General features: G+C 41.1%; 3 protein-coding genes across 5 annotated transcripts; all 3 read right to left on the bottom strand.

Moving 5' to 3' along the window:
• Positions 1-3,574: 3,574 nt before the first annotated feature.
• On the bottom strand, positions 3,575-7,206 carry LOC142366457 (B2 bradykinin receptor-like). Its single transcript, XM_075448353.1, has 2 exons — positions 7,094-7,206; positions 3,575-6,099 (listed from the first exon to the last, which is right to left on the bottom strand). Exons 1-2 carry the CDS (start codon positions 7,111-7,113, stop codon positions 5,058-5,060), a joined length of 1,062 nt encoding a protein of 353 aa, XP_075304468.1. The 5' UTR covers positions 7,114-7,206; the 3' UTR covers positions 3,575-5,057.
• Positions 7,207-11,293: 4,087 nt separating this feature from the next.
• bdkrb1 (bradykinin receptor B1) lies at positions 11,294-14,012 on the bottom strand. Its single transcript, XM_075448092.1, has 2 exons — positions 13,936-14,012; positions 11,294-12,662 (listed from the first exon to the last, which is right to left on the bottom strand). Exons 1-2 carry the CDS (start codon positions 13,963-13,965, stop codon positions 11,550-11,552), a joined length of 1,143 nt encoding a protein of 380 aa, XP_075304207.1. The 5' UTR covers positions 13,966-14,012; the 3' UTR covers positions 11,294-11,549.
• A 37,673-nt stretch (positions 14,013-51,685) lies between these two features.
• LOC142366013 (B2 bradykinin receptor-like) lies at positions 51,686-55,967 on the bottom strand. 3 transcript variants are annotated; one of them, XM_075447776.1, is made up of 3 exons: positions 55,906-55,967; positions 55,246-55,376; positions 51,686-53,792 (listed from the first exon to the last, which is right to left on the bottom strand). In XM_075447776.1, the coding sequence occupies exons 2-3, from the start codon at positions 55,263-55,265 to the stop codon at positions 52,781-52,783; spliced, it is 1,032 nt and encodes a 343-aa protein (XP_075303891.1). In that variant the 5' UTR covers positions 55,266-55,376; positions 55,906-55,967; the 3' UTR covers positions 51,686-52,780. The 3 variants fall into 3 exon arrangements, with proteins under 3 accessions (XP_075303891.1, XP_075303892.1, XP_075303893.1); XM_075447777.1 differs by having other exon boundaries at positions 55,246-55,363; XM_075447778.1 differs by having other exon boundaries at positions 55,246-55,360; positions 55,906-55,966.
• Positions 55,968-60,948: the final 4,981 nt, after the last annotated feature.

Raw genomic sequence — 60,948 nt, 5'->3', positions numbered from 1 at the left:
GGTACTCATTAATAAACACTATTATTTAATAAAATAATCCTACGTACAAAATAAATAAGCAATGGGGGAAACAGCGGGTCCGAGTCCTTTCTGACACCGAAGTAAAGCTGACGCGGCACGCGAGCTGACTTAAAGGCGGTAGCATGGTTGCCGCGTCTGTCACGGCGGTGTCGCACCGTGACGTCAAAATGACGTATCAGGCCTGGCGCTTCCCTTGAAAAGACGGCGCAGCGCGTTGTCGTGCACCAGTCGATTTTTGTTACTTGGCGGCGCCGAGCACAACGAACCGGATGGACTGTTGTGAGATCAGGCTCAGTGAGGAGGTGCGTTTGTACAGGCAGCTGTACGAAACTGCAGTGAAACAGCACAGGGAGCACGTAAACTCCCAAAACTGGTTCACAGAGATTGGCAGAACTTTGGGGAAAGAGGGAGAGTTCTGTAAGAATGTGTGGAAGAAGCTACGGGACAGATACGTGAAGGCAAAGAAGAGGGCAGAGACTCTGTTGATGCCGGGGGCTTCAAACTTTCACCTCTTTTAACTGAATTAAAAAATTAAAATGATCCGAAAACTGCAGCAGTATCATTAATTACAGTATTCTTGCTCTTGACAGCGGCATTGTTTTCTTCTCCACTTTCGTGGTTGTAGAGTAGAGGTAACCTTCACGTAGCAGTGCCACCTCTGTGACGGAGAAAATTGCAACTACTGGCGCGCAACGACTTGCGCCACTATATAGGGTCCTATGGCGGGCACGAACTCGTGACGTCATCAACACCGCTCGCGCGAGCGGACGCGGCAACCATGCTAGAGCCTTTAATGAGGTCACAACGAGAGACCGGACGAGTGTGGGGAAACGAGCCAGGAGCCTGGAGAAGACTTGGTTCAATGCCAACAGAACGACGAGTAGAGGAAAGTGAACCAAGCGTTTCCCCACCATTGGGTGCGTGTGTGGTCTGTCACCTCCCGAAATCACCCGTTGAGTGCATGCTCTCTCGCACAGAGACCACTTGTAGAGTAATCAGTGCAGAGCTTCAGTGCCGGAGCAAGGGAACGGACGGATGTAATTTTCAGGAAGCTGTCACGGCCCGCGGGCTGGCTTGGCGAGGCCATGACGAGCAGTGTTGCCAATTTAGCGACTTTGTCGCTAGATTTAGCGACTTTTGGCCATCTCTGGCGACAAAAAAAATAATCTAGCGATTTAGCGACTTTCGGGCTCAATCTGGCTGAATCTAGCGACAATTTAACTTGTTTTGTGAGTGACAAATCAGTTGCCCCGTGACACCATACAAGCCGAGACAGAAGCACTGCAGGACGGCGGCAACCCGGCATACCGTCATTTCCTGTCAAAACGGCAGTTTCAAGCTAGCTACAACGAGGGTAGGTTCACTTCCTGTTTTCAAAACAAAAGCACCTTTTATATCGTAATGGCTTTCCCTATGATAAAAGCACAGATTCTATAATAGTACAGATACGCCACTCACGGTGCATTTCCGGTTTCCAACGAGGCGATTTTTGGTTGCAGTTCCACCCTTTTTCCACGTGGGGCGCTCAATTTTGGAGACCAGAATGAATGGAGTCCTATGGAGCTATACGCCCTTTCGTGCCCTTATCTCAAGATATAATTTTTTCTCTAGTAATTCGAATGTTGTTTTTGAAAGAGGATGTTTAGAAAATACCCATGGCTGAGTTTTAGATTTTTAGAGCCACATTTGCTTAAAAAAAGGATTTGAAGTGTATATGACGTCATACATAGCTTACGACCGGAGATGCCGCTTTACGGCAACAATCCTGCTTGTTGTTGGTCTCAAAGGCAGCAGCGTTTTCAAGGAAGAGCTGTAGTAAGAGATAATCTGTGGTAACATCACAGATTCTTAGGCTGTGGTAACAGAAGCGGAAAAAGTCCATCTTAATTCTGTTGTCGCTTGGTATGGAGCCAGCCGTCAAGCGGTGCCTCTGGTCGTAATTCTGGTCGAGCGCTGTCATTAGCACAATGCTAGCGCGTGGTGGACAACAAGAAGCCAACCTGTAAGAAATCAAAGGGATATATGTACTAGTTCAGTAGATTTTTGACTTGAAACCCATATTGAGCTCTCAGAAACTACATTCAAATCTGAGCGCTCTTGAGGAGACTTAGGTGAAACTGACCATTTGTAGCATCTAGCTCCATTGGGCCCCATTCATTCTGGTCTCCACCGACGCCCCCAGTGGAATTCTGGTGGAACTGCAGCCAAAAAGCCGGTACAATGGGGCTTAATAGAGAGTGGCAAGGCTGTTCGTTATAATGGCTGTGGTAAAAGGCAACGGGTATTTTTATTTTGTCAAAATAACCGGAAGTGCGTTGCTCACTGCGGCTAGCTTTAGAAGCGCCGAATTCGTCGGAACAAAATTGTAAATAGCCGGTATTTTGTCAGGTTTTTAACACGTTGGGGATCTAAACGACTACTTTCTGGCCTGAAAATTTTCAAATGTTGCTAAAGTTTACAGAGTTTATAGCTGAAATCAGCTTCAGGCCGGCTGATTTCGGCTCGGGTAGGAGCGAAAATATATAATATGGGCGTGGTTACGTCACTTATGACGTCATGACGCAATCTAGCGACTTTTGGCAACACTGACGACGAGAGACCGAACACGCGTGGGAGGACGAGCCAGAAGGCCGGAGAAGACTCTGTTCAACGCCTACAGAACGATAACCGCTTGAAGAGGGATCAGTGCGGTGCTGTAGGAGAGGCACCTGGCTGCAGACCTCCAATTGCGCTGTAGCGCCAGATCAAGGAAACGGACGGACGGACGTGGGGCCTCCCTCCGCCTTGGATTATATTATCTCTTTTTATTGTGACTTGCAATCCACTTTTATTTCTTCTTTTTTACAATTTTATCACGCTACTGTATGTATTTTATTTTTGTTTTGGTTTTAGTGTTTTAATAAATTATTACTGCAAAGGCGGCCCTTCTTAGCAGTGGAAATCTTTATTGGCTGGTGTCAAAGAACCTCACACACACATGCACATGCACAGGGTCACACACTCATGGAGACAGATGCCATACACTGGAACTGAGTGTTCTGGAACTGTGAGTGTTCAGTGTCGGAGTCTGTTGAAGAGGGGGGGGGGGTTCGGCAGGAGTTCATTTAGCAAAGGTTGGCTTCCCTTTGTTGTCCCACAGCTCTGGCAGACACATTTTGTATCAACAAAGGCACTGCATTCCAAAAACATATGAGTTGGATTAAGCAGCAATGGTAGCGGCTGCACAGTGTGAATCTCTACAAGACAACACTGCAAGTTGTCACTTAAATTTCACAATGTGGAGAGCACGCATTTACTCTCTTGAGAGCAAGTCTGTTGTCAAAATTCATTTATGACTCCACTGTAAAAAAAAACACACACTTGTATAATTTGCTGAAACACTGAATGTACTTTTTTGCTGTCTTTAATATGATTGGCTTTCAAAGATGAACACTTCTTTGACAGTTGAAGTATTGTTGAGAAAACATCTATATCAAAAGATCAACATAAGTGCATTGTTGAGCTCTGCAGAGTCATGCAATTCTTTCATTGCCCAAATTAACAAAAATGACAATTGAACAATATAAAAGTTTTATTTGGAAGAGCAACTTTGTTAAAATATTTTTACAATTAAATTAAATTTTTATGATATGTGATTTGAAACATCCACAAAAGTAAGACAAACGAGTGCATATCATGCCCAACGCCTAGTGGTGAGTCTTCATGCTGCTGATATTCCATGTCTGAAAATGGCTTTATAAACATGAGGTTGAACCAGACTTAAGAAAGCCACTCAACTGGTCTTGCTTGCAGTTGAGAGGATGTGACAGTATGAAAACACTAGGATAGAGATTTGGCATGCAGCCCTAAAACAGAAAGAAAACATCTGATACTACCACAAAGCAATAGTCACAGTGAACTACACATGCTCATAAGAGTAAGTTCATTTGTTTGTGGTTAAAACAGTTAAAGCTGGACCTCCAGAGGTGTTACATCATGTTTATTATGGCTATTATGTTTCAGAATAGATACATGTAAGTTAATTGAGCAACAATGAAGAGTGTTTACAAAGTAAAGAGACAGTTCCATGACTGTGAGTCTTCATTTGTCAGTTGGATTTGAATGGTAAATAGAAGAAGCAACAAATGTACACAACCTTGCAAATGCGTGCATGTAGCCATGCTCAGATTATAAATGTCTCTGAAGTCAAATTCAAAGAGAATGCACAAGTTACAATTACTTTACACAGCAAAGTAAGACAGATAGTATGGAATGAACTTTTTCTGTATACAGTATTTCTTTTTGGGTGTTCACCACTAACCTATCAAAGGTTTGCGTTATAGTTGAGCTGTCATAATGACGAGAGATTCAAACACATTTTAGCAGACATGCACATGAACAAGAAAAAAAAACATCCTTTCATTAAATATTTGCATTAATTCATTATATGCTGTTACAGAGACACCAAGTATGCTTCAATCTCTTTTAGGTTTTACATTTCTTCCATTATCTTAGTTTGACTCCGTTACTTTTGCACTATAAAACACATGCGGTCTTGCTTTTTAAATATGTAGCAGTGTTACTATTGTGTTAAGTCTAAAAGCATTTTTTGTAAAACAGCTCTTGGGGTGTGAGTGTTTTGATGGAAGATTCAGTGACTGAGTCCCATATCCTGTAAAGTTGTGCAAGACAGACAGAATGTCATGACACACTTGATCACAAACAATTACACACATATTTTCAACTGATCTGTTGTTTAAGTTGATGAAGTTGATTATTCTTCATCGTTTTACAAAACTTCAGCTTAAGTAAAAAAGAAACAATATAGATGTAGATGAATAATATGTAGTGCAGCAGGAGGCAGATATCCTGTTGGGCTTATCGGAGATTTCCATTTTAATGCTGGAATTGCAAAACTTGTGTATTCAAATTTCAGATATTTTTCTCATTACATCGGGAGTTAGGATTATGATTAACAGCCTGTTTAATTTTATTTAGAAAATCATCTAACAACATACCCTAACTTAGGAAAAAAATAATAATCACCAGCCTGTAGATCAAGCTAAAGCATCTTGAGCTTTAATATGTTTTGACAGAGAAGTGCGTGTGGAACTGAAGGTGTGGACTGGTTTCCTGTTAGGTTTACACTGCTTGAAAACTTCCTGAACCTTTTTCTGGAAGTTTTTTCCAACAATGACATAAAGAATGGGGTTGAGAACACTGTTGAAGATTCCAAAGTATTTGAAGATCTGTTTGCAGCCTTCCAGGATTTGGAGAGAGTTACACTCTGTCAGGATTTCAACTTGTTTGAGAAAATCCGGGATCTTAGTCATCTCAAATGGCACCCAGCAGATCAGGAAGGCCAGGAGGACTGCAAGAACCAGGGTGGTGGCCTTATTGTCTGTATTCTGAAAATGTACACCTTCTATTAACCTGTTACCCAGAGTTTTAATAATTTTGATAGTGCAGAAGGAAATAATGGAAACGGGGATGACAAAGCCAAATATGAAGATCATCGACTCACACAGCAGGTTTATACTAAGATTTGGATATTCAAGATAGCAAAAGGTAGAAATGAACTCAGGAAAATATTTCATTTTCCTGAAGATGAGTGCAGGAGTAGTCAGGAGGAAGCCGAAAGCCCACACCAAAAAACATGCCACTTTGGCATAACGTGGCCTACGCAGCGTCTCTTGGGACAGTGGGTGCACCAAAGCCAAATAACGATCTATGCTAACCAAAACCAAGAAGTAGATGCTGCAGTAGAAATTCATTAACATGCCCACATTGACAGCTTTGCACATAAATTCTCCAAAAGTCCAGTTGAATTCATTGGATATGTTGACAGCCCAGAAGGGCAAACAGGACACCAGAAGAAGGTCAGCAGCAGCCAAGTTGCTCAGGTAGATCTCAGCCACAGTGCAGGCCTTCTTATGGAGGATAAAAACCGTCAGCACAAACACATTCAAGATGATTCCCATCACAGCGATGAGTAGGATATACACAGGAATAACAGTGTAGGTCCAAGATTGATATGGGCAAACATTGTCATTTGTATTGTTTTCGTCTACAGTCACAGAGCTAAAGTCGACAGGGATGCTGCAGAGAAACAGAGAAAGGCCGAAAAGACATTAATAAGACAGAGTGAAGCTAACTTTGACAATTGTCATAAAACTTTCAGTGAAATAGACTGATTATTTCTAGGAAATATTCATCACAATATTCTAGTGTAACATAGGGTTACATATCGTGTATGCTATTGGCTTGTTTTGGTCATTATTCACATAATAGAGTACAGTGTTTATTTCCATTTGTCTCCTAACATTTTATGCCCTTAATGATAGGCATAGTTGAAAGAAACAGCAGAGCACTTCTGTGTTATGACCCTGTAAGAGTGTAAAGATATGAAGCATTTAGCACATTTTATTTCAGTCTTTATCTACATTAAAGGTAATTAAATTATGGCATTAGTAAACAGTCTTACTCATCCTAAAGCATTGTTTTATTTACTGGTGGAGAGTTCACTCAAGGTAGGGAATAAAAGAGAGACACGTATCTCTATAAATAAACTCCTTCCTTGGTCCGGCAAAGAAAAATACACAACACATAGCATACAAAATACTAGTATAATGACTGAAAATAAATTCAAATGTTGTGGAGTTTTTGTCAGACACTGCATTCATAATGTTTGTCAGTTATTTCTGATTCACCATCAGATCCATATTAAGGCATTTCTATTCAACTTGGAATGATTATCTCTATTGTTCTCAGTGCCTTCCAGACTGCTTTTTTCCCCACATGCTTCCAAGCATATGTTATTGATTAACTTGTTAAGTAAAACTTTTTTTGTGTTTTGTAATTTAAAGTCAAAGTTTTATTCGTCTCAGTTTCAGCATTTTAGCGTTAAAAGGATTTTCTCAGCTGGTATTTGCTAACTGTCGATTCTGTTATTTTTCCATTATCAAAGCACATTATGCTGATCACAATGCACAATGGTGAACACTGTTCAGTTATAGACGGCCCTTACTAAGCTTTCAATCAAAAATAATGAAAGTAAAACATAGAAAAGTAAGCCATAAATGCTTTTGCATACCTTGTGGGTGAGACAGCCATTACTTGTGGAAAAAAGAATATGAGATCACCAAGCAACGGTTTTCCAGTAAGTGCTGCAACAGTCTTCTGTTTGCCTCTGACTTTCTTTCTTGAAGGAGAAATTTAACTCATGGCTGCCAGATGTCTTTAAAAATTTCTGATTATTCCCACCCCTTTCTTCACTCTGCTCCTCCTCCACTGTTTTCACTCTACCAGTGACAGTGTGTGGCTTCATGAAGTAGAGCAGTTGTTTTCAAACTGGCACACCATGGGGCACAAAAAACGTGATAATAATAGAGTGATCATAGAAATGAAAAGGGAGGGTCAAAATAAAAAATGAATGAATTGATGTTTCATACAAACCTTTTAAAAGTACATTTTGTCAGTTTACAAGCTAGAGAGACACAAATCTGTCCGTGATTTTTGTTGTTCTATTGGTCCTGAGGAGTGGGCCACTCATAAGTCCTCTTTAAGGATGGTCTCCTGTTGCTCTTCTAGTAAACTAGGGTAAGCAATGCCAGTTGGCGCAGTGTAGTGTCTGATACTGCATGCTTACTGCATCTGTGGCATACTCATAAATAACGAGATTATGTGTAGGCTCAGTTGTAAGTTAATCACATCACCTGGTCACATGATTTGTTTAACTGCCGGTGGTCAAAAGCACCAAGATATGTTTAAAATGCAGAGATAAAACTAACTTAATTCTAAACAGACAGACATATGTATATTCATAAAGCGATACCAGAAAACTTTTCTCAACGTGTCATATCAATACCAAAATGGAGAAAAACCGAGCTAACAATATATGAACCCAAATCCCAAAAAGTTGTGATGATGTGTAAAATGTAAATAGAGAGAGAGAATGCAATGCTTTGCAAATCTCATAAACCGGCATTTTAGTCACAATAGAAAACCTAGCAAATATTGAAAGTGAGACATTTTAATACACTGAGGCTGCATGGTGGCATTGTGGTTGACACTATTTCCGCTTAGCAAGAGGGTTCCTTGTTCAAATCTCGCCTGGGGCCTTTATTCTGTGGAATCTGCATGTTCTCCCTGTGAATGTGTGGGTAGTCTCCAGTTCCAATCACCTCCCAAAAACCTGTGTGTTAGGTTAATTGTTGATTCTAAAATGGCATTGGAAGTGAGTGTGAGAGTGCATGATTGTTTGTCTCTCTACAACCCTGAAATGTGTCAAACAGGTACAGAAAAAGTATGAATAGATGCATAAAAAAATACTTGCACATCTTGAATTTTATGTCTCCAAAAGGTTGGGACAAGGCCATGTTTACCACTGTGTAACATCCCCTCTTCTTTTAACAATAGTCTGTAAATGTCTGGAAACTGAAAAAGACCAGTTGCTGAACCCTTGGGAGAGGAATGTTATGTGGAATGTCCAATAATCATAAATGCACTGTTTTCACTGTTGCAAAGATCAAGATCATTTCTAGGAGCAATTCTAGACACGTTTTAACTGTTGACGTACAGTGCTTCCAAACATGTCCAGACAAGTAGAGCAGCATGTGGAAAAACAGCTCTACATGAAAGGAAACCTCTGAATTTTAATTACTGAAAGACAAGCTAATTTACGCCAAAAACAACAATGTGTCTATTACTATCAGTCACTCTACACTCTTTTTTTTTGCTCTCACAAACTGTTAATCTTGCAAAACATCAAGCAATCTCCAATTGAAATACATTACCTAAAAGGTCAACTTCCCATTAATTTAAGGACTATTGAAAACAATACACACTAACAGTAGTTTAAATGACTCTGTAAAAACAATGGAGAGGGGTATCTGATTATCCTCTTGGGCGAACAGAACTGCTTCGTTTCTGCCTCCTCACTAATCAGTTTTAGGCAGTAACAGCCCTGGATGCTTCCTGGTCAGAAGCAAAACAGCAGACCAAATCTAGTGGAGTGAAAACATCGGAGTACTTACCAACCAGATGCATCTGTCATATACTGAACAGAAGAGTGAGCACAGAATTAATGAGAAAAAATAACAATACTGCTGGTTATTCTTGCAAACCCTGTCTGTAACAGATACGGACGTAGAGGCTTTGCAGAGAGTTTATTTCACACAATGTGAAACGGTTTATCTTGCTGAGCCAAATTCTCAAGAACTCAAGATTCAAATAAACAGGTGGACTGAAATCCGGTCCAAAACACGCTGACAAGAAAAGACAATATTAGAAAAGAATATTTTGTCCCTAATGAAAGCACTATCTCTCAAATGGTTGTGTGAAGTCATAGTTTGTGCTTTTGTCTCGTTGTTAGCTCAAGTCTGCTGCAAGACTGCTGTCAATATTTGTCAATATAACTTAGCCCATAATGAGACTGAAAATGGGTAGTAAAAGAAAATATTCAAGCAACGTACAGATGATGAGAAAGGCGTATCTAAAGCAATGTAATATTTCATCAGTTAGCAAAGGGTTAACTCATATGAAATGAGCATATTGTGATGTGAAGCATCCCTGTCTTATCACATGCTTTAACTACATAACATAGTTTTAGGGAAAGCAAAATTCTGCAAAGAAACTTGAACATGTATAGGAAACGTGTCATGTTCAGCACTAAAAGAACTGTGCTGGTTACAGTATAATTTATTAGGTAGGGGCAATTTGTATCATCGTCCTGAGTATTTCTTGACACTGATGGCTTAATGAGGTGACAGCATAAAAATCAAAAGAGCATGTTAGTGTCATATTAAACTGTAATGGTGAGGGGTTCTGGCTCAATTCTGTTGCAACTGTGAAAGTCTTGGATGGCAACACGTAGACTGTGGACACAGTAATACATATTAATGAACTTTTGTGATTTCTATCTTTTACATCTCTACATATTGGGTGATAAAAAAAACTAATCACAGGTGAATGATTCTTTCTCCAAACAAGTTTTCCAATATTTTCTTAGAGGAGTAGCTGCCATCACTTTGCAAAGAGTCTTGCAGGGAGGTAAAGGAGTAACAAGGGAAGGGAATGTTCCAGTTGTAGTAAGGCACTGGTATACACAAGGTTACTTCAGCTCAAAACAGATGAGTAATTAAGGATGATTGTTCGAGTTATTTAATTTAGAAAATGTTGCTGGAAATTGCCAAATGGCCACCAGATCATGTGCAACATTTGAACACAAAAATATCCACCACTGCCAGCTGTCAAACCGGTAAACATAAAACCTAACTCCTGACTTCATCAGCTTTAACTAACCTGCTAATTAACTCAAATGTATCATTTAGTTGAAATGCTAATGTGTAAAGTTTTCAGGAGGACAAGAAGGGAGATAGTAAAACAAACCATCAAAGAAAAAACACCTAGACATGTTACACAAAGATGGATTTTCTAGTGCTCACACTGTGAATCAGACATTTACCGTATTTTCCGGACTATAAGTTGCACTTTTTTTCATAGTTTGGCTGATTCTGCAACTTTTACTCAGGTGCGACTTATATATTAAAATATATATAATTTAACATGTTTTTAAATGTTAATTCATACTGACTGACATGAACCAAGGATTAAACATTGCTATCTAGCCGCGAGAGGACACTATCTAGGCTTGTGACCAACTATATGCTGCTCCTGTACCACTGAAAAAAGGAACTGAAACATAACTTAAAGACAACTGAGAAACACTGAACACAAACAAAATGCAGCCAAACAAAAAAATCCTATTCTGCAGATTACAAACTGTAGGTAGTAAAATATGCAGCCGAAAATGTTGTGAAATAAATTTCTAAATAAGTGCGATTTATGTGTGTTTTTTTCCTCTTCCTGACGCATTTTTTAACTGATGCGATCTATACTCCAGAGCGATTCATAGTCTGGAAAATTCGGTAAATTGGAGATTATTGAGTGTCATTAAATTGATTGTACCAGCAGTTCAAGTAATGCACAAATTAATAATGTATGAATAATTTATGTCTGCATCATTAAGAGAAACAGACATAACAGGATTGTGCATGATGTCATTATTGGATAAATGTTTCCATGCCAAAATATACAGAAGGACTGATTGTAAATGTATGTAAAGTACATGGGGACTCATTGTGACATAGCAGCCTGTATTGTGAGAAGGAATTTGCAGAAAAAAGACAAAATCAAGTGGGCTAGGTTTTGTTTTGTGTGTTTTATTTAGAAACACCAGAAGCAGGAATGAGCAGTTAAACAGACCAAACAAAGATACATATAGTCTGTCCACAGCATAAGACGCAAGTGTCAAGATGGAACCTGTAAAGAAAGAATCTGCTTCCATTTCTTGTGCATAAGATCCATTATTTCTATTTGTGTCCATTATATCCCTAAATGTAGAATAAACATCCTCTCATAGTGCTGCTTAACTCTGTAATAGGATTATTATTGTGTTAAGTCTCATTAAACACAAAACAACTTAAGAGCCATATCCTGTATATTTTATTCATAAATGATAAAGATGTTGGTGAGCAGGATGTCATCATTCACACTTGCTCTTTGGCACTTAAAATGACCACAGGTTTAATTTGCTCTGTTCTGTTGACATAAGTGGACACGACAGAACGTTGGTATGTAGTCATGTCTGAGCCTCTTCGTTGATATCTAGCCCCTCTGTAGATGGCGCTAACCTTCCTCCTAAAGTGCTGTCCAGAGAGGACATACAGAAGAGGGTTCAAGGTACTGTTGAGAAAGGCCAGATATGCTGAAATCTGACCTCCTATATCGAGAGTGTGAGACCACATGGTCTCATCTAACATTTGGACAGAACAGAGCGTGTCGAGGAAGGTGAATACCTGGAAAGGACCCCAACACAGTAGAAATAGTAACGTGACAGCATACACCAGTACTGTGGCTTTCATGTCATTAGGGTCATGCAAACCCAAACCTCCCCCCCTCTGAGCCAGAGCCCTGATTATGTTCCAGCTGCTGAAAACAATGACCAGAACAGGAAGCACGAAGCCCACGGCATTTATCAGAATCTGATGGGCTAGTTTCCAAGAGCTATCATGAGTGTAATCAAGAACACAGGAAGCTGTTTCATACTCCTCAAAAAACTTTACCTTTCTGTGAACAATGGTCGGGATGCTCAGCAAGAGCCCTAACATCCACAGGATGAAGCAAATGACCTTGGCGTAAAGTGTCCGTCTTAACCACCTCGCCTCCATGGTTTTCACGAGTGCCAAGTAGCGGTCAATGCTAATCATGACCAGGGAGTAGATGCTGGTGTAGAAGTTAATGATAATGATGGAGTTGACAAGTTTGCATAATGCATCTCCGTACAGCCAGTGAAACCTGTTGAGAATGTTCATTGCCCAGAAAGGGAGGCCACAGAGAAGAATGAAGTCAGCCAGTGCCAGGTTGCTCAGATATATCTCTGCTACAGTCAGTCTGTCTTTGTGGGCTACAAACACTGCCAGGACAAAGCCGTTAAAGAGAATACCCAGCAGGGATATGATGAAGATATACGGGGGAACGATGGCGAGGACAAGCTCCCATTCTGTGGAGAAAGGAGACTCTGATGGGCTGAATGGAGACGATACGCTGCTGTTTTCAGACCAGATCAGTGCTGTAGGTACCGATGTCACTGGCTCCATTGACTGTGAAACAAAATAATTATACATTACTCATCAGTGACATGATGCTCATCGTAATGTTTAAGATGTTGTATTGTTAAAACTACTACATTTTTTGCATTCATTGATGTGAATGTATGTGAAATGGATTGTGACAGAAACACATGAGGTCAGAATTCAAATTCAGAATTGACAAAAAATTATTCAGTAAATGAAAAGCTGGAAATAACTCTATAAAGAAATCTGTAATTGTACATCATTTTCATTTCCTGAATTTATCCTGCGTTTTTGAAAAAAATACCAATAAAATTACAGAAATACATTGTGAATTTAGGTATCTAATGTCAAATTGTCAAAATGTTAAAAGGAGTGAATGTGAGTAGATTTTAATTTCAAGTCCAAAGTTTAATTTAACAAAGAAAGAAAGGGGAATTTGACTGAGATAAGTTTCAAGCTGGTTAGCTCATATAGCGTTAAATTCAAGTCCAACATTATTTATTGATGCAGTTGAGGCTCCGTTTTTATGCAGTTTAACTTTGGTTTGGTGTTCAAAGTTTGAATGGCTTAGAAGGGTGTTAGATTTAATAAATAACTGGCAACACCGGGTGAAGGTTTTGTGAGAAACAATGAGAGTCAGTTTGTGTGGATTGGGGTAGCTATGCTCTGATTTACTGCTTGCCGTAAGGATTGGAATTAAAGTGGTGATAGTGTTGCTGCGGTGTGTGTCTGCAAGCTGCTGTTTGTTTCCAAAAATGCTAAATCTGTGAATGTAGAACTTATCTGCGTAACAATAGTACGTGAAAAAGAAGTGGGATATAATCTCTTGATGATGTTCAGTTATTGTCCCCTATTCAAACGAGCCAATTGATTTTATATGGTAAAAACAATTATATAAATGTAATAAAAGTTCATGAAAAATGTTGTTATTATGCATGGGTAGACATCATTCATTAAAGCTTGAAAAGTAAAGCAGCAGAGGCTTGAAGCTAAAAACTATTTTATTTGTGAAAATGACCGTGTTACAGTACGCGTAAACATTATTTAGGTATACATTAGGTAAAAGAGGCACACACTCACACACACCTAAACAGAATTATTATTTTTTCTTGCTTTAAACCAGACTGAAGAAAATAATCCTTGCAATGTGTTAAACCTTCTGCCTTATGTACTGTTTTTGTGTAGTACTTCATTTTCTGCCTTGACTGACAGAGCTGAGAATTTTTAAAATGTTGTGTACCAGGTATTAGTATTTGGAGCTCAGAACAAATAATTAAAATGGAACAAGAGACACTCTTACTGTTTCTTCCACGAATCCTCCTTTGGACATGAAAAAAGACACATGTGGAACAGGGCTCAGCTTTGTACGCTGAATTCCTGGTAAGAGCACACAGAGAGTACGAGGGGAGATCTCCTTCGCGTTGCTTTGTATATATACTTGCATTCTTCCACACCCTTGGCTGCTGAGTTCAATATATCAACTTGTTTAGGAAAAGAGTCAACATTCGTTCCGTACACATGTCAGAGGAAGGCTGCAGTTGTGTTGGACTGCAGAAAACTATCAAGACAAGATCATAACAGAGCATTGATTTATCTTAACTGAACTGTAAAGCAGGTCGAATTTGACTGAATATTGTAGCAAAAAATATTCCATTTGTGATACTGTACACAGTGTTTTTACATACACATCCCATGCTTCCGGTTTGAAGGGAAAAGACTCTGTGACATTATGAAATCATTCTGATGTGATGGACTGGCGTCCGGCCACCTTATTCATTCTGTTTTGTTGTAAAGGCCATGGGACTTTTTGTTAACTTAAATTGGATTTTAATGTAAGGTTTTTTTCCCCCCACTATAAATAATAAAACAGTAACAATATTAATGATAAATGTGGATGATTTTTTCTCTCAGCCTTCCCTTCCTTCTTTCTTTTCCCTTGTGTCAGTGTATTTGGGTTATCTAAAATATGATGTGATTGATACAGTACTCCCATTTATGGTCACAATAGTAGTAGTAGTAGTAGAAGTAAATATATAAATATATATATATATATATATATGTGTGTGTGTACACATATATATACAATACAATCCTCTATTCAAAGAAGAAACACATCACTTTCTTTCCCATAATACAGTTTATTGAAGATGCTTTTTAATGCCTCAAGGAATGATCTTAACTAGCATTACTGATACAGTTATTTGTACCTGAGATTCTTTGTGGTACATATTCATAATCAATTTTTAAGTTATACAGATAATGTAGAAGATAAAACCACAGTTTCCCTGTAAACTCTAGATGACAGAAAAAGTTTTTGTTATTTTTCCCCTCACATCTTTTAGAGTGCAACATGTGAGGTCAGTAAAGAAACTAAACCCAGCATCTTAGAAAAACAGCTAATCTTCCTGAAGCAGGAAACCACAATTTACAAGAAATGAAACAAGATATTGAATCCAAGCCTGGCTTAGATATGGCGATATCAGCTTGGTCAAATGATAGCAATAGTGGTCCAGAAGTAATTTATTTGAAAAAGTAGAGTTTTATCTCTTCTTCCACAACCTAACATCAACATTTTGAAAGACCTCAGTCAGATGAGAAGTATTTTATTGTCTTCATGTGTGTATATGTGTGAAACCCTACGGTGGCCGACACGTGCAAATGCTGAAACAAATCCAACAATAAAATGCTGCAAGAGAAAAATGCGGCAATAACAAAAACGACCGGAGCACACGCGCTGCAAACCCCAAAACACATGCAAGAGAGAAACGCTGCAAACTTCAAAACCAGAGGCGGACAGAGTACACAGCTTCCTTACTTGAGTAAAAGTACAGATACCCCTTGATAAATTTTACTCAAGTACAAGTAAAAGTACTACAGTCAGATATCTACTTAAGTAAAAGTACTGAAGTACTTGTTTTTAAAAGTACTTGAGTATCAAGAGTACAAGAGTACATTTTCTAAATATTGCATTATAACTGCCACAGTGCTTACATTTATGTATAGAAACGTCCTACATGGAGTTATGAAAAATGTTAATGTTAATACCTTGGAGAATGTAAAAGGAATTGAAAGTAAAATCAAGTCATTTTCATCTTTTTACCATGTTGCTTTATTTAACATTTCTCACTTGCAAGGCAATAGCACAATGGCAACACTGACAAACCTCTGCTAGAGTTTTAATGGATTATTGCATCCACATTTGAACCTGACTGTTAAACACACAGTATACTCAAGAACATAAAAACAAATGCTCAGCTTACATAAATATGTAATATCAGAAAAGAAAATTCAGCTAACAATTGTATGTATGTGTTTTTTCATCAAGCAAATCAATGAACCTAAACCAGCAAAGAAGGCAATATAGCAGTGTTCTGAGTTGACACACCTCTGAACCTGACCGTGTTATACACGCAGCATAGCAACCCACTTGCGTTGTTTTCTGTCAGTGAGTTCAGATTGGCAGGCAGCTAGCCACCATAACACCGTAACTCCAGCGCAGTAAACTGAACGCGAACCCTATCTTAACATTGGTGCATGGTAAAACAAAGGCAGAGTGCCGTAACCATGGCCGTAACTCCGCTGTAAATTCCAGCGTTCTAAAGTGCAGCGGAACAAAGCTAAAATACCGTAACTGATGTTACGGGCTTCTGTCTTGCTGCAGATGTTACATGATTAGCTTGTCTCGGCTTATGCTCACTATTGTCAGGCCAAAGTTAGCCATCTGAATGGCTAGCTACAGGTGGCAAATTGGCGGGTGCATGTGGCTTCGACTACTCAAACGTAACCGAGAATGTAAAAAGCTGCATTATCGTAGATAGCCAATCATTTAGTGCACTTTTCTGTAGCTAGAATCTAGCTTAGAAATGTAAGGAAGTTTATTTCAATGTAGGCTATGTACCTTGACATGCTTCTGCAAGTTGGAGGATGAATTTTTGTAGGCGGTGATGAAGTTCTCTTTTGGTAAAATATCATTAACTCTCATCTAATCTGACCATGGAGTAAAGAGTACAATATTTGCCTCTCAAATGTACTTGAGTAAAGTCATGAGTACTCCCCAAAAATGATACTCGAGTAAAGTACAGATCCCTCAAAATTGTACTTAAGTACTGTACTCAAGTAAATGTACTCCGTTACTGTCCGGCTCTGTTCAAAACACATGCAAGAGAGAAACGCGCTGCAAACATCAAAACACAACGGAAGTTCGCCAGGCCACTAGGGGGTCTCAACCTGCGGGATAGGGGATCGACTATGGGAGATCTACCATATTAATGAAAGAAAAGAAAGTCAAAAGGTACGTTGTCATTTATGTCTTTTTTAAACACTTGGCCGTAATCTTTTACCTTATTATAGCGACATAACTCCGCTGCTCTTCTATAATAAGGTTTTTGTGATTGCCGCATTTTTCTCTTGCAGCATTTTATTGTTGGATTTGTTTCGGCGTTTGCAGCGCGTTTGCACGTGTCGGCCACCGTAGAAACCAGACTGCCCATCAAAAACAAAATCCGCTCTCCTGTTCCTCTGGCATCACTATTCAACATATCTCTCTAATTTTTGTTTTCTACAAAACATTAAAGGTGATAGAGAATGGTTGAATGGGGCATTAATCCTTGTTCTGTGATGTGATATGTAGCCCAAAAAAAATTGGTTGGGTCTGTAATGGCTCAGAACCTCCCTAAAAGGCTCTCTGAAACAGCTATGTTACTATGCTGGGTTTAGAATGCGTCGTTTGCCCTTATTGGCGTCGTTTCAGAGCTTATCTGGCAACCTCATTATGAAATGCAGGTAGGTGTTGGCGCTATTCGGTTGCCGTTGCTTGATTGGCTGCCCTTGCTCTCACTAAAAAACAGAGTTATAGAGTTATAGACTGACTGAAAAGAAAGCTCATCAGAATCAGAATTCATTTTATTGCCATTGTTAGTGAACAGTGTTCACTAACTAGGAATTTGCTGCGGCGTAAGGTGCAAACATGTAACATAGGATATAAGAATAAAAATATATGAATATAAAATGTACAAGGTGTGTACAACAATACACAGTATCCAATTTACAGAGCAACAACAGTGCAGCTTCATTAGTGCAATTTTAATGATGGTAAAGTGACTGGGGCAGGTTATGAGGTGATTATGAAGTGTTCATAAGTCCAACTGCAAGGGGGAAAAAACAGTTTTTATGACGGGAGGTTCTGGTCCGAATGGACCGAAGCCTCCTGCCCGAGGGGAGTGGTGCAAATAGTCCATGTGCAGCGTGAGAAGGGTCAGCTGTGATCCGACCTGCTCGCCCCATAGTCCTGGAGACGTGCAGGTCATGGATAGATGGGATGCTGCAGCCGATCACCTTCTCAGCGGAGCGCACAACTCGCTGCAGTCTGTGTCTGTCCCTGTCGGAACTGACCATCTACTGAGCAAAATTCCGACTGAAGCCTGCTCGGAATCGTGGAAGGTTTGTGAAACTGTCCTCCGTGAAATGCGCAGAGCAAAGGAAAAGTCGGCGGTTGTATGTACTGGGGATGCTGTTAAAAATAAATAAAAGCCATTGATCGCGAACATTGCTTTCCGGGGGAAGAATATGTAACGATCGTAGTCCGCTTTCACAGCCTTGGAAGGCTCACCAGTTCCTGTTTCTCGCCAAAGGGGCGTGTCTGAAAGGGGGTGGCTGTGGATTTGGGTGTGGGGGGGGGTGATTACTGAAAAAGTGACATCACTTTTTCACCAAAACGGATTGGCACTTTTTCTGGGGGATATTCAAAAAAGGGGAGTACTTGAAACAGAGGTTCTGACACTTGCTGGCCCTTCGTGTGTACTCCCCACAGCGAGGAGACTCAGAACTAACACCAAAGACGTGAAAAAGACGATTTTGATTCTCTATCCCCTTTAAAGAATGAGTTGTGTTTTCAAGAAAGAGGGGGTTGTTTGAGGCTGGGATTTTTGCAGTTTAAACAGAAACAGTGCAACAAAGTAATGAGTAAACGTATACACTATATAAAAACCCCAACAATAAAAAATGGATACCCATATCAAGGGACCCTGACAACAAGCATTAGTCAGCTTTGGTCTGGTCTCTGCAGCAGACAGCAAAGCCTTATCTATGGATCTCAGGCTGTGCTCTGGTTGATAGGAGAGCAGCAATTCAACACTGCAGACTGGAGCTGAACAATGTACTACTGTGAATGTGAAGAAAGTTGTAAACAAAGCAGACATTATCTGGTATTCATTAAGAGCTTGCTGCAGAAGACATAACACAGCTATTGACATTCCCTAAAACTGTTCCCTTATATGGTAAATGACCACTGTGTGTTTTTAGATCTAGTTAGAAAGACTTAGAGGTTGAATGAGAACATCGTCAGCAGCACAGAAGCACAAAGACACCACAGGGGACTGTTCTCTCACTATTTCCCTCCAGTCTACACATCTCAAACTTCCAGAACAACTCAGCATCCTTGTCTGCAGATATGCTCAGACGACTTTGCAGGTGTATCAGCGATAGACATGAGGCCAGGGAACCTGTTGACCACTTTTGGCATGGGTGGCATCACATCATCTTGAATATTACCAAAAACAGTTGTCGATTTTAGGAGGACCAGAAAAAACCAAACACTATTTCCATCCTGGAGAAGAGATGAATGTGATGGAGTACTACAGATACCTGGGTGTTCAAATGGACAAAGGCTGTCTATAAGAATTGACAGGGCAGATTCTACTACTTGAGGAAGCTTAGGTTTTAGAGTCTGCACCAAGATTTTGCATGTCTTCTAGAAATCTGTTGTAGAGAGTGCAATCTGCTTTGCAGTCATCTGTTGGAGCAGCAGCATTAGAGCCAGTGACTCGAAAAGAATTGTTATAATTGGCTTTGTTCTTAGACATTAGGAATGAAATAAGTCTCAGTACTTTTCCATATGACCTTAAGTGATGCAGGAGTAGACAGACAAAACAATCAGGAAAGTCTGGGAAACCAAGGGCAGATTGATACACACACATTATTTGAATTCCTCAGAGACATTATTTGGGCTAGTACGATTCATATCCAATCACATTTGATCAACAAGGGATCCACCGTGAGAAACTATGAGATATATATACGAGGTGTAACCGGAGATACGGGGCTCGGTCTGACGGATTCCTGCGAGAGTTCTGTCAGACTGAGACCAGCGCTGAAATACTCCACTTGTTGCCATACCGAATAAAGACTTCATTTTCACTTGAATTACTCCGGTCCGTTCTTGAGCCTCCTACTAAAAGAACCAAATCTAACAAATGGTGCCGTGACCCGAGGTTCGAAGGCTAAAGGACCACCGTGCCGTGCGACCGACCCCCATGCGAGGGAGGACGCCTCGAGGTGATTGGAGGGACAGCTTTTTTGAGACAATCAGGCGCCAGAAAAAAGGTGAGCAGAACACCACTTAATGACTAAATGTGAAATTTCTGCATATTGAATAACCTAAATGAAGTTGTCTGAATTAAGTTTTCCTCTGGTCATGGTAAATCCAAGTGTTAATGTACTGTCTGATGTTTGCAATGAATGGTAACACGTGAAGTATAATACACATAGCCTCACACAGGGAAAGCAAATAAGTGTCCTGACAAGTGAATTCGAACAAAGTGACAAGATAAATTCATTTTATAAATGAATGTCCCATGCGGGGAGCTTGTCTTCAAATTTTTTCCGTGCACTAATAGCTAAGTGTGGCCGAAGTAGTTTATAAAACCCCAAAATTAGGTGGGTCAACTAAATAAATAAATAAAATTAGTGGAATTCCGACACGGAAGGTTTCTCCTCTGACGAAAGTTAGAACGAGGGATTGAGACCTCCGGTGTGCGAAGCGGTCTATAATCCCGAGACATAGTCGGTCTGACAAGAATAAATTTATACTGTAGGACACAGGGTCAGATTTTTTAATTTTCATGCAACTGTGGGGTGGGGTTCGCCGCTCGAAGATATTTGACTGCGCCAGCAGATCTCAAGTGGTTTCTGTTCAATATTGGGGTTGGTATAGATAAAAATGGGGGAGAACAAGTGGCTGCGCGTGCTATACGGGTCGCTTTGTTCGGGGAAATCAGTAATTTTATGGTGTGACCCAAAGTTTTGGAATAAACAAATGCTTTGATAAGTGGGGTAACCCCGAGAGGTGGAGCGCACAGAACACAGCGTTCTGCGTAGAAGTTTCTTCACTACTTTCAGCATTTGGGCAATTACGTCTTCCATATACTTTGATTAACACGTGTATAACTTTTGAATATGTCACAAAAAATTGAATGAAAGATGGAAGAAAATGGTCCAGAGGTGAGAAGTAAAACGAGGGACAGATTAATTGGACTGGAGAAATGCAGAAAAAAGAGTGTGCGAGTTTGCTCCACTGAGGCTGAGTGTGTGTGTTCAAAATGTTTTCAAAGCAAACGAGAGAGTAAGAATCAAGCACATGCATGATATAGAAGGAAAAAGTTGATATATGATATATTGGATCCCAAAGTTTATTGACAAAAGTTAATAATTTTTTTCAGCATCAAAGTATCAAAGCACTAATAAGAGACCATAAAAAAATTAACAGATTTGGAGGCTTGACCTGAGGCCTGAGGTTTCTAACTAAAGATCAGCTGTGCAGCAGCATTACAGGAATAATGAATAATGAATAATGAAAAGCCTCAAATGCTTTTTGAGCCATAATATTCCCAATTTAATTTTATAGTTGTTCTCTTTGTCATAAATGCGCACACCCTAAGATTGTCTTTTCTCAACTATGGTTTTTTCTCCCATTCAGCCCTGAGAGTGAGAACAATCCAAACAGACTCTGAGTGATCATTGGCCTGAGTTTATAATGATATACTGATTATAATAGGGGTTTAATTTTGTACTCCATCTATTTTAAAATGCATATGATTAGGAAAGACACCAAAGTATGTAGATAAACTGAAAACAGCTTTACAATAAAAAAAAATCGCAGAGATGAGATAAGAAACAATAAAAATCCAGGAAGAACATTGTTTGAGACATTCATAAAAACTGTTGCTGAAATAGGATTTAACATCTCTCTTAAAGAGCTAAAGTCAAATACACAAGCAGAGTGTTTAGGAGATTTGCTCCTTTAATTAAAGAAAAAATATCTGAAAAAATTTTCTACTAAGTGAAACTTTATGATTCCACCTGCAACAGGACTGAGATCAGACAGTCAGACCATATGACATAAGTTAAAAAAACGGGATTTAGGATTTAATATCACGGCCAGACAGTCAGATGTCAAACAATTTGATATCATCTTAAAGTTATTAAAGCCTTTATTGTTATTAGGAGATATTAACTTGACTTTAAAATTTTAGCTGCTCTAAATTTCCTCAGCCTCAGATCACCAATTCTGAGTCATTAGTTATCACTAATATTTAGATTCAAACTAAACCATTTGACTATTTAACTAAATCATTAAACTACTTAACTGCAGCAGATCTAAGAAACAATTAATATGCTAACTTAATAAAGCAGCAAAGTGCTTCATAGAAGTTTAAATAAATTAGGGCATTGGAAAAATACAGAAAGGACAGCTGCAGCAAAGACTGAGCCATAACAAGACAAGTCAAGGTTTGTTTTTATGGCGCATTTAAAAACAGTGAGCACAGGGCAGCTTAGAAAGCCAAAATAAAGATCTATGCAGACACAGACTTAACTTTGGCTGAAGCTATCCCTATTATGCATTATATTATGCATTATTTAACCTACTATTTTATATGATATATAATATATGACCTATATATGAATGTTTTCAGGTTGTCCTATATGAGGCCTGGACGGGGAGAAAAATACCCTGTCCACACCCTTTTTTGGGACAGTATGAGGACTTGTGTGAATGTGGGAAAAAGGTTCGGTTGCCAAGCGATGGCCATGGTGAGTGGGGGCTGAGGAGATCCCAAAGGGGGAGATCCCAAAGGGGGCACTAACGGCTTGGGGGACAAGGGCTACCTGAGGGGGGAGGAGAAGGACGCCAATAGGTGGCGTGATGGTTGAAAGAAAAAGGATATGAATGGGATGAATGAAATGTTCTGTAATTAGTTGTTTTGGGTCATCGGAAGACGTTCCATTAGAGATGACCAGAAAGTTTTTAATCTACTACACTAAATCGATCAATCAATCAGACGTTATTTATATAGCACTTCTCATCCAAGACAATATTTCAGATAAAACAAAGCAGTGAAACTGTTATGGTAAATTTGATGTCTGCTAACCACTTGTCTTTTAAATGACACCTTGTTGTAGACCCAATGTCTGCAGACCATGTGTCTGTTGATTAACACATTGACAATAATCATTCAAATGACCATTGTCTCCGGATTCTGCATCTCCCCAAAGTGCGAGACTTTCCCCCAGGGGGTGTGGCAAGGAGACAGTTGGAGAATACACACGGTGTGTTCTTTCAGGTGTCACCTGAAAGAACCAAACCCTCCCCTTTCTGTATAAATGCATCGTATTTCCTTTGTTCTGGGTCTCTTCTCACCACGAACGCTGACTGGTGAGGACTGACCTCTTTTGCAGAAGAAAATAAACACGTGGCCGGCCGGCACAAACATTGAAAGTCTATATTTCACTTCTCATCAGATGTAATAGGATGGTAAGCAAAATCTTAGTAGGGAGTTAAGACAATAATTCCATAACAATTTGGCGTCGTCAGCAGAACTTCATGAGCAATCGTTCGAGGCAAGACACGGGAAGCGATTGGCCGTCCTGGATTATATAATTCAGCCTCTGAACGTCTGTTTAGTTTTTAAGACGAGAGGGCTTAACCGTGTATTTGTCCTGAATCATTGCCGCTGAAGTCCAACGAACATAGATCAGCGAAAAACCATCTGGTGAGTACTGAAATATTGACTTCTAAATTATTATTTCAAATTTGGGTTTTAGCATTTCCATTTCTCATGATCTTAGCAGGTGGCAAAGTTTTTTGCTGCTTGTGAACTTGAGAAAAACGAAGCAGGGACGTTAATTGTTTGTAGTTTTTTGCTGCTTGTGAACTTAAGAAAACGAAGCAGAGACGTTAATTGTTTGTAGTTTTTTGCTGCTTGTGAACTTAAGAAAACGAAGCAGAGACGTTAATTGTTTGTAGTTTTTTGCTGCTTGTGAACTTAAGAAAACGAAGCAGAGACGTTAAATGTTTGTAGTTTTTTGCTGCTTGTGAACTTAAGAAAAACGAAGCAGGCGGGTCAGTCGTACGACGCTTCCTATTTGGAATGGGGGGCAGATTTTCCGTTGAGATAGCGGGGGCCACTTGTTGACGTTATGAGAAATAAATGTGGGGGAAAAAAAGTTAAAATATCTAAATGTTTGGGTTCCCAATAGGGGGTCCCTTAGTTTAAAAGACATATCAAAGTTAGAAGAAAAACTGAAGAATAGAGAACAGGAAATAATAAGACAGAACAAAATTCAAAGAGAGTTTACTAGAAAAAAAAAAAAAAAAAAAAAAAAGGAAAAGTGACATCTGTGTGGAAAATCCAGCTGGTAACTAAAAGCACTTCTAAAAAACTTTTGTTGTTTGTCCAAAGAAAACACTGTACTCAAACAGCCTTACAGGAGGTCTCCAAGTCACTGTGGACTGTCGGTAAGTATGATGTTTTTCAAAGTTTGTGAAAATGTTGTCATCACTCCAAAATCAGACTTTAAACTTTGTAAGTCAGTCAAACAAGAAGCCATCGATTCTTTGAGCCTCTTAAGACAGCAGGAGTCATTGTCCCAGATGATGATTCTCCAAAATGCACACTTTTATTTCCTGATAAGAAGATCAGAGATAAAGAAAATAGTGGCGTGTTTTTCAGGGTCTGCAAGCAGGTAATGCAGCCAATTAATACAATATTTGTATCAATGGTCAACTTTTTCATACATCTACTCTGAGGCTCCAGGTTTACACAGGAAGCTAATTCTGGTTTGCTTTCAACTTCAGCACACGAGGCCATACATTCACACGTCTGTTTCAAGAATACTGTGAAAGCCAATGAAGCGCTCAGACAGTCTTGAATCCTTTGTTTTCTCTCCAGACACTACTTTGTTACAATATGCTGATGACCTAAAGATTTGCATCCCACTTTGCAGGTCTATTCTGATGTTGATATTCTATTCTCACACTAACAACATTCAGATCCTGTCTCTCTCTAGGAAATGCAGGCGAGGATGCCGCTGGCTGCAAACAGAGCGACATTCCAACACTGCCACTGATTTGTATCAATTCCTGTTACCATTCTCAACTTTCTTACAGCATCACAGCCCTTCGCCACACCACAGGAAAAGACACTCCAGTGCCACAAAGAAAAGGAAGCTGTGTGATGTGGACATGACTATAAATCTTTCCTGCCTAAACATTTCTTTCCTCACTTTGCATAACTGACACATGGGTTGAACCATGTGTCAAAAGGGGGGAAGAATAATGCTATAACCCAACACTGTTTTCACTAAAGGATTTTCAGATTTTCTTCAAGTTTCATCAATCATGAATGGTTTGTGCAACGCATAACAGGTAAAACAAAACGATCACACCCACTCACCCACCACAGACGGACCATTTGAACACCTGACGATAGATTTAATAATTGCTTAGTAATAGATCGACATGTGGTCGAACTGAATTGAAGTATTCCCAGCAAAATACCAAAAAGGCTCTGCTAACAGAGATTATTCCCAGCTCACTATGTCAATTCTGCAATAACCCAAATTAATACATTTCTTGCTATTAACCTCAAACAACATTGTTTATAACACCCTGCCAGAAAATGACACTCTAAAATCAAATTAGCGTAGTGTTGTGGGGAAACAGGACTGCCAGGGACAAAAGGCTATTGTCCTTATGCATATTAGAATAAGGAAAACATTTAACATACACATAAGACCTTTTGCAATTCTTTTACACACGGAGTTTGTAGCCAGACCACTCCATTCCACTCACACAAGGAAATATGTTAAAATATTGCAAAACTTATTCTGTCTATCTGTGTCAGCAGGTAAAATCACCACCAGTTTCCACTTCACGCCATGACTTCCAGCCTGACGACTGGGTGATGGTGAAGGGCCTGAGAAGGAAGCACCGGCATTCCAAATGGTAACGAGATCCATTCCAGGGCCTTCTGATGACGCATATCGCTGTGAAGATGGCAGAGAACGACGCGGGTTCACGCCAACCACTGAAGGAAGATCCCCGAGGCAACAGAGGAGCCAAGCTGCCAACCGGAACGACAAGGAGGAACACACGCCGAGGAGGAACAACACGAGGACGAATGGTGCAAGGACGCAAAGACGCCAGAGAGGACGACGCAAGGAATCAACTCAATAAACGCCAACTAGACGTGTTTCAACAAACTACACCATGGCACGTATTGGTGTGGAATTAAATATCCAAGCTCGGGTATACACAAACAACTCAGTTTTAGTCAATGGGTCACCCAACCCACATGGCTCCCAATTTAACATGCTGGTAGATTTTAAGACGGTCAAGCGGACCTCTGGAACTGAAGACAACCATTCTGATGAATATGAGAACATTACCAGCATCATCAAAAATATGCAAGATGCCATTCAACCCCCACCAGCAGTGAATGACTTTCTAGGCTAAAATCTTAGAGCCAAGGATGGCCAGCACGGTTTTTAATAATAATTTTCTTTTTGCTCTGCATCTTAATTCCATGCGTGTTAAAATGGCTGTTTGATGTGCTCATAACAAAGATGATTTACTCCTCCACGTATGTTCATGTGTATGCCACTAAGGCCGACCAAAATTCAACCTCTGTTCACATTCCTGACACCAAATCAGACTTTGATGATAACATTTTGTAAATGTTTATTTTTATTTTCTTTGTTTTGCTTTGTGTTGGTTTGGTTTTGTTTGCTTGTTTTTATATTCCCATTATTTTCTCTCTTGTAGACAACCGCCAGGATGATATATTTTTCAATCTGCATGAATTAGTGATAATAGTTATGACTATTTTTAATTTTGTTCCCTTTCATTTTTTTAATTCCTTTTTATTTTTCTTTAAGGTTGTTTTGTTTTCTGTTAGTGATTAGTTCTACTCAATTGAAAGAAAGTGGTTGGTGATTTCTAATTTTTATCTTTTTAAAATTCAATTTCAATATTGTTTTCCTTTAGTTTTTACATTATTTCATTTTATTCTTCTTATTTTATTCTTTTTATTTTTTCTTAAGTTTGTCTCCTATCAGTGATTAATTGAATCAAAAAGGGGGGAATGTTATGGTAAATTTGATGTCTGCTAACCACTTGTCTTTTAAATGACACCTTGTTGTAGACCCAATGTCTGCAGACCATGTGTCTGTTGATTAACACATTGACAATAATCATTCAAATGACCATTGTCTCCGGATTCTGCATCTCCCCAAAGTGCGAGACTTTCCCCCAGGGGGTGTGGCAAGGAGACAGTTGGAGAATACACACGGTGTGTTCTTTCAGGTGTCACCTGAAAGAACCAAACCCTCCCCTTTCTGTATAAATGCATCGTATTTCCTTTGTTCTGGGTCTCTTCTCACCACGAACGCTGACTGGTGAGGACTGACCTCTTTTGCAGAAGAAAATAAACACGTGGCCGGCCGGCACAAACATTGAAAGTCTATATTTCACTTCTCATCAGATGTAATAGGATGGTAAGCAAAATCTTAGTAGGGAGTTAAGACAATAATTCCATAACAAAACCCAAGGCCACATACAGACACATGCACACTCACATATAAAGCCACGCACACACACACACATGCCACACATACTGGAAGGAAAATCAGGAGCAGGGACCACAACGTGATCCTCAAACAAAAATAAAGGATATTCTGTCCATAGTGAGTTCAGACTCAAATAGTGATTTTTCTGTATGTTCCTTTTGAGGCAAAGATGGATCAGCAACATTTGTTCTGCATTAGTTTGAAACAAGATTTCAAGAACTGTACAGGAGTTGGTTATGCTGTGATACTAAATGATAGAGAAGTGGGTTTATGGGATGAGCACACAGAACTCCATTGGACTCTGGACCAGTGGCTGCAAGGATACATACACAAAAGCAACGAGAGCAACTTCACACTTCACAAAGGCACTGGCTTACAGCTTCTTGACAGACAGTCAGGGATTTACTAGTAAGAAATTAGTAAATAAGGATCATTTAAAGTCAATGAAGGGTCCAGTTTACATTAAAAGTCTACCCTCAAATGACACAATACACTTATTTATGCATGTGTAAATGTGAAGCTTCATACATATAAAAGATTTTGCCAATAAAGGTTGTCCCACCGGTGTTTTACAAATATAATTTGGAAACCAAGGTTGCTGCTTCAGACATGGTAGAAGTGAAAGAGAACATTGAAAATTTAAAACTGCTTTATACCTCCTTCAGTCTTTTGGGAAGATGAGCTTTTTCTAATTTCTAATTAGGATAAATAAAGAAATAAAATGAACCTATGTTTTTAATATCTGTATGGAAACATGTTATGGTATCATGTGATGTCAGGAACAGCTCTGATGTCACACCGTTGGTACCACATGAGGTGTTTCTGATTCAGTTAGAACCGGAAAAAACTTAATGCTGATCCTGAACTATCTGTGTACGGCTCAGCATCAAAAAACGCAGCCACTGGTAAGAATTAAACAACATTATTACTAACTAACAAGTAAGAATAAAGCAGATTATGCTGAAAGTTTATTTTTAACGCTCTGACCTGAATTAAGAGAGGACAGACAATATTTAACCTAAACAAGTTAATCAGTTAGTCATTGGAAAAATGTCTGCTTTCTTGATGCTGTGCTGATACCAAAATGAGATCTAACCACAAATATTTCTGTCCTGCAGCAAACAACAACACAGGAGGAGAAACTGCAGTGGAGCAGTTCGGCAATTAATTAACAATTAATCATGGTTTACTAAAACTTCTCCAATTTTCCCAAAAATTCTGTGTGTGTTTGTATCTTCTTTTGCATTAAGACGTCCCGGACCTGGAAGAGGAAGACATGGAATCAAACTCAGAATATGAAGACCACTGTTTGTATACTTAGGCCCCAATGAAGACATGAGGGTTGCTTGGGCAAACCCAGAAATGCGATAAATGTTTGTCATCGGTTGTTATCTGTTGTCCGAGTGTTGTTTGTTTTTGTTTGTGTGTTGTTATGATCCCAAAACTGAATGATGATTTTTCCACAGCAGAATTATCCTAAAAACAAGGATTATACCAACAGTGCTGATGTTGATGTTGATCGTGATGATGTGTTCCCTAAATAATTTGAATTTTTTCACAGCAAAATAAGGAGATGACACTGAATTTCTCATTAAGGCTGCACAGCGGCTTGATCACTATTCTAGTTCCTAAAAGCAAGGGTTATACCAACTGGCCAGTTGTTTTGTTTTGGTTTGTGTTTATTTTATGATTTATTTGATTTGATTTGATTTGATTTGATTTGATTTTCTTTTGTTTCTTTTGGTTTTGTTTTGATTTGGGGTCCATATGAAAAATAAATAAATGATGAATTGGGCATTAAAATTGAACCTTTCCCTAAGTAGAAAAATACAGTGCAAATGACATTTTGCACTACTGCGCTGCGAGATTTGCTAATATTATTCCACAGATTCAGAACCACTACAGGACGTACGGCCGGAGGACTCATAAGCTTGAGATCTGGGAGGCCTTTCCCATCATGCCAAGATGATGGTGGAGAACTACACAACAAAATTATCCCAAAAGAAAATTAGTTAGGGAGGGGATGCTGAATATCCCTCAAGGAAGTGATGTACTGGTGACCTCTCCTTCCAAGATTAGTTCCGGATCAGAATGCTGAACAGACGTTCAGCCAAGAGGAAAACCAAGCATCGAGGAGTGACAGGATTGGACCACAAGAGACCACACGACTCGTCATGTGGTCATCTAAGAAAGATATAATCATTTAGAAAGTTAATCATAATTACTCAGAGGCTAATATAATCATATAATCGAGCCTTGATTAAATTTATATGTTTATGTTTCATGTTTAAAGTGTTTAGATAGTTCCTCTTAAAGGCTGATAATGAATCTGTCACACCCATGGACTCACGTTTTTTAGTTTCATGTTTTAGGTTATGTTTTTGTATCAGTTCATGTCTTAGTTTTCCCTGCACCCTGTTAATTACTTCACTCACTGCACCTGTTTATTCCCCTCAGCTGCACTCACTCCCCAATCACTCCCAGCCCTCTATTTAGTTTCCTGCATCCCCTGTCAGTTTTGTCAGATCTTTACCTCTGTTAGCGTTCATGACCTGTCTGTCCCAACCTACCTGGCTAAAGCTAAGTATTTATTTATTCCATTCCATGCCATGCCATGCCTTGAAAGTTCTTTGTTTGTTTTGTCCAGAGTTACGTTTTTTGAATCCGGCTTTGCCGCGCCTTTATTTTGAACTTTGTTTGTTTTGTTGTTAATAAATCCACCCTTTTTTGAAAGTCCGCATCCGTGTCCACCCTTCCCTCCTGACCAAACCTGACAGAAGGATCTGACCAAAATGGACGCGGCGGACTCCGACCGGTTCTGGGACCTCTATAGTGACCTGTGGCGAAGCATCGACCAGGACTCCGCGTTTGCCAGACTGCGAGCGGCTGCGGAGCTCCTGGTCTTTCTGTCGGCGAAGCGGGGGCTCCGGGAGTGGAACCACCTCTTGGAGGGCGTATGGGACCACGCCGGGACCGTGCAGCGCGATGCCTCGCTGGACGTTTTTGGCTTAGAGCCGCACGAGGTAACTGAGCTGTACGGCGTCTCTCCCTCTTTCTCAGACTCCCAGGACCCGCAGCCCCCGGACCCAGCAGCCACAGCCACAGTGTCCAGCAACCCAGCCGTCCCAGAGCCGGCCCCAGCCGTCCCAGAGCCGGCCCCAGCCTTCCCAGAGCCGGCCCCAGCCTTCCCAGAGCCGGCCCCAGCCTTCCCAGAGCCGGCCCCAGCCTTCCCAGAGCCGGCCCCAGCCGGCCCCAGCCGTCCCAGAGCTGGCCCCGGCCCCAGCCGTCCCAGAGCTGGCCCCGGCCCCAGCCGTCCCAGAGCTGGCCCCGGCCCCAGCCTTCCCAGAGCCGGCCGCAGCCGGCCCCAGCCGTCCCAGAGCCGGCCGCAGCCGGCCCCAGCCGTCCCAGAGCCGGCCCCAGCCGGCCCCAGCCTTCCCAGAGCCGGCCCCAGCCGTCCCAGAGCTGGCCCCGGCCCCAGCCGTCCCAGAGCTGGCCCCGGCCCCAGCCGTCCCAGAGCTGGTCCCAGCCGGTCCAGAGCTGGCCCCGGCCCCAGCCGTCCCAGAGCTGGCCCCGGCCCCAGGCCCCGGCCCCAGCCGTCCCAGAGCTGGCCCCGGCCCCAGCCGTCCCAGAGCTGGCCCCGGCCCCAGCCGTCCCAGAGCTGGCCCCGGCCCCAGCCGTCCCAGAGCTGGCCCCGGCCCCAGCCGTCCCAGAGCTGGTCCCAGCCGGTCCAGAGCTGGTCCCAGCCGGTCCAGAGCTGGTCCCAGCCGGTCCAGCGCTGGTCCCAGCCGTTCCAGAGCCGGTCCCAGCGCTGGCCCCAGCCTTCCCAGAGCCGGCCCCAGCCTTCCCAGAGCCGGCCCCAGCCGGCCCCAGCCGTCCCAGAGCTGGCCCCGGCCCCAGCCGTCCCAGAGCTGGCCCCGGCCCCAGCCGTCCCAGAGCTGGCCCCGGCCCCAGCCTTCCCAGAGCCGGCCCCAGCCGGCCCCAGCCTTCCCAGAGCTGGTCCCAGCCGGTCCAGAGCTGGCCCCGGCCCCAGCCGTCCCAGAGCTGGCCCCGGCCCCAGCCGTCCCAGAGCTGGCCCCGGCCCCAGCCGTCCCAGAGCTGGCCCCGGCCCCAGCCGTCCCAGAGCTGGTCCCAGCCGGTCCAGAGCTGGTCCCAGCCGGTCCAGCGCTGGTCCCAGCCGTTCCAGAGCCGGTCCCAGCGCTGGTCCCAGCCGTTCCAGAGCTGGTTCCAGAGCTGGTCCCAGCCGGTCCCAGCCGTTCCAGAGCCGGTCCCAGCCGTTCCAGAGCCGGTCCCAGCCGTTCCAGAGCTGGTTCCAGAGCCGGTCCCAGCCGTTCCAGAGCTGGTTCCAGAGCTGGTCCCAGCCGTTCCAGAGCTGGTTCCAGAGCTGGTCCCAGCCGTTCCAGAGCTGGTCCCAGCTATAGAGGCCTCCGGGCCTGACTCCGAACCCGACCGAGAGGCCTCCGGGCCTGACTCCGAACCCGACCGAGAGGCCTCCGGGCCTGACCCCGAACCCGACCGAGAGGCCTCCGGCCCTGACCACGAGCCTGACGGACTTCAGACTTTGGGGATGTCTGGGATCCATCCCTTGAAGGGGGGGCTCCCACCCCGCCGGATGGCTGGTCAACCGTGGGACGGTCCCCGGCGTCTCCTGCCGCCACGCAGATGGAAGTCTGGGTGCCAACCAGACCACCGCCTGCTGCCACGTCATCGGGGGTCCGGGCGTCCGCTGAACCACCGCCGTCTCCTGCCTCCACGCCGAAGGAAGTCTGGGCGTCCGCCAGACCACCGTCTCCTGCCTCCACGCCGAAGGAAGTCTGGGCGTCCGCCAGACCACCGTCTCCTGCCTCCACGCCGACGGAAGTCCGGGCGTCCGCCGGATCACCGCCTACTGCCACGTCATCGGGGGTCTGGGCGTCCGTCGGGCCGTCTCCTGCCACCACGCAGAGGGAAGTCTAGGTGCCAACCAGACCACCGCCTGCTACTACGTCATCGGGGGTCCGGGCGTTCGCCGGACCACCGCCGTCTCCTGCCGCCACGCAGAGGGAAGTCTGGGTGCCAACCAGACCACCGCCTGCTGTCACGTCATCGGGGCTCCGGACGTCCGCCAGACCACCGCCTGTTCCTGCTATGCCGTCTCCGGTCTGGGCATCCGCCAGACCACCGCCTGTTCCTGCTATGCCGTCTCCGGTCTGGGCGTCCGCCAGACCATCGCCTCCTGCTGCCCGAAGCCGGTATCACATACCCATTTCTAGTCCACAGCCTGACCAGCTTCGAGCCCCTCCCTCCCACCCTCGGATTCCTTAGGGGTCGTCTGGGATCCACCCCTTGAGGGGGGGGGGCTCTGTCACACCCATGGACTCACGTTTTTTAGTTTCATGTTTTAGGTTATGTTTTTGTATCAGTTCATGTCTTAGTTTTCCCTGCACCCTGTTAATTACTTCACTCACTGCACCTGTTTATTCCCCTCAGCTGCACTCACTCCCCAATCACTCCCAGCCCTCTATTTAGTTTCCTGCATCCCCTGTCAGTTTTGTCAGATCTTTACCTCTGTTAGCGTTCATGACCTGTCTGTCCCAACCTACCTGGCTAAAGCTAAGTATTTATTTATTCCATGCCATGCCTTGAAAGTTCTTTGTTTGTTTTGTCCAGAGTTACGTTTTTTGAATCCGGCTTTGCCGTGCCTTTATTTTGAACTTTGTTTGTTTTGTTGTTAATAAATCCACCCTTTTTTGAAAGTCCGCATCCGTGTCCACCCTTCCCTCCTGACCAAACCTGACAGAATCATTTTTAGAATGTCAATTGCCAGTGGGGTGACTCAGCTGTTTGGAGCGGGACCTAGGTTGGTCGGTCGCCAAGTGGAAATGGGGCCATAGGTGAATTTTTCCCGGTTCAGCCATCGGGTTTTCGCTCCTATTCGCTGCAAACGGTGGACGAGCCTGCTGGTAATGTTAATTGCCTTATGCAATGTTTGAGTGTCAGTAGTATAGAAATGATGTGAAGATTTTTGATTAATCAGTATTCTGTTATGGTACTTATGGGGGAGCAAGGCCTTGCTAACCACATAAGGTTTTAGGCCATTATGAACAAAGAGTCCACACAGAGGATGGGTTCGGGGCCACATACACACAATACATATAGCAAATTATTATTTTATACATATAATCTATTAAGAAATGTGCTCATTTGCGGAGTTATCAGTTGAGTGGGGAAGGTTTTAAACTTACTAGAAAAGAGTCTCTATTTCTAGAATCTTGATTAATACTCCTGATATAGAAGGGTTTGCTAAAGCATCAGAATTTTTTCTAAATGTGCTTATTTGCAGAGTTATAATCAGTGACTTATGAAGGTCTTAACCCTCTCGGAAAGAATTTCTGTTCCGAGTAAAATGATGGAATAGTCCTGATTTGAAAGTGTAGCTTAAGCATTACAATTATGTTTACTATTTCCATGCCTGTGCAATGAAGACTTGCTTGCTGCTTTAATTGCAATGATGAACAGCTTTCACATGAGCTTACATAATAACACATGAAGTCACATCAAAAGGGGGATGACAGACGTCTCCTAACTGGTTGTGCTACATCTCAAAAGGTAAGTGGTTCTTGCAGTTTGGGGGGTGACTGCTAAAGTCTTGCTGCTGCTAATACAGATGTGACACAATACAGAATATTACATTCCTACCTCAGTTATTTGACTGAATTAGTTGAAATGATAAAATCACTTCAAAAGGGGGATTGTTATAATTGGCTTTGTTCTTAGACATTAGGAATGAAATAAGTCTCAGTACTTTTCCATATGACCTTAAGTGATGCAGGAGTAGACAGACAAAACAATCAGGAAAGTCTGGGAAACCAAGGGCAGATTGATACACACACATTATTTGAATTCCTCAGAGACATTATTTGGGCTAGTACGATTCATATCCAATCACATTTGATCAACAAGGGATCCACCGTGAGAAACTATGAGATATATATACGAGGTGTAACCGGAGATACGTGGCTCGGTCTGACGGATTCCTGCGAGAGTTCTGTCAGACTGAGACCAGCGCTGAAATACTCCACTTGTTGCCATACCGAATAAAGACTTCATTTTCACTTGAATTACTCCGGTCCGTTCTTGAGCCTCCTACTAAAAGAACCAAATCTAACAGAATGAACAAACCGATAAAGACGGCCGGGTTTGAGCTGGGGACAGCTCTGGAGCCAGTGGAGCTGATTGTGAGAAAAAGAATGGTGTACAAGTTTCTGGACATTATGGACAAAAATGCACATACTCTTCATAATAAAGTGATAGAAACATTGGGGTATGTTCATAAAGAGGCCTCTTCTGCTCTTCTGTAACATAGACAGGAAGTCATTGCTGCCAGCAGAAATAAGCATACTGAGGTGTATGGACCCACAGACAAAATGGAGGAACAGGCCTTATTTGAGTTCATTGAGTCCACAGCTCTATAAGTTCATTAAGTGCATAATGGTTGCGCACGCCTCCGCACGTCTCCGTGCAAGACACTGAGATACACTGAAAAATAAGCCCTTGCATTACCAAATAAGGTAGATTTGATATGAGGCAGCCTTACAGTCAGACCATATCTCTTGGCTTAAGACCTGGACAAGTGGCCTTGAAAAACCTTTAAAGAGTGAGGACTTTCTCTCCAAGAGCAGAAAGGATTTCATAGGGCTATTGGACAGACTTTCTCCAGAAGATGCATCTTTCTGTAAATTGGACACGAACCTGACGACAGAAATAAAGATTTCTTTTGTTCGACTGAGTTCTTGTCAGCAGACTCCTTCATCACTCATTTTCTGCACCGGTTTTTGAGGGACCTCTCTCAGAATTCACTACATTATTGGCGTCACGAAATCGGGAAGTTTCTGCTCCAGCATCTGGTTTCCGCCTGTCCTCAGTGGGGCTGCTGTCGTCGTGAGGCCGGCTAATAAATAATAGGTGAGTTTGTCATCTTCTCACGAGGGCTGCTTAGCTGCACTGGGGACTGGGTGAAATCTGTTTTGCGAGTGTGCATGCTAGCACCTGTCCGGGAGGAAAGGTCGCCTGTGGTGTTCAGTGAGTGGGGAAGAACTCTGCCTAAATTGTTAAGGTTGTTATAAATAGTGAAGTTGATGAAGTAAATTTTAACAGGACTGTGAGTTGCCGTTATTAAAAAGTGTGTGCGTGATAAGCAAAGGATTTTGAGCAGTTTAACATAGGCCCACCCCGCGTCGCCGCCTTCTGATAAGCCGGTTTTCGTCCGGTGGGAAATGCTGCTCAATAATCGTTGTATTCGATCAGTGGAGTTTTGTTTATTGATTAAACTGCTTCGGTAAACGAGTTTTAAGTGATACAGAGTGTAGTAGGTCAGTGTGGTGGGGAATCGCGGACGCGCGCTCTCCACTGCAGGCCTTCTGAGTCACAGTGTTTTTGTTGATTTCGTCAATAATGCATCATAACTAGTGTGAAGGCGTGGCGCTTGCTTGTCACATGTCAGTCAGTGTGTAAATTTGCTGAGAAGAAACCACAGACGCTGTTTTCGGTCTTGGAGCCAAGCTTCGGTAAAATGATTAATGCGCGTTATCGCTGGGCGCGCTGAGTTGTGAAACAGGTGTCGAGACACGTCAAGCGCTAAAGAAGAGTTGTTGTTATTTACAGGTCGGGTGACCTGACTGTGTCATTAAGTGATCAGTAACTTTTGTCGGTAAAATGAGTTCGGGCGTGGCCCAGTGCACGCTACAATTATAAAAATATTAAACAGCTGTCGACATACCAGGAGCGTAAAGATACGCGGGTGCGCGCACAGAGAAAATAGAGAGAGAAAATATGCCGGCTTGGGGGTAAATGTTTTCTGTTGTCTGGCTGTTCGGTTCAAATGTGTTGTGAAGTCTTTGGTTTAAATGTTATATGTGTTTATGTTGTCTGTGTATGTTGTCTGTCGGTAGCTATCCACTAACTTTCATACTATATTGGCGTGCTTGGGTGGAGTGTTGATGATGGATGAACTGACGGATGGTGAGATGCGAGTACATGGGCATGCGCGTGTCTTCGCGTGGTTTGTGGGGATAGCATGGGTGTGTGATTGCTGAAAATAGGACAATAACTGTCATATTGACCCTTCCCAGTCACGTGACTTTCGTAAAGCAACCGCCATTTTGGACGTATAGAAGACAACGATTTGCGAGTAACGATAGTAACAGTAATGATACAGACAGACTGAAAATTGAATAAAAGAAGAAAGAACAAGATGCAGAAAAAAACTCCACTATCCAGCGAGGTCGGGCATTTAGTGGGCCAGCAGAGGGAGAGGTATTTGGAGAAGCTGAAAATTGGAGGTTTAGAAAACGACGTGTACTTGCTTCCACTAGGGCTGTTTACAGACGTCCGACAGCATGCCACCGCCTCGTCTTTACCCGACTTCGACTTTTTACCAGTGGATCGTCCCTGGAGCCGGTGGGCGCCATCTTTTTACAGCTAAGGTTTGTTTACATTTTTCATTTAACGTTGTTCACCAGGATAAACAACATGTAAACCCGTTGACACGGTGTTATAATCTTGCTATTACGAGAATTGCAATGACCAAGTCGTAGTGCTTTACTAAAGGCGCTGTGTTATGTTTTATCTAGTAGAAAGGCAACCCTGAAATGGCACGGGGGAACACTAGTGTGCCGTGAGAGGTCATCTGGTGTGCCGTGGAAAATCCCTCTCAGGCTTTATCTTTATTTTGCATGTATATGTATATGTTATATATCTTTATTCGACACTTACCTCCAACAAAGTGGTCACTACACAACCGCTGGTATACTGAAGGTTGCTAGTCTTTCCTATTGATCGCCGCGACTCATCTTCTCCGTCGCTCAAGATCAGTGGGGATCCGGTAAAAAGACAAATCTTTCCTCGTCTCCTGACTGTTGGTACACCCAGGCGCGCAACAATATGCCGGCATGATGTAAACCTTACTGATCTAATCGATATTTTCCTTTGAATGTTCCTCGCTCCTCCGTTGTTGGCTGTGGTAGACTACTTGTTTTCACGTCCAAAATGGCTGACGCTTTTGTTGTGACGTCACGTGGGATGGGTCAATTGTGAGTTCTTGTGTGTCTGATAAGATCTGTCCATCTAATGAGACGATCAGTGTGCACGGATTCTGATAAACACATTTCTGTTAAAAAAAAGAAAAAAAAAAGTGTGGGGAAACGGGAGAATGTGTGTGCACGTTCACGGCGAAAGAGAGAAAAATAAAAAGTGTTTGCAAAAGTGGATTTTGGCTTATAGCGGGAGAGTTGGAGAGCGTTACTCCAGATAACAAAAAGAGGGGGATTGTCAGAGTTCGGAAATCGTGGTAATGATGGTGGGGTTCATGCTTATTTAATGGGAAAGTGAATACATTTAATATGTGCTCTGTTTCATTAAGTGTTAAAGTGGGGTTCTTGTTTTTCTCACCGAATGTACATGAGAGCCAAAGGAGGGCCAACACCCAAAATTCAGGACCCTCCATATAAGTCGATAAAGGACCAAGACAGAATGTGTGTGCGCTGAAGCGGCCTGTGGGAACGCGTTCACGGCAAAACAAGAGATAAGGAAAAAGGAGGGGGTGTAAGAAGAGCTGGTTACGCGCATATTTGACTTTGGACAAAAAGCGCTGGAGTTAGATCCCAAAATATATTGAAAGACATTCATTTTTAGTTAATCGGCTGTTTAATCAATACCAACGGAGAAAATTAAGAGATGCACAGCTTAAAATTCGAGTTAAGCACATAATCTGATCTGGGATCGGCTGAGTCTCATACCAGATCAGCAAGTGCTTCGGAGGAAAACGAAAAAAACAAAGAAAAAAGATTTAGATTCGAGTGTGGGGAGGGTCCAAGCAGACAGAGAAGCTGCGCCCGAGCCATATAAGGCCAGTGTGATTTATCCACAGTCTTTAAATATCAACATACATACACATACACACACAAGCACTTACACTCCTACGCCCACATACATGCACACACACATGTTTGTGCTTGTTGCTGTGTGTTTATTTTAACAGACTGAGTCTCATTGAAATAACAACTTTCTTAACAACTAGGTCCTACTAAACAGATCTCGGCGCTGAAACCGTGCACGGGGGAGTGAAAAACTCCTAATGAAAGACCTACAGCTGAATTGCTGTCAAAGGCCAGCGTCCACTGGAGGGGGGAAAAGTGACGAGATCATATTTTTTTTAAATCAGTGGCCCGAACACTGCTGCTGTGTGTTCAAGTAGTAGCATCTATGGCATCAGAAACTATAAGGTTACTTCACGCATTAATGACTGAGGTACCTCATAAAGTGACTGTGATATTGTTACTCAACAAAAATTTTTATTTGTCTCCTTCCAGACATCTCTCCTGCATAACTGTTGTTCTTTCACAGCCACACCTCGTGGTAGAGAGATGGACTTCACTTGTTCCATCCTCACAGCTGCCTGCCCAACGAGATGGAGAGCATCAGGATTGTATATCAGAAATTACTATAAGTGTCTTACCCAGGCCAGACTTGAGTGCCATACATTATGAAAATGCAGAAATAAATATGCTTGTCGACAGGTCACATAGGAAGAACCCTGATGACACAAATACTGTATTACAAAAGTTGCTGTCGTAACTGAAGCTGAAGTTCTCTTAACACGACCACAACCAAACAATTGTTCTAATCAAATAGCTGAATTGGTAGTTGTAACTAAAGTTAGTAAGTTAGAGAACAAACAGGTGGTTAACATTTACATTAGCAATCAATATGCTCCCTCAAAAGTATGCGGGTTAACACAGCAAGGGAAAAATAGATGTATGATGACATCCACAGGTGAATCTATATGTCATAAAGAATTGATTTTAGCATTATTAGATGCTATTCAGCGGTTAGCTAAAGTAGCAATTTATAGATGCGCTGGACACATAAAAAGCTTGTTTAAATCATGGTGCAGTATTGAGTCATGGACTAGGTCATGTCTCAACAGGGGGGATAGTAACAATAAGAAACAAGGTTTTTACAACATATGGTTTTACTAATTACTTAATAAATAATAAATAAGTAAATAAATTTGTGTCTAACAGGTCAAATATATGCAAAACAGAAGCCACAGGGCACTCAAGTGAAAATATGAGGATAATTCCTTAAAGCTAGAGAACCCTTTTCATCACGGTTGTATGAGTTCCATTGAATTAACTAAATGGGAAGAGAAACGATTCTGCCAAGTGATAATAAATGTTTTTACCAAAGGGGTTGAAGTATTTCCATGCGCAGAAGCAGATGCACTCTCAGTAGCAAAGGCACAGGGAAAATAAATATTTCCTAGATTGGGAGTTATGGGAAAAAACCTACAGTGATAATGGAACATACTTAATAAACAATGTCGTCTCCCTGATGCCAAAGAACTTAAAAATATACCTTAGAAACCACTAGACATATCACCATATCAGTCAGCAGGATGAAAAGACACAAGGGAATAGTTATGTCAAGACTGAAGAACAATCATAGAAGAAACAGGAAAATGGTTTCACTGTTTACCACTAGTAGTCCTAAATGTCAGATAGGGCGGATGCGAGGAAGCATGCGGATACAGAATTCTTTTAAAAACTAAACTTGGTTTATTATCAAAAAGGTTTCAAGGAAAAACGCAGCGGGGCCGGATATCAAAAACCAAACAGTAACAAAAACAAAACTTAACTAAAGTTAAACAAAACAGGACTATGACTATGACTGAACACAAGAGGGGTACTTAATTTCAGTGACCAGTGACTAGTGAGGATTTGGCAGTAAACATGAATAAACCGGGAGACTAAATACTGTGGAGGGGGATTAGTGATTGAGTGCAGTTGATGGCAGGACAGGGCAAGGACTAAGGAAAGGTGACATGACATGACAAAACTAAATACGAAACCTGAACCTAAACCTTAACAAAACTAAGAAATGGGAAAAGCTAAGAACTAAACAGAAAACTAAAAATGTGTCAAAACACCACAGACACGACACTAAACATGCATATCATTTCAATTATCGCAAGATTAATGCCATTTGAGATAATGCATGACCATTTGTACTCCCACAGTGGAAACCATTCACCAAACACGAGGAAGAGAGAGAAGAAACCGTTGCAGAATACATGGTTAAAATGTTAACAAGGCGAGAGATCTCTTCTGTCAATTCTGTTCCAGGTGAACCTGTGGAGGAAATCTCTGAAGACAGTAAAACCCGGAGACTGGATCCTCATCAAACCGATAAAAGAAAAAGGGACAAAGAACTGGCCCAGTCCAAAGGGGGAAAGGTCCATATCAGGTACTATGTACAACACCCACAGCAGCTGAAAAAGTAGAAAGGACTTCCTGGATTCACTCATCACACTGTAAACTAGTAAGACCACGATCTTCAGAAAAAGGGAAAGATTAGTTACCCACCACCGTTCTCTGAAGCATAAGTCTGACTACAAAGGGGAACTTTCTCAACAGGAGAGGTTCATCTCAACCTCAGTGAAGAAAACAACGGCTAAAACGAGAACATAGGGTGCGGCTAAAATAAGACAGGAAAATGGACAGACATTGGCCGTGGCATCCATTCAGATTACCAGGATTTTGTGGGTTAAGAGGAACTACCTGTGTATTGTTTATCATTACCTTTATTATAGTATTTCCAATTTATGGTATGAAGCATGGATTAACAAAAATGAAGATGATGCGGAACAGAGTACCACCACTGCTCCCGTGACACCGCGGGTGCCATATAGAAATTGGGTTTAGGCCTCACACACACAGAACAATACCAAGAAATATAAGAAAGACATTCATACATAGACATAGAGGTTCACATATAGGCTATTGAAGGCAGCAAAGACCTGCTCACCCAGTAAAGTTCAATATTAATGTGTACTATTTAACTGAGATCTGCAAAACCGTGAGTTAAAATGTTAAGGAGTCCATAGTCAGTGGGAGAAAACAACAGAGATTAAATGACTGTATGTACGTTAAAACAGAGATGAGAAATTGAGAAAAATAATAGTTTGTTCGTTTGTTTGTATGTATGTATGTATGTATAGGAAGGTGATCTGTGCATAAACTGGTTTGGGTTGTGATTATCCAGTAGTGTCTCAGTGAAACAACAGACAGGGGAAACATAACGAAGTCAGCAAAAAACAGTGTTCCACTGATCTGATCAGTTGCTCAAGTGTACTCCATTCAAACTGGTTGGCTATTAAAGGGACATAAAATGGGGAAGGCTTGTTTAGAAGAAAATAGGAATAGAGATGTGAATATCAAATACATGTTTTAACGGGACACTGATAATATTGAATAAGCCACTCAGACGAGATGGGAAAAGAAGTTTGGTTTTTAAGGAAATCTCAGTGCAGAACAAAGACAAAATTATTGAAAACAATTGAAGAATGCCTTTCTGAAGTATGGTTTACCACAGCTAAGTAGCTTTGTGACCAAGCACAGGGTAGATCACTGTACGGCCCAGTTATATAATTAAATCAAATCAAATCGAATTTATTTATATAGCACATTTCATGTACAAGCAATTCAAGGTGCTTTACACAGAATAAAAGCATTGCAGCAGGGAGTGGAAGAAGCATTTAAAATGCAAAAAAGAATATAAAGAGAAACAAATAAAATCATTTAAATTAATTTAGAAACCAGCAACAGTCCAGATAAGTTCAAAGATAGCGTGCAGATTTCATGCATAGACACATGAGAAAAGAAATGTTTTTAACCTGGATTTAAAAATGTCTCCATTTGGTGAAAATTTAGTCTCCACTGGCAGTTTGTTCCACTTGTGGCAGCGTAACAGCTAAATGCTGCTTCTCCATGTTTAGTATGGACTCTGGACTAGACCAGCTAACCTGAGTCCTTGGATCTGAGAACTCTGATAGGTTATATTCTCTGAACATATCACAGATGTATTTTGACCCTAAACCGTTCTGGGATTTGTAAACCATCAGCAGGCTTTAAATGGATCCTGCTATTAGATAGGCAGTGAGTTGGTAGCCGGCTACACGATAGTAAAGCGTACGGAACGGATTGTGTCGTTGAAAAAGCTAGACCTAGATGACAAAATCACACTTAAAGATGTGAATTTAATGCAGGAAGCAGCGTGTACGATGGACAAGCAGCATTGGGCTAAGAGGGTTGCCAGTCAAGACCCTACGGGTCTTTGGAGAAACCATGAGGGTTTGATGGTGGCACCCCTGACTTGTTAGATCTGCTCATTCAGGAAGCACACGGGCAAGCCCATGTTGCAAGGGGGGAAGTTAAGAGAAAGATCACACAAGAGTACGGGGTTTTTGGGCACCGTACTTGCTCGAACAGGTTGATCACGTCATTGGAAGATGTGCCATTGTTTGAAAATAATGTTAGGAGAGGTATGACAATTCCTCCAGGGCACATTCCGACTTCAAAAGGCCCTATGCTGGAGTTAGTAATGGATTTTGTTGACATGATAAAACCAGTGGACGGCAAAAGGTACATGTTGGTGGTAGTGGACAGGTTCTCACGATGGCCAGAGGAACTTAGCAACAGATTGAGCGTCTTTTCGCCTAGTTGGGCAGGCCTAACTAGGCGAAAAGACGCTCAATCTGTTGCTAAGTTCCTGTGTCGTGAAGTCATACCCAGATGGGGGCTTCCAGATAGAATATCATCAGATAACGGGCGAGAATTTGAGAAAATGAACGGCGTGTTGAAAAACCGTCTTGTAAAAATCTGTCAACATACGGGACTGAATTGGGTGGCAGCGCTTCCACTTGCTCTAATGGCATGCCATTCAGGCGCACTTGGCGATTTGCAAATGACACCACATGAGTTGGTGACGGGCAGACGAATGCCCACGCCCTTTTTGCGAACAAACGGGAAAGGTCCAAGTTTGTCTCTGTTGGAAGATGAAATGAAGACATACGTTAAGTATATGGTTACTTTACATAGGAACATATCCACGTATGTTATTGACAGACAAAAACAGGACCACGAGCAGGAGAAGCTTGCGGAGCAAAAGAGAGACATTTTGCAGCCAGAGGACAAAGTGTTTGTGAAGGTCTTTAGGAGAAAGTGGTTTAACGCACGCCGGGAAGGACCATTTGAAGTTGTGCGCAGCACAGGGACAGCGGTCCAAGTAAAAGGGTCTACAAAGATTTGGGGTCATCAATTAAGCGTCTTTGAGCTTTTGGAAAAGCGCTATATAAAACTTAAGTATTATTATTATTATTATTATTATCAATTTGCAACACGTGCCAGAGACAACGGGGGCCTCCTCTCCAGAAAGCAATCTAACAAAGATCAAAGAGAACAACAATGACGCTTCGAGAAGTGGCACAGAGTCAGCCGTACCAAGGAGGCCAAAGTCCGGCCGCAGAACGACCAAACCCGAGAGATACGGCGATTAAGGTAATAGTGGCCGAGGGTCAGTCGGCCCTGCTTCCATGCGAGTGCAAAGTGGTGGACGTGGGAAGACCCCATCTACCACAGTGGAAAGACAACTACGGAAAACTGATAACCTACTCAAACGCCACCATCAACGCGACACCAAAGTATGTACTGGTTAATGAGGCAAGGAGAGTGAAACAAGAAGGAGACTGTAGTCTTTTTGTGCGACATGTTCAAAAAAGGGATCAAGGAATGTATACGTGTATATATTTTGGGTCCCCAACCCAGGGGAAAGAAGGGCGTAATAGAGCTGAACCTGAAGTCAAATATGTAAGGTTAAGGTTAAGAAATGGAGGGGCGGAAACAAAGACGATAATTCCTGAAGCAACACAACTCCCTCCACTCGTACACACATCCAAAGGGGAAATAATAGAACCGGCAACCACTAGTACTGCTCGGGGGACTGTAGCGAAAATGAACACTACCTCCAATAACAATAACAAGATAGGGAGTACCACGGCGAAATCTGCTCCGCCAACAAGCGTGGTGGAGAAAAAGGTGGTACCATCGGACACCATTTACCATGTCAATAGGAAATTAGACAAAGAGACACAAGATTTTGTACAGCAAGAAAATGACGCAGCTGCGGATGAACAGACCATTTATAAAAGAGAAAATAAATGGAGGGCATTTGGGTTTGATTCTTCGGTATTGCAAATTACTGACCCATGGGCTAATAAGAACATGTGGTTCCAACAACTGACTCATTCCGTACGGCGAGCCACACTTGATAACTGCCCCTGCTTTGTAAAGGTTCCAGCACCAAACACGTGGCCGTCAATTCTGGAGAAAATACCTGAGCCACTTAGTCCCTTGTGTCAGGAGTATGCGTTATCTTGGTTGTTATATAATCAACAAGCACCAACGGATAGGTGGTTGGCTCTGTCAAAACATCTATTTACACCCAAATAGGAATGTACATGGTTAAGCGATTTGCCATATCTTAATTTACAAAATCAACAGGAGAAGGGGGCAGCAGCACGGCCTGATCCAATGGAAGTAGTGGCCGTTAAGGCCAAAGTCTGTTTTTGTTCAAACGACACTCACGGTGCGGTAGGGATGTTCGTAGGAATATCAGAGTGCGACAGCTATAAGATGCAAGTCAGAAGAGAAGCAAACAACAAGATTGAAGACCAGACAAGGGTAACTTTCCATGCCCTGGATAAACGAGAGAGTAGGACCCTGTGGGTTAAACATGAACTAATCACTGTAAATGTGACCATTGGAACCGTTAAAAGACATATGGTGGGTGTGTAGGAATAAAGTATGTCTATTTTTACCATATGGATGGACAGGTTGTTGTTTTATGGCTAGTCTAAAACTGCCATACTGGGTCGTTACAATCCAACAAGAACCACCAGCTGAGGAGATTCACCCCATTGACAGTTCGGCGAACAGGAAAAAGAGGAGAACCGAGCACAAAAGCCATTATTGGAAAGGGGCAGGTGAAATGAAGACACGGAAGAGGTGCAAGCAGAGGATGATATCATGGATATATATCCACTTTAAAGATACAACTAAGACAATCATGCAGTAGGAGTGGACGGCCATTTTGTTAACCCAGTTTTCTCCTGTTTATATTACTCTAGGGAGGTGAGATGACTGTATATTTGGTTTGCATTAATTTTGTCAGGAAAGTCAACCATATTCAAGATAGACCTGTTTTGTTTGTTATTTTGGCCAGGGTCCACTCCAACTCGTGTTCCTAAGAAATGTGCTCATTGCAGAGTTGCTAGTTGAGTGAGGAAAGGTTGAAACCAGACTAGAAAAGAGGTTCTGTTTCTAGCACCATGCAGGAGCCACTCCTGGGATGGAAAGCTTAGCGTTTATTACCACAAACACATTTTATAGTTTTATACTGAGTGTGACGTTTTTACATGGTTTATCACTTATTTCTGACAGTGTGCAGTCTTATTAACCTTGTCTACATTTATGATACAGTGTTTTACTTGACAATCTGCTATTGCAGTGGTGTGACCAGACGCAGAGGTGTTCCAACTCTGTACGGGAGTTTTGACAGATGTAAGGGGGGAATGACTATGCTGAGGCTAACAGGATAAGATGGGTGGACACAAGTAGATACATGTCACATACACACTAATATAGTAATTAGGGGAATTAGTAAACAACATATACAGGTATAGTAAGTAGGACTCTGGAAGTGGAGTTTGGACACATCGTGTGACAATTATGTAATCATGCAATGTACTGTAGCATAAGTTAATTTTCCGGCAAGATACTGGTGGGTGTTTTCTTTTCTTTCTTCTCAGGATGACATTCTGGGAAATGGGAAACGAATTGAGAGACACTGGCTGTCCAGGGACCCCCACGGAATGGACTCAGAGTTCTTGTCAGCAGACTCCTTCATCACTCATTTTCTGCACCGGTTTTTGAGGGACCTCTCTCAGAATTCACTACAATACTCACTATGTTTAATAACTCCTACCGAACGAGTATCAAAAATACTAAACACTGTCATACAGACAATGCTATCATTTAGATTCATTTCTAAATAGTTAAATTGTTTTCATGCAGCACTTAAAGATGTAGAGTTTTAGTTTAAGTTTTGATATACTGTGAACTGACCAAACTTCTTCAACATTTGTTTCCAGCACAATCACATTCAGTACAGGATTTGATGAGCTCTTGATATAACAAAGGTAAATAGCTTAATGGTGAACAATATCTGATACATGTGCCCCCGTACATGCAGAGATTACCTCAAAATGATCCAGTGTGTCCGATAGATCAGAATCTGGTAGTGCAGCTAACAGTCCCCAAATCCCTAGTGGAACTTGTTGAGAAAGAAACTATGAGAAGATTGGTTGCTGGTTGCAGCCAGAACTAAGGTTGTACTTCTTCTAAAAGGCAGAACACACTCATTTGCTAATAACTAATAACTATGACAAGGCAGATGAGTGAGTTACTAAAAGGTGGTTGATGGAAACCCAATTCTATGTACCTGAAGGGCTGCAGAAAAGCTAAGCTCTTGTGACATACTTTTGTGTTTGGGGTTGAAAGCTGCTCCAAAGTCACAGAGGCTCAAAACTGAGGAATTTATCATAGAGTAAAAAAATGTATAGATTTCTTTCTTTCTTTTTTTTCAAAGCAATCAAAATGCTTTCTCGTGAATGTTTACACCATACCACTTCTGCATCAGATAGGTAAAGCAACACAATGTAGTTGATCTGCATTACATTGTCTATGTTGTGTTCCAAACCAGACTGTTCTTGAACACTTTCCAAATGGTGTTCCTACTCCGATGCTCTAAGCTGGAGGAAATAAAAACAACTTTTGATGTAGAATTGACGTGATGTAAATATATACACAGCATATGGCTTTAACCATTATAACATTTTGGTGGTTTGAGGTGTTTTAGATGGTGAAAATTTTGCTCCTCTAGTGGCACAATTGCATGTAGCTTTAAGGTCCCCTGAAAGCTTCTGATTCATCCATTGTTTTTTATAGGTAAGACATTAACAACTCATAAATAATTCACACAACTCCACTTGAAAAAACAAAAACAAAATGACCCTTAAACAGTGCCATTATAGGTTGAATGCCTCTGTGGCTACATTTGTCTCATGTTCTGAGGTCTAAGTGTGAGGAGATAATGGACAAAATGATGAGTGGATGATGGTCGTTTATCATTCGGAGAACACAGCAAAGGCACTCAAACATCCCCCCACCCACCATTGCTTATACAAATCATAACAAAGACATTTTTTTTTCAAATCTTGGCACACTTACTAAAAAGGACTAACGCGGTGCAACATTTGTTGAAATTCATTTCTGTAGCATCAAATTTATTTTGGCTGTTACTCTCCAATATACAGCTTTGATCAGGCAAGGATGAAAATGTAATTTTACTGGGTTTTGGAGACACTTAGTGTGGCTTGGTGATAAGACTGTCCAGAGTGTTCACATTTGAGGATTTTGGTTTGGGCCCACAGTTGTACAGTTGTTTTTTTAACTTTGTTATGGACTGGGGTTTTTCTGTTTTGTTTCTGGTTTCATATTATGTGTTGCTGTGTATGTTTTGGGGTTGTTTCCTGTCTGCCCTGCAGGGCAGATCTGGCTCAGGGGGCGGGGCTGACCTACTTCCCAGCGGAGCTAGGAGCACAACGGATCACACACCTGAATCATATCCAGTAATCACCTCACCACTCCAGAAAAGCCTGGTTCACCTCCACAAGCCCCGTCAGGTGATTCAGTCTCCAACCCGTGCCTGAAGCCTTCACCGCCTGCACCGACCTGAGCCCCGTGTTTCGTGATTATTATTCTAATAATTTGGACCGTCTATTTGGAAACTGTAAATCAGGACTAATTTCTGTCAGTTTGCTGGCGTTGACAAGCGTGCAAGCAGTCTGATTCATGCCTGGCATACAGACTAAATAGAATAGCTTCGCCCTGTATATTTGTCTTGCAACCCCTTAGGTCATTCAAATAACTAAATAGCCTAGATAATTCTACATGCTCCAGACTCGCTTGTCTTGTCCACGCTGAAACTATATAATTTGGACCGTTTGGGTCATTGAACGCTGATGATTTTCAGCGAATTAAAGATGCGACCAGGAGTAACCTTATGTGGACATCAGTTCAAGTGATGGTTCGGAGTAGATTCACCCTAGGGTCATTTGAACCGTGACATCCAGCCAAGTAGCCCACCCGAAGTTTTTCCGATATTGGCTGAACATCAGCTGAGTTACTGAGTTATCCCGAATAGCTTAGTACAAGCGCTAACGAACCCTGGCAGTATCTCCAAAATTACCACACTAAAATCACATGCCATGACAACAAACTTCTACAGTAGTACAAATATGGTCTGTACTCACAAAACAATGCATTTGGAAGTTTGTACATAGTCCAGGAGTTTATTATTATTGTGAGGGACCACGTCAAACCAAGAGAAGAGACAGGAAAATTATTAGAAAATAGGGTTTTTTATTTAACCCAAAAATCAACTACAAAATACTGAGCTCATAAAAGAGGTCAAAGAAACAAAACTGAACTCAGGCAAAAATGTGAATAAAGTAGCTGTACAACCAAAACATAACTGACCTAACAAAGAAATGACACACAAGGGTAAATGCTGGCTGATCAGACCAGTAACACACACATTAGGGGTAACTAAACAAAATACAATCACTAACTACAACAAATACCACATTACAGCCACATTAGTAAATAAACTAACCACCCAAAAATAAGAGCAAAAAGTCTTACAATTTAAATACAAAAATCACTTAAATAGGAAACTTATTTAACTAAAGAACTCAAAATCTCCTCCCCCCTCCAGCAGGAACTGGTGGTTCAGTCCAATCAGTGTTTGCATGCTCAACTCTTGTCAGGCAACTCCCACAGAACAACAGGTAAATACCAGTAAAAGAAACAGAATTAAACAAACAGAAACCACAGGTTGAGAAAGAATACATAAGTAACTAAATGTGCGCGCTTACAAATAGAACAAATGTATTTAACCCAAACAATAAACATTTTATTGAAACTAAAGTAATGTAAATGATGTGTAAAAGAATACTGCATAAGAGAGTTGCTGACTTCAGAGTGTGGCCATGGGTTTGGCCATCACAATTATCAACACAAGCCTAATAGCTTCTCTGCTGCTAAAGCTGCGTCGACGTCACTTCCTTGATCTGGGAGCTTCAATGTAAGATGAGGGTTGATCTACTACTATAAACAACAAAGTATATGCTATATTCTACATGAATTTTTATGTTGTAGAGTTGTGAATTTATTTTATCAATGGAGAAATTGAGCAGCCTTGCTTTGTTGTTGAATTTTTACAACATAAAAATTCATGTAGAATATAGCATATACTTTGTTGTCTACAGTAGTAGATCAACCCTCATTTTACTTTGAGGCTCCCAGATCAAGGAAGTGACGTCGACGCAGCTTTAGCAGCAGAGAAGCTATTAGGCTTGTGTTGATAATAATAAACTCCTGGACTATGTACAAACTTCCAAATGCATCGTTTTGTGAGTACAGACCATATTTGTACTACTGTAGAAGTTTGGTGTCATGGCATGTGATTTTAGTGTGGTAATTTTGGAGATACTGCCAGGGTCCGTTAGCGCTTGTACTAAGCTATTCGGAATAACTCAGTAACTCGGCTGATGTTCAGCCAAGATCGGAAAAACTTCGGGTGGGCTACTTGGCTGGATGTCACGGTTCAAATGACCCTAGGGTGAATCTACTCCGAACCATCACTTTCACAGACTTGACAAACGCCTTTTCTAATGGGGGGTTTCCAATATGTAAAGGCCTCAGGTACCGGTCCAGCATTCCTTCTATATTGCTCTAACGAAATACTATTTTAAGGCGTGTATTTTTAAATTATAGCTAGCTAGGACTAATAATTACTGTAAGTCATTTTTCCACGCAGTTGTAGACCCAGCCCCCACGCCCCGCCCCGGCGTTGACAAGTCGTGTTCCTTGTTTTTTTTTTGCCGCACCTTACTTATCAGGGGAGGGCGCGGCTCAAACATAAAGGAATCAAAACAAATACTGCTGTTAATTTAATCTGTTACATCACATCAGTATTATCATAAAATCCATACACCAAACACCCATCACAACCCACCCTCCCCGTTCTCGATCAGGACGATCTCCCAGTTGAGTTCAGTTGACGGAAAATCCGTCTGGACAAACTATGCAGGCTGTTCAGCTGACGGAAATCCGTCACAGCGACGGAGAACTTTAATCCATGCATCTAAGTAATTATGTTGGCATCCACAGCACTGCATTGAAGTGGTTTGTGTTTTACTTGTCCAGTAGAACCTTCTCCGTTATGGTTGGGGACCTTTCCTCTTCCAGTGCTCCTCTCTCCTGTGGAGTCCCTCAAGGATCTATTCTTGGCCCTATCCTCTTCTCATTGTACGTGCTACCACTTGGGTCAATTATAGCCAGGCACAACCTTTATTTCCACTGTTATGCAGACGATTTACAAATTTATCTACCATTGAAGCCAAATAGTAACAGTGCACAATGTTCTTTGTTTAATTGTATTGCTGATATTAAGCAGTGGTTGGTCCAAAATTTTCTTCATTTAAATGATGACAAAACTGAATGCATTGTGTTTGGAGATACTGTGTCGGGTGGCTTTGGCAACTTGTCTTCAAAGCTTAGTTCAACCGTCAGAAATCTGGGAGTGACCTTTGACAGTCATCTGAGGTTGGACAAACAAATTAACAATGTTGTCAGGACTAGTATTTTCCAGTTGCGTCTCCTGGCCAAATTTAAAATGTTTTTAAGTTGTCATGACCTTGAGAAAGCCATCCATGCCCTAATAAGTTCAAGGTTAGACTATTGCAATGCACGTTATGTTGGCGTCTCCCAGTCTTCTCTCAGTTGCCTTCAACTTGTGCAAAACGCTGCTGTCCGTCTTTTAACCAACACCAACAGACGTGTGCACATCACTCCTGTTCTTAACTCCCTCCATTGGCTTCCTGTCCTTTATAGAATTGATTTTAAACTTTAAATGTTTGTTTTTAAAGCTCTTAACGGCCTCGCCCCATCATATTTATCTGAGCTTTTAACAATCCGCAATCCTGGTAGAGCTCTGAGGTCAACAAATCAATTTTTGCTGGAAGTGCCCAGGTCAAAATACAAACACTGGGGTGACCGAGCCTTTTGTGTCGCTGTCCCCAGGCTCTGGAATAAGCTCCCCGTTGAGCTGCGTCTGATTTCTGACCTGGGCCTCTTCAAATCTAGGCTAAAAACCTACTTATTTAGGATTGCTTTTAATACCCAGTAGTATGATGACACTTTTATCTTATTTCATCTTATTTGATTTTGTTGTACTTTATTGCTTTCACTGTTCTTTTATTGTTTTTACTTATTCTTCTCTTCATTTATTACCTGCTGTAAAGCACTTTGGTACATCGTAATGATTGTCTGTAAAGGGCTGTATAAATAAAATGCATTTACATTTACATTTACTCAGTCAAAACTAACATTGATGACGTTCCATTCAGTTTTAAAATACACCCTCAAACACAAGCATTAGAATGAGATTGAACGTATTTTAAATTCTACAGAGGAGAGTTAAAAGTATGGCCCAATGCTTCAGAAAGGCAGATAAAAATACACAAAACAAGCTCAAACTGTGTATTTTTGGCAGACATTTCACAGTTTGAGGTTTTTTTGTCTGCCTGCATGTTTTTTGTTCCAAACATATTTCAACCCTGGCATGTATGGCAGGGCTTGATTTCCCGTTTGTCATGGCTTACCTCCATTTTGAGGTTGCTTAAGGGTGTATCCTTACCCAGAACCCATAGTGAGTCAACAGTGGACCATTAGATGCTTGTGTGGAGAGAAATTCATAATGAGACTGCTGATGTCTATACAGACCACAAAACAGTGTTTGTGTATCACCACTGGAAAATCTTTGACTACAAAAAAGTCTGAGTCAGAAACACCAAAAAAACACTTGCAGTTGTTGTGACTCTCCTTTGGGACAGTTTTTGTACTTAGCTTAACATTTAAATCCATTCTAAAGAGTCAAAAAGACCACACGTATATTTTAATTAATAGTTATGTTACAAGCAAAATGAATAGTTTTAGTAATATATTCAGTATTATTTGTAATATAGAACATTACATGAAAGTCATATTTATATCATAAGCTGGGCATATTTACATTGCATCACCTTTACCTAGACAACTCTAATATTTGCAAGTGTTTGTAACCTGGGTCCAGTAACTTTATCACAGGTGGCTGAACTGTGAGAAAACACATTTTTACAGCTTATGCTAAATTATACAATTGTTTTATATGACTGACACAGAACATTAGAGTAGCAACATTGTAATACTGTAGCTTCTCCTGGAAGGGTTAACAGTCAAGCCTTGTGGCCTATCGCTACATATGTCATCAATGAGTTTCTGAGAGTGAAACAATTCAATTCATGAACTTAGTAGAACATTTGAATGATTTGTCGAATAATTTCAGAACAAGATTATGAAATGATTGTCCACCACATGCATCTTTTGTAAAAGTCTGTTTTGTTTAGTATTTTGTTCGGGGTGTTTTTACACCAGAGTCTTGAGTGTAGAGGACAGGTTTGAGCGTGTAGACTCAGCTGTTTTTGTTCTCGTAATGCTCCACTGCTTTAAGACTTCCCGAACCTTTTTTCTGAAGTTCTTTCCCACAATAACATACAGGATAGGGTTGAGGACGCTGTTGAAGAAGCCTAAGTAGGTGAAGATCTGGTTGCAGATCTCCAAGGCAGATGTGAGGTTACACCCTCCCAGGACCTCAGCTCGGAGGAGCAAATCCAAAATGGTGACCAGGTGGAATGGCACCCAACAGATAAGGAAGGCCAAGAGGACCACCAGCACCAACTTTGTGGCCTTCTTCTCTGTTTTCTCAGCATTGAACCTCTCTATTGTCTGGATCCTCAAAGCCTGAATGATCTTCAAAGTGCATAATGAAATCACTGAAATGGGAACAATGAAGCTAAGAATGATCAACATCCCATCATAGACAAGCTCTGCAGTGAAGCTTGGGTATTCCAGATAACAAGCATGAATGCCATACTCAGGGAAATGTTTCACTTCCCTAAAGATAAATGTGGGTATGCTGAGCAACAAGCCGAAACTCCATGTCAGTAGACAGCTTAGTTTGGCATACTTTGGCCTACGCATACTTCCATGTGACAAAGCATGCACCAGTGCCACATAGCGATCTATGCTAACTAAAACAAGGAAGTAGATGCTGCTGTAGACATTTATTTTAATGCCCACATTGACAACTTTGCACATAAATTGGCCAAAAGGCCAGTTGAAATCATTGGAAATGTTGACAGCCCAGAAGGGCAAACAGCACGCCAGCACAAGATCAGCAGCAGCTAGGTTGCTCAGGAAGATCTCTGCCACAGTGCAGGGCTTCTTATGGAGGATGAAAACCATCAGGACAAAGAAGTTGAATATGATGCCCAGCACACTGATGATCAGAATATACACTGGCTGACCGGCGGTGAGCCATTCCCACGCTTCTGAATCTGGACAATCAGTGCCATTGGTGTTGTTATAGTCTGGGATGCTGTGAAGAGAGAGGAAATATTACATGAACAATAGATAAATGTCTGCATTCAGGAATAGAATCATCAATTTGACATTTCGAGTCAGAGAACTCACTTGCTTTCTTTTTAGGGAGATAGACCGTGAGAAGATCAATACTTCAGTCATGTCTGACTGCTATCTACATTTACAAATTTCCAAAACAAATCTCTTAATTCTCTCTCTTAATTTCATGCGTAATGATGATGATATAAATGTCCTTGCTTTACACTTACAAATTGAAAATGTACCACTGAATTCCATGCGAACTTGACAAATTATAGGATTTGCCGTGTGAGTTTGTGTGGCGATTTTTGGGGGAGAACCTTCGCCTTCTATGGAAATGTTTATTGTAAGGTCATTCCATGACTTGTCCCGTGTTTCCAAAGAGCAGAATTTAACATAATAGTTCCCTACTCATTGCTGGAGACATTTCTGTGGGTGAAGCCACAGCTACTTTCAAGCAGTGACCTCTGAGGTGAACTAAAATAACTTGGAGAAAGCTACCATAAAAACACAGCTGAACATTTAGATCAGCAGATTTTTTTAAAGGTACAAACTACAATCACAAAACAAAGCCTCAGCAGGCATCTCCTCATTGTGAGGAGGAGTTACTGGGATGAGAGATACTGATTGCTCATTTGCAGACATAAATTACAATTGGTCAGATGCCACACATAATTCTTTTACCTGTGTCTGAGTCATGCAATACAATCATTTCCATGCTCCACTAATGTGCAACAGGCTCAGCTCTGTCCACAGTATTCCCTTGTGTGCAACTGTATCATTATGAGATATTCTCATTCTCCTTTGGTTGTCTGCTTGTATTTTTGTTACATCAAAGTACTGCTGCTAAAGAGACTATAAAGTGAGCTTCAATTTAAGTCAGAATTCAAATAATCAAAATTGTTGTGAAGGGAAGAGATTGTACCTCCTTATTAGATGGTGAAAACGACAGCAAAATGAAGAGATGATCTTTGGTATATCTTTGCATAGCATACATTAGTCAGGACTGAGCTCACATGAAACACAGTTAACAGTACCATTTATGTGGTTCTATATTCGTATTCACATATAGAAGTACAAATAATTCGATCAATTTAAAAATAAAAGGAGAAGAGGGCGATTACTTTTCATTCACATGTGTTAAAAGACTCAGAGACTTAGTTAGATGCTAAAAGACATGTTCCTATTAGTAAGGGCAACTTCAGTTTTCAGCATCATTTTATCTAAATAATGAAATACATGGAAAATCTTAACTCTCATATTTCACAAAATGTTATTAATCTGAACAGCAGCTCTCTTCACACGTGCCAACAAAGTCTAACAGGCATCTACACATGGTTACTGACAATCTGTAACTCACTGCTCTTCTTTTTTCTTTAAAGGAATTGATTCATCACAGCTTACATGAAGTGTATGGTGTTTTTCTATACCTTGTAGGTTGAAGAGTCATTTCTCCTGAGTACGTCCAGATGTTGAATGTCCAGATGCTTCCCCTTCACTGTTACCCGTAAACCGTCTCACTCTACTCTGCCTGTCTGTGACTTGCTCCTCAGGAAAAAAACTGTAATTAGAGTGATGTCAGCCAAAAGGCAAGGCAAATTCATACTATACTCAGCACGCTGACTGACTGTCTCGCCCTGTCCACTTTATACAGTTGTAAAATTATACACAGTAGTTTTATGTGTTTCTAATCCATCCAATGTTTATATGCTAAATGCTTTACAGCTGGATCAAGATATCTAGGATTGTAAATATGTAGAAGTTACAGCTTTCAGCCTTTGTAATAACTGTTGAAATGTGCTGTGAAAATTGTTGCTGTTACACACACACACACACACACACACACATGCACACCAAAAGTCCCATTTGAGAGAGATTTTTGGATTTTTGCTGGTAACGATAGCAATAATAATCACACATAATTATAATCAATTCTTTGTAACAAACACCTCTCATGAATCGAACATTTAAACTGCATTTCTACCATCATTACAAGTCAGGCTGAATCACATTAACTTCTTTTAGGGTGAAATACATACATATCTGACAATGGTTTATTACCAAACAAACAAAATTGTGTAGATACCTACTTGGACTTAAGCTTGACTCAAGCAGCTTCACTGACCGACTGTAGCTTGCAGCACGAGTGAGTGATTTAAGTATCGTTATTAGAGGAATGTGTTGTGTCAGCAAATGCAGGAATAATTCAGGATGCCAACATGTGGTTAAAATTATGCAACAACATTGGTCTCGAACGCCTCCTTTCAATTATGTCACTCCATTAAATTGCAATTTTCAGATATTATCACAAAACTGCACCTTCTATTGGTATACAAAAGGAAAACTAAAGTCCCCTCTCTCTCACTGATATGAATAAATTAGTCGAAAATCCCCCAAAATGTTAAAGGACAAGACCGTTTTTTTGACATTGGGCCCTTGATTTCACATTATAAAATGATGTTCTACTCACCCCTGCTTGTTGTTGGTAATTTGGAGCTGTTCCGAAGATATTCGAGAGGCGTCTGGCTGCTCTCTTGAGATATTCGGCCATGACACGTTTCCTATGGGCAACGGTCTGTGGGCTGTCTGTGGTAGTAGCACAACGAGGACGTCAGTAACACCCACTTTACGACAAAAATTCAAAATTACAGTAACCCGGATTTTTTTAAGTAAGCGACGCACCTCCACGTTATCAGTGCTAGTGTACAGTAATTAATAAATTATAAAAAGCATAGTTTGTGCCTGTATAACGTTGCCCATAGGAAACCGTTTCATGGCCGAATATCTCAAGAGAGCAGCCAGACGCCTCTCGAATATCTTCAGAACAGCTCCAAATTACCAACAACAAGCAGGGGTGAGTAGAACATCATGTTATAATGTGAAATCAAGGGCCCAATGTCAAAAAAACGGTCTTGTCCTTTAACACTGATGGAGACAAATATAGAGATGCCCTTTGGACAGGGGAGAAGTTTGCATTTCATGTATTTTCAAACCAAACCAAACCAAGCGCTATTTTTAATTTTCAGTTTTTTAACTGAACAATGACTGAAAGCAAAGTTCTTTTTTCAAGCCACTTACATGCTTGCTCTGTGTTTTATTGATATCAATGCAATTATTGTTACTACTATTGAACCAGTTCGTCATCAGTTCCCTTATCAATTCTTGACCCAGTTGGAAAGTACAAACTACAAACCCACATTACAAGTACTCTACACTGGTTTTCAGGCTCAAAAGAATTCCTTACAATCTAAATCCCAGACAGAATAAACTTTGAGTTTATGTTTTGTCAGTTCTATACAGATAATGCAATTAGAATACAAAACTGACAGGAATAGAATATCAATATGTAACATGGCAGTTTTTGATGATTTAGTCACTGTCACAGGAAAGTGGAGAAAGTGGACCCAAATGTAGACCAAGTGAAAGATGACCGAAGCTGGCAGATGATCCAGAAGTTTGTTTAATCCAAAAAAACAACAAAAAAAACAGCATGGGGAACATAAGTGGCAGCTGCATGTAAATGAACAATAACCCAACAGAGAATAACTGAAACCAAGGGGTAAATATACTGAAGAAGTGACGAGGGGATCGAAGACAGGTGAGTGCTAATCAGTCATAAAAAAGTGATGTGACACATAAGGAAGTAAAACTCAACATAATAAACACGGGGGAAACTCTGCAAAGTAAAACAGGAAGTTAACTAGTTCAGGGGCAACAGAAAACCAAATGGAAGCAAGAACACAGGAAAATATCAAACATAAAACACATGGATCATGACAAATCCCCTCATTTTTGTAACATCCTGTTTTTGTGCCAGTCTAAACACTATGTATCCCAACCAAGTGGAAATTTGGATGTTCTACTTTTGGGAAAGGGTACGGCCCGGGCCTTTCACAACACATTTTGTGACAGCTTGGTGACACTCATTCATCCTTTCCTTAGTCATAACTCCCAAATACATGGCATCCCTGAATGTGAATTCCATGTTTCATTTAAAAAATAACTTTAGTGGAATGTTTGGGCCTCTTCTACCTCTCTGGCATGACTCCCTTTTCATGGCAGTACACAAAAATGCACATATGCACATCGTAACTGTTCTTTGCCAGCACTTGTTGGCATTGATTAACAGACTGATGATGTTTTGGAAAGTTTGGAATCATATTTCAAGTGGAACCAGCCCTCCCACAAGGAGTTGGAGCAGGGAACCTACCAACCAAGAGACACGAGGCAGGGCAACACATGAACTATAGTTTGTAAAAAGGTGTCATTGAAGGAAACATGTTTATCACTTTATGTGTCTCTGCTATTTCATCTAAGTATCTTAACTGAACTTAGAAAGAAGCCAGCCCAGCTGCTGCAAAATAATCTAACTTGATATAAACTTCTATTCTTGGTCTCTTGCTTTGACATAACCAGTTTGATGAAAAACAGACACAAACAGCTGATAGTCACTAATCAGCTGCCATTCACTACTTGTCATAAGTTTGGCTACAGTTTGAGATTAGAAAAAGCTGCTGTAATCAAAGAAGGTGAGGAGCATGCACACATACAGAGCACACAGTCAAAGCTCCCTGATTATGCAGGCCCACTGAGGAGGTCTTTGGAAACATACATAGTTCTTCTATGATTAGTGGACAAGGTTAGGGTGTGTCAGGGATTTCTACACTGAAATGAATCAGACATCAAAGATGATACAATCTAGAATCAAATGAAGCATGACAGAAAGCATGTCTGTGAGTCAAAACATGTGGGCTGCGGATCCAAACAACAGAAATAGGTTGTTGCTGATTGCGTCATAAATCTTTTTGTATATCAGTGTGTGTCACTATGATAAACAAAAACTGCCAAAAGTAAGCCTAACATCCATGTTAAAGTTTTGAAAAGAGAATATCAAAGCTATTAATATGGTTACTCGTGGTTTTTCTTTTCTTTTTGTTCAGTGTAAAAAAAGTGCAATTGAAGCCTGTACACGTTGTTTTCTGTGGATGTAGATTTAGCTGAACAGGCATGTTCTTTTGTTTTTGGAATGAAATGTTGCAGCTCAGATTTCCTGGTTGTTTTGTAAAACACTGCCGAACATTAAGGTTTATGACTGTAAACCAAAGAGCAAACTCACACACTGACACACACTGAAAAATCCTGCCCTAGATGAGCACTAAGTGCTACATTTAGTGATCTTAGAGGTGCATTATGACACACTCTCTGTGGGGACATCAACGTAATGGGCACTTTTGAGAAATTTGAAACCCTTTTTATGTTTTTTTGCATTTTAATACGTAATCCTCTACCAAAGACGTATTTGTTATTCCAGCTATTATTCTTGGTTTATGCCTTATATCAGATCACTGATACTCCTAACAATAGGTTTAAACTTCTGAAAGATAAAAATAAATATTCATTCAAATCAAAGCTTCCACCTTGATGCATGTTGTGCATATTTTACAGTATGGCCAGCGCAGCCATTCCAACCGTGTCTTCAAAGTAAAATTAAACCCTACGAGTTATTTTAAATCTTAATGAAATTTTATCTTTGATACTCCTCACCGTCTTTCATGAGTGTGTTCCACTAATCCAAGTTTGAGTCAGACATAAACAACGGTACGGCACTGTTAGGGTGAACAATACATTATCTTCCTCAAGGGATTGTACTCATTGTGCCCTGTAGAGCATTTGCACTGTGCTCATTCCATGTGTTGTTTTATGGTTGGAAATGACAGTGGCAAAGTCCTTAATTGTTGCACAGCTCAAAAACAACAACTGAAATGGTACTCTTATCATCCACTGTTGCAGCCTAGGTAATGATACAGAACCTTTCCTTTAATTTGATATCAGTTCTAACCCTCTGGTCTCTTCCTACACTAAACCTAATCGTCCAAACTAATTAGATTTTCTATGCTGTGCACAACAGCTCTATCATCAGGCTTGAGATTACAAACTCCTGACTATGGACATAATTCATCTCAGATGAACAGCACAACAAGTATGACAATTGATGAGATATCACAACATCAAAGGTTTCAGTTAGAATAGTAAACTAAAGGTTAATTTTCAAGCATTTATAGAAACAAACAAAGACCTACGAACAGTGTGTGACAAGTAATCTATTGAGTCGTCTTGTGATTATTGTACACTACACTCATGACCATGAGGAAGTAAATGAGTGGAAATCTAAAATAGAAACGGAATCTTCATTGCAATAATGTTGCATTGACATTTTTCAGTTCCCCATATCATGTTGGGCATAACTCAGACAGTGAACAGCTCTGTTGCAATATTATCTGTGTATAGACCTTAAGTGTAATTTCAGGGACAGACCTGTAATCTGATTTGTGAGCAGGAAGTTCAGAGTGGCCTCGTGCAGGTGGGATGCCTGAAGACAAAATTAAGCAGTTAGCATTCACTTGATGATTTCTATCTGGTGCCGTCGTCTTGCCCGGCATAATAGTTCCCTTAAATGGACTAATGCAGGTTGTGTATCATACAATCGAATCACAGCAAAGTAATGAGACTTCCTAGTGTTGGAACAAACACTGTCAGTTTCCCCCTATTCTTACTCACTCTTTCCTGGTTGTTGTTTTAAAGATTAGAATCAAAGTAAAATGTCTTATTTGATTAATGTTTTTATTAAATTGCAAGATTGATTGGTTTGTGCACTGAAGAGTGTGTTGTAATAACTTTCCACTGGCCCCTGTCCAAAACATGTCCTTGGAAGAAGTGGGAATGGTGTCCATTCCTAATGACCCATGCTGAATATAGTATATTTACTTATGACATTATCATGTTATTCGAGAACTGGATAAATGTTTATTGATATTGATTATTTTAATGCAAAGAAATTCACGTTATTTCTGACTGCAGCGCATTTGGGCTCCATTTCCCAAATGTTATTTGCTCCCTGTGTTTGACAGTAGGTCCACAGTTCAGTCCTCATATTTTCTGTGGTATTGTATGCATGCTCATAACAAGGGATTTGAATTGTTGAGAAGTTCAAATGTTGATTCTTTAGCTGGGAATGATTTTTTATAATTGGCATTATGTGAATTGAACCAATTTGCATGTCAATTAATTTGATTTTATGCAATTGTAATTGTATCACAATGGATCGGATTATAATTGGCTGAAACTGTATCTTC

Source organism: Odontesthes bonariensis, chromosome 17, assembly GCF_027942865.1.
Source record: "Odontesthes bonariensis isolate fOdoBon6 chromosome 17, fOdoBon6.hap1, whole genome shotgun sequence".
Lineage (NCBI taxonomy): Eukaryota > Metazoa > Chordata > Actinopteri > Atheriniformes > Atherinopsidae > Odontesthes > Odontesthes bonariensis.
The sequence above is the reverse complement of the archived record's forward strand: the minus strand, read 5'-3'. Positions and strand labels throughout refer to the sequence as shown.

Excerpts from the sequence above, each read along its gene's own strand:
- LOC142366457 (XM_075448353.1), bottom strand. The coding sequence starts at position 7,113 with ATGGCTGTCTCACCCACAAG. Across the intron at positions 6,100-7,093 it reads ATGGCTGTCTCACCCACAAG|CATCCCTGTCGACTTTAGCT; the intron begins GTATGCAAAAGC and ends GTTTCTCTGCAG.
- bdkrb1 (XM_075448092.1), bottom strand. The coding sequence starts at position 13,965 with ATGTCCAAAGGAGGATTCGTGGAAGAAACA. Across the intron at positions 12,663-13,935 it reads GAGGATTCGTGGAAGAAACA|TCAATGGAGCCAGTGACATC; the intron begins GTAAGAGTGTCT and ends TTTGTTTCACAG.
- LOC142366013 (XM_075447776.1), bottom strand. The coding sequence starts at position 55,265 with ATGACTCTTCAACCTACAAG. Across the intron at positions 53,793-55,245 it reads ATGACTCTTCAACCTACAAG|CATCCCAGACTATAACAACA; the intron begins GTATAGAAAAAC and ends CTCTCTTCACAG.